Here is a 71721-nt window from a genome sequence, read left to right on the forward strand (position 1 = left end):
CAAAGTGCTGCACCTAGGGAGGAAAAATGTCCAGCACACCTACAGCCTAGGGAATGACCTGCTGGGTGGCACGGAGGTGGAAAGGGATCTTGGAGTCCTAGTGGACTCCAAGTTGAACATGAGCCGGCAGTGTGACGAAGCCATCAGAAAAGCCAATGGCACTTTATCGTGCATCAGCAGATGCATGACGAATAGGTCCAGGGAGGTGATACTTCCCCTCTATAGGGCGTTGGTCAGACCGCAGTTGGAGTACTGCGTGCAATTCTGGGCGCCACACTTCAAGAAGGATGCGGATAACCTGGAGAGGGTACAGCGAAGGGCAACTCGTATGGTCAAGGGCCTGCAGACCAAGCCCTACGAGGAGAGACTAGAGAAACTGGACCTTTTCAGCCTCCGCAAGAGAAGGTTGAGAGGCGACCTTGTGGCTGCCTATAAGTTCATCACGGGGGCACAGAAGGGAATTGGTGAGGATTTATTCACCAAGGCGCCCCCGGGGGTTACAAGAAACAATGGCCACAAGCTAGCAGAGAGCAGATTTAGACTGGACATTAGGAAGAACTTCTTCACAGTTCGAGTGGCCAAGGTCTGGAACGGGCTCCCAAGGGCGGTGGTGCTCTCCCCTACCCTGGGGGTCTTCAAGAGGAGGTTAGACGAGTATCTAGCTGGGGTCATTTAGACCCAGCACTCTTTCCTGCTTATGCAGGGGGTCGGACTTGATGATCTATTGAGGTCCCTTCCGACCCTAACATCTATGAATCTATGAATCTATGAATCTCCTGAAGCCCTCTCCTTCAGGAGATTGTCTCCATGCTGCCTGCAGGGTCAGACTCCCCTGATAGATCTTTGGCCTTGGTTTTATATGCCCCAGAGCCCCATGCCTTCTTATCAACTGGCTCTTCAGCAATACATGGGTTTCCACTTTGCTTGATAATCAGCCTTCTCCCCCCCACCCGCCCCACCCCATTCAGCTGCTTAGACTTGGTCTTACAAAATTTGGCTATTCTTGCTGTGCCCTCCCAAGGTCCTTAACAGCCCCTAACTTCAGGGTCTGTGTTCTTCCTGGGGCTGGCTGCTGTAGCCATTGGCCCTTGAGGACTACAAAACTCCTGCTCCTCCTCTGCTTGCAGTTAACAAGGTTAGGCTCCCTGTTACGGGGACTGACTGGGAAATTTTGGGACGGTTGGTTACTTCACTAAATACAAACTTTTAGGAATAGCCTTACTGCATTCATGCAGAGTGTTGAACAAGATGATCCTTGAGGTCCCTCCCAACACTTTGATTCTATGACACTTACAATGCTAACATTAGGCAGCCATTTAAAAAAATGGCCTAGATTCAAGTAAATTGAAGAAAGGCTGGGGAAATTAGGACTGATGTAGGTCTTTGAGCTAAAATTAGCTTTGCACTTTTAAATAGTAAAAGAACAGTGGTAGGGCCTCTAAAGAACCTGCCAAAACATCTTGTTACTATGGTGAAACAGAAGCCCTAGTATTATCAAAAAACAAATCATAGAAAGATGGCATAGCTTACTGCACAAAGATTTTGTTAAACATAGGTTAGTTCAGCTTAAATGTATATTGTTATCTTAGCCTGTATGGTCCAAGAAATATAGCTGCTTTCATAGTAGCTACTTTACAGGCCTGATCCAAAATTGAGTAAAATTAATTGAAAGTCTACAAGTGACCTGAGGAACATGAGAGTTTGGAAATGAAAACAGTACTTTGTTTATAGCTGCATGTGCAAATAAGTATTCTAGACTAAATTATGTCCTCTTCTACATGTCTACAACTATATTTACTTCAGTGGCATTAAGGAACATAAAATGAGGACAATATTTGTTTCCCTCTGAGTGAAATTCATAGTTATAGATATCTCTAGACAGAAGAGCACAGAACTGGGTCTCAGGACTTGTTCCTTGTACATGATCGGTCAAATCCTACTTGCTGAAAACATCAAAGCAGGTGGCAAACTGGAATTAATCCTACTGATCTGTTCCTCAATCTGTAAAGCAGAATTAGAAGAAAAGCTACCACCAATCCCTACAAATTGTGCATACACAATAGTTTCCAAACAAGTTATTGGTATTCTATCATCCACATTTTTCTCATGTAATCCATGCCCATTTATTTGTTACTACACCTTGTCTTAGGTCTAGGTTATGTCCTCTGAAGAAGCTTTTTTTTTTAATACTGACCTGATCAAAGGTTCTAGACACCAGTGTAGTAGAAGTAGTAAACTAGACTCCTAATACTACTGCCTGCTTTTTCTGGCATTTGGACAAGCCTCTTCATCTCCCTGAACCTCTGTTCATTTATCTCTAAAGTGAAGTCTACACACCTGTCAGGCTGTATGCATCTGCATTTTGAATTTGGAAGCTAAACTGTGCTGGGATATAATTTACAAAATCTGGGAACTCCAGGGCCGGTATACTGGTAAACCAAGTAGTTCTGGTCAAATGCTTGATACATTGTAGACCACAGAAGTGGAATGAGTAACAAACGTCATTCCGTTCCATTGTTGTTGCTGAACTGACGGCCAGAAATAAATGTAAAGGAATGAAAATTCACAGTATGTTTCCTTACAACAGTGTGGTTCTGTAAGGATAATGGATTGGGACCTGCTCTGCTAGTAAAATAATGGGACTTATACACATCTATCAAGCACAGTGGCAGTTCTGAGTATGGAGAATTTGTAATTTCGGGTCTCAGTAGTACAACATCCTATAAAGTGAGGATTTTGCTCCAAATTTTTGCCCTCTGTCACATTTGTGCAACCTCAGTGAGAGTTACTCCAACCAATGGCCCAACAAATATTGAAGGTCTCCAAAGTTTCCAGAAAAAAAACCTCAGTCTTGTGAAATGTCAAGTTAATATTAGCTAAACTTCTAGCAAGCTTCAAATCATCCACAAAGACATCTGTTATGAATTGGGTTGGGAGTGTTTTTCTCTCATCCCACCAAAACCCTTCTCTTGTCTGACAGTCATTGGCATCTCCCTTTGAAAAGCTGCTCCTGGCAGAAGTCATGGTCTCCGCTCCTTAGGAAGCAGAACTATCCACTCTTACTGGAATGTCAGTTTTCCACCTACATTTGACTAAGTTCCTGAAGTGAAATAGTTATTTTTTTCTTCCTTAATATTTTATTTTCTGTATGGTATTTCAAAACATCATCTTATCTGAGAGAGTAGCTGTGTTCAAGTTATTTCATCTCTACAGATCTCTCTATCTGTAAAATAGGATTACTTTCCTACCTCACAGGGCACTTGGGGATTTAACATCTGGAGGAAGTAGTAAATGGAAGAGGCTACACAGAGGTGTGTAGAATTAGCCTAACTGCCTGTGTTGCAGGGCCCAATCCATAAAGATGCAATAAAAAAAAACTGACTACACATTTATAGCCTGCATTTATTATCATTAAATAACTGAAAACATATGCTTTCATGTTTTCAAGGTTTAGTATGTAATTTCCTATATTTAATGTTACATAAAATCCCACATTTCCCTCACGTGCTCTATGCTGGGTTTTGGCATATTAGCAGCTGTTGTCTCATGTTAACTACTGGGGATTTCCTTTTGATTCCCTGAAGCAACAGCTTACTATTTTGGGTGGATTCTGGCTAATAACCTTCTGAACCATTCTGATAGGGCATTTCTGTAATATGCACCAAGGCCAATCCCAAGAACACCAATAGTGCCCATTACTGTTATTCCCACAACAAAGTTCCTGGTAATCACTTCGGTAGCTGGAGGGGGTCCACTATCAATGCTCCCTCCAAGTCCTTTATCTTTACAGTATGGAGGAGCCCAGCCATATTCACAGTGGCAGTGTCTTTCACTGTTGCATATTCCTCTGTTATGGCACCTGGTGAGGTTACAGTCATAATGCAGAAAAGACACTCTGACGCACCTCCGATTAAAACAGATCTTGTCCTTACCACATGACGTGCCATCTCTAACTGATCCAATATCAGGTATCTCCATCCCAGAGTGATAGTCTATACCCCAGCACCATTTATCATCAATGGGAGTTTGGACAATAGTATTATGATTCTCCAAAGAAGGTAGATTTCTCACTTTTTCACACTGGATCCTACCACATAAGGTATCCTCAGCTTTACATTTCTTATATGTATTAGCTCCATTTATACCACAATTGCCAAACCGGTCACCTCGAGCATTCAGTTCACTGAAGCAACCTTGTTCAGCGACACTTGTTTCACTGCCAAAGATAGATTTGCACAGTTTATCATGAGTAGAGCAGTTTCCATGATAACAGTAAGCACCATGCTGGCATGGAGCACCATCTTGCACATACACATCTTTCGGGCACCACTGGGAAGTTCCATTGCAGTACTCAGGCAGGTCACACTCATCAGTACTTTCTCGGCATAGCGTTCCTGCCACAAGAATCTGACAGTCTTGGCAGCAATCTCCAAAAGCACAGGCTGCACTCGCACTCAATGTGCAATTGAGTTCACAGCAAGGATCTCTGCCACATGTCAGGTCTGAGCCACAGTCACACTCCTCTCCTGTCTCCACCGCCTTGTTGCCACAGTAATTGAAAGTATAGACTGCCTCGGGTGCTGGAGCTTCCTGCAAACATTGTGCACGTGTCATCATTAGGTTGTAATAGGCATTATAACTGCAGTTGCTGAATGCATTTGTGATGACGTGGTACTCATACATGATGCACCCGCTTCTGTTACAAGTGCAGTATTGTTTATCATGTGGCATGCCAAGGTTATGGCCCAGCTCGTGAGCAAAAGTTAGAGTAAATAAGAACAAGTTGGAAGTAGTAAATGATTCAACACCTGATGCCCAATAATTAACACACACCTGGGACAAATAGGCTAATCCAAGCAAAGACCCAAAACTCTTATGCACAAACAGGTGACCAGCATCATGTGGGAGACGTCGCCTAAGCTCATGTCTTCTCCATCTATTAAAATTATTAAGTGTAACATTCATATAGTCACCAATTGTTATCAGGTTGTTTTGTGTCCAGATCTCCAGCCCAAGTGGCTGCACCCGCACACCGAGGGGGCCATACAGTGAATCTGCCATGTTGATGATGTCTAGCACTTCCCTGATGACCTTTGTTTCATTGCGGTTGGAGCGGACAAATCGCTCATGATCCACCACAATGGCCACCTTTGCATAGCGGGTGTGGGTCCACCAGTCCTCCCTGGCTGCCTGCCTGACTGTGGAGCTGACATTGAAGCCGGGGATCAGTGCTGCCTGGTGCTGTAACTCCTCCTTGGTCAGGCCGCAGCGCAAGTCGGGGACACTCATCCCCTTCTCCAACCAATACAGAAGGTGCTGGAAGGTGGTGGAGCCTGGCACAGGCTCAAGGCCATAGGTGCTGCCCAGCAGCTGCAGCAGCCCTCTCAGCCCCCCTGAGCATGTACTGAGTACCACCATGGATGTGGGGCTGCCCTGCACATATCCCTGGTAGAAGCAGTCATTCTGCAGGAAGGGCTGCTCTGCCTGCAGGACATCGCCAGCACCATAGGTGAAGAGGGTGAAGTGCTGTGGCACAAAGGCATCCTTCTGCTGCAGCCGTAGCAGACGGCCCCGTCCCTGTAGCTGCAGCACGTATGAGATCTCATGGAGCTTCTTGCCATGCCGTGGGGCCAGCTGCCGGGGTATCACCACCTCATAGGGAGGAGTGCCTGCCTGGCCCAGCCCGGCCGCACCCCCCGACAGGCTGCTCCCTGCACCCAGAGCCACCAGCACCAGTGGCACCAGTAATGACCGCAGTGGCACATCGCGTCCCATCCCCATAGCCTGCCTACCAGCTGGGGAGCATGGGCAACCCCAGGCAGCAGCGGATCTCTGTCCAACTGGAACGGGCAAGCCAGGTGAGACAGAGGGAGAGACACTGGGAGAGGGGGGTGCAGGCGGGGCCAGGAGAAGCCTGCAGTGGGACCACGTGGGAGATGTGGGTGGGCGGAAGCAGCCCTGAGCTCACTCCTGCCCTGCCGGCCCCAGGACGGGCAGTTCTTCGCCTGGGAGAGTTCCTATCAAAAGCCCAGGTCAGTGATGAAATAACTGTAACCTGCTGATTCCTAGGGGTGATTATGTGATCTACTGCATGTGTTCTAAAATTTGCATACCCTTATATGGTATGGAGGGTCAAAGGGTTAATGGCCTGTTTGTGCCAATTTGTACCCCCCAAAAGTTAATGTAAGGGGCTAAGTGGGGGTTCAAATCTCTGTTACTGGCTGGATCTCTATCACAAGGCCTCCCTTCCTAACAATTTTATTTGGGAAGCACACATAGGATGCAGGAGACAGTTGTACTGGGATCTCTGGGAGGCTGGCACTAACTGTGACCTGGGCCCAGGCCAGCAGAGGGGTGGGGGGGAGACTGCAGTTTTTTTTTCCCTTTCGTTCTTCCCAAAGGGCTCTCACAGACTCCAGAGGGCTCAGGCAGACTCCAGTCCAGAGTCTTCATTCTCACTGAGGCTTGTAAAATCCCCACAGCTGCAGCTGTACTGCTAGTGAGACCTCGAGCTGAAAGCCCAGAGTGGGCAAACTCAGCACTGACCCCACTTACCGAAGTAGTAGAGACCCCAGCAGAGCTCTTGGAAGCAGCAGTGTTCCTGCAAGGTGGCACAGACCCCAAGGGGCTGTGGCTTTACAAGCAGCTGTGGCAAACCCTAATAGCGGCACCCACAGACAGGTGATCTTGAGAGGCAACACAGCTCTCAGCAGTGCTTTCAGAGAGGCCGCAGCACACAGGTCAGCATGACCCCGAGCAGCAAAGCGATGGTGTCACCAAGCAGCTCCAACCCCAAGCGTCGGCCATTCTGAGCAGGGACACAGACCCCAGCAGCGCTTTCAGAGCCACAGCAGCAAACACCAAGGGGCAGCGATGTCCAGGGCCTATCCTGGGAGCAAGAGGAAACCCCTGAGCAGCACTTTCAGAGCAGCAGCAGCAAATCCCAAGGGGCCTCCTTGCACCAACCCCAGAGGCAGCTGCAACTCCAGGCAGTGGCCCTGAGAGGCAGCTGGCAGCACAGCTCAACCAGCACTGGGTGGAGACTCATCTCCCCCTGGGACTGGACAAGTAGCCACTCCGCAAGGAGGAGCTTTCAGACACAGTCTGTACCCAAAAGCCCCTGAGAGGTTCAGTAGTTCAGAGGATGAAGTTGAGGGTATTTGATGCATGACGTGTTTCCCATATGGGGTCATTCATAGCGAAGGTATTTAAATACTGTGATGTGTTGGATAGCTGGGATGACTCATGTTTCTGGTACTGAGTACTGGGAAGCCTTTAAGCCTTAAAGTTTAAGGTATAAAGGAACTGGTGTCCAGGGTAGCCCCATTTTTGTGGCTGTGGTGCCTCATGCTGTTCAGTCCTATTTCAGGTGCTACCGGGCAGCTCCGTGGGGGGTATTGTCCTTTCAGGCTCCCCAGCCAGGAGCAATGGTCCCCAGTTCCTGGCTGGGGGAGAGGGGGCAGGGGTGAAGCCCAAACCCCCAAACTGGTCCCCAGCCTCATTCGGCTTCGGGGGCCTGACTGAAGGGCTCTGTGGCCTTGGGAGACTCTGGTGCGGGGGCACTGGGATGTGAGAAGACTCAGTGACAATGCAACAAGCACCCCAGGGCTGACCCAGCATCACCCTGCCTGGCTGTTGTTGGGCCCACTCCAATCTTGGCACCACCCCTGCCCAGGGGCTTCCTTCCCTGGTCTCCCTCTCCCTTCTCCAGCTCCTTTGCAGCTGCCAACATCAGGGTGAGCCATGGCCACACCCCCTGCCACCGGGTGTCAGGGGGGGGGCGGGATCTAGAATCTCCCCCCACCCATTCCATGCGCTGTCACAAAGGCCAGACCCATCGCAGGGAGCCGTGGCACAGCTGGGAGGCACCATGGGGGTGGCCCATGGGGCAGGCCCATGGGGCACCGCTGCAGCTGGCAGCACTGGGCATGGGCAGGCAGGGCCCATCTGAGGTGGTAATACCCCAGGTGCTGGCTATGCAGTGTGGTGAGGGGTATGTGCAAGGCAGTCCCACCTCACTGGTGGCGCTCAGCACGTGCCTGGGGGGCAACGGGGGCTGCTGCGGCTTCGGAGGGGCACCTACAGCCTTGAGCCCCTGCCAGACTCCACCACCTTCCAGCACCTGCTGTATAAGATGGAGGAGGAGGAAGACGCTCCACGCCTGCTCTGTGGCCCGACGGAGGATGAGCTGCAGTACCAGGTGCCTCTGATCCACCAGCTCCAGCTCCAGCTGGTTGCACTGGAGAGGCAGGGCTGGTGGATGGACCCACATGTCATGCCAAGGTGGCCATCATGGTGGACCATGGGCACTTCATGCACCACCACCACAATGTGACACAGGTGTTGGCAGAGGTGCTGGACATACTGAACATGGCGGATATGCTGTATAGGTCTCTGGGTGTCCGGGTGTGGCCTGTGGGGCTGGAGATCTGGACACAGAGCAACCGCTTCATCGTCACCAAAAACACGGTTGTAGCCCTTGCCAACTTCACCATATGGTGATGGTGGGAACTGCGCCTGCGGCTACTCCATGATGCTGTGCACCTCTTCATAGACAAGTGCTTTGGCAGAGCCGCTGGCTTGACCTACCCATCCCAAGTGTGCTGCAAGAGATGGGCCACAGCCATTGAGTCCTTCAACACCTCCAACTTGATCCTCTTCACCACCATCTTTGCTCATGAGCTCAGCCACCTGCTTGGCATGCCCCGTGAGAAGCAGTACTGCACGTGTAACAGAAAATGTGCATCATGACCTCACCTGTTGCTGCCTCTGATGTGTTCAGCAACTGCAGGTATAACTCCTGCTTCAACTCCATAAACAAGGGTGCCTACTGCTTGCGGCAAGCTCCAACACCTGAGTCAGTCTCCATGCTCAAGTACTGCAGCAACAAGATGGTGGAAAAAGGGGAAGAGTGTGACTGTGGCTCAACACAGGACTGCAGCAGAGATCCTTGCTGTGAAGCCAACTGCACACTAAGTGTGAGCGCAGCCTGTGTTTTTGGTGAGTGCTGTAGCAAGTGTCAGATCCTTCCGCTGGGAAGGCTCTGCCGAAAATCTATTAATGAGTGTGACCTGCCCGAGTGCTGCAATGGAACTTCCTAGTGGTGCCCGAAGGATGTGTACGTGCAAGATGGTGCTCTGTGTCAGGATGGTGCCTACTGCTGTCATGGGAACTGCTTTACCCATGATAAACAGTGCAACGCTATCTTTGGCAAACAGGCCAGAGTTGCCCCACTAAGTGGTTTCAGTGAATTGAATGTTCAAGGAAACTGTTTTGGCAATTGTGGTATAGACAATGCTAGAAAATATAAGAAAAAATGTAAGGTTGGAGATGCCTTATGTGGTAGGGTCCAGTGTGAGAATGTGAAAGTACTACCTGCTTTGAGGAATCATCATACCATTGTTCAAACTCCCAATAATACCATGTGGTGCTGGGGTACAGACTACCACATGGGGGTAGATGTAGCTGATATTGGATCAGTTAGAGATGCCACACCATGTAATGGCAAGATTTGTCTCAGCAAGAGTTGCACCAATGTGTCTGTTCTGCATTACGACTGTAACCTCACCAGGTGCCATAACAGAGGAATATGCAACAGTGAAAGACACTGCCACTGTGAATATGGCTGGGCTCCTCCATACTGTCAAGATAAAGGAGTTGGAGGGAGCACTGATAGTGGACCACCCCCATCTAGAGAGGTGGTCACCAGGAGCTATAATATAGGAATACAAATCTTGAGCACTGTTGGTATTCTTGTGATTCGTCTCTGTGTATGTTGTAGAAAGGTACTAAGAAAATGTTTCAGAAGGTGATAAAATACATTGATCAAGCACACTGTGGTATGGCAACTATAGCTGACTGGGACAGCACTTGTACTGTGCCTCTGAAAATAGAAATATTTTCATTAGAAGCACAGATGTTGAACCTAAACGGGACACGCCAGGCGGTGTGGGGTGGGATTTGGGGGGATGGGGCCAAGCAGGAGACACAATTGTGTAGGAGCAGTCTCTCGCCCTGAGCTCATTCCTACTCTGTCCCAAGCTGGAGTGCCACCTTCCCATGCCTCCACCCCCCGGCATGCCCCAGCCCCACTCTGTGTCTGGGCTTCAATGTCCCCACAAGACAAACAGTGCTGCAGAGGATGTGTGCTTGTTACTGCTGTCAGCACGGACGTACAATCACCCTCAAATCCTGCCCCAGCCCAGAGCACATGGGCCTGTCCTCTGACACGGATCTGACAGGAACTTTGCCCAGATAGTGGTGGCACCGGAGGAAATCCAGCCCATGGGACAAGGTTTCAGTGGGAACAAACCCACTTTCAACTTCACTGGAGACTAACATGTACTTTGGGAATTCTGCCAGGGCAGGGAGAGGCTGGGAAGAGCCCACAAGTAGCTCATTCTTGAATAATAATCATAAGACAACCCCTTTTATCAAGTAAAAGCTCATTCATGAGAGCACATCCTGCTAAGCTTCATAGGGGGCAACACACCTGACTGGAACAGCAGGTTTACCATAGATATGTTTAGAAATGTGTTTGAATCACTCTCACTATTGCCATCAGCAGAGTAGATGTGCATAGACAGCAGGTCTCCCCTATGATCTGAGCTCACTATACGTGGAAACAGAAAATGCCATACAAAGCCAGAGCTGAGGCTACTTCTTCATTTCTCTTATGTTTCATGGAGTTCAATATTTGTAATATCATTTCGAGGGTATGTGTTTTTGGTCCTTATACATCACACTGATAAACCGTTTATAAGCACCATAATGAGATACGCTGTATATAGTCTCATGCAGAAAGCCACCACATTACTGACTAGTGAATAGATGCCATGCAGCTCTTTGACAGTACTATCTCATTTAATGTCACTTGAGAGAGCTCATATTAAAAGACCATTCATTGGTAAAGATGTGATATTTAGATGGCAAGTAATAAGATTTGAGAAGTTTTCATGAAAAACTTGACTAGTGAACCTGACTTCTGGCATATTGAAAGTTTTGGCTAAGAAACTGATAGTTTTATATTGGTCTTTACTATAAATGTACTTGCCTATTTTAAATTTTGTGAACACACATGAAAAGGGACCATTTTCTAGCATGCATGTCACGTTCCTGCTAAAAAGCAAACATCACTTTTACTGGACCTGTGAGTTAAGACCATTACCTGGCTCTTAAGAAACTACAAAATTTTGGGCTCTCCATGTCAAAAAAGTGTTGGCAAATCAGAAAGAGCCCAGGAGACAGCAAAAATAAATAAGTAAAAAGCCTAGAGGTCTCGGAAACATGGTTTAACTGGTAAGGCTGAAGGAACTGGGATGATGTAGTCTGGGGAAGAGTGGAGGCCGAGGGAATGTGATTCTCTCTCAAGGATGGTTCTGAAGGAGATGGCAATAGGTTGTTCACTCTCTGCAGGGGACAGGATAAAGCACAATAGTCTTTAATTGAAGCAAGGGAGATTTAGGCTATTATTTAGAAGAGCTCTCACTGTGAGGGAGGTTAAGCATTGAAACAGGCCTCTCAGAGGAATCTCCATCTCCTATGGAGTCACCATTAGGGCTGCGATTCGATTTGGCCTGATTTGGTGGCCGAATCTCCAAATCTGAATCGAATAAGAGGACCCTTTAATCTCTCCAAATTGATTTGGAAAGATTCAGAAAGATTCATCAATTCGGACATAGACACAGCTTTAAATGCTTTTTCTACATACCTCAAGGTACCAAGTAGCTCATGAGTGCTGCGATGCTGGGGCACATGGAGCATCCCATAGGAGCACAGGGGGCTCCCCAGTGTGCTCAGCAGCAGACCCGGAAGTGGACCAGAAGCACTTCCAGTCCAGTCTGCTGGGGAGCATGCTGGGCCCCCCCCCGCACCCCCACGGCTTGGCAACTGGTGCCTCCTGGGTCTGGGGGACACCACAAGGCTGATCACTGAGCCAGGGAGTGCAAGGGGGCCCCCCTGCGCACTCCCTGGTAGACCCAGAAGTGGACCAGAAGTACTTCCAGTCCACTTCCAGGTTTGCCACCGAGCACATGGGGAGCCCCACCCCACCCCCACTCCTGTGGGACGCTCCATCTGCCCCACCATCACAGTGTTCACGAGTCATGCCTGGTACCTTGAGGTACATAGAAAAAACATTTAAAGCTGTGTCTATGGCCAAATCACCGATTCTCTGAATCAGCATCGTATCTTCAGATTCGGATTCAGCCAAATGGAATCGGGGACAGTGATCCGAATCAACGAATCAAATCATTGTCCCTGATTCAGGCTGAATCTGAATCTAAATTGAATAGGGGCCCATTTTGCATACCTCTCGTCACCATCCTTAGACATTTTTAAGAACAGGTTAAAATGCTTACCTGGTCTGGTTTAGTCAGGGATGGTCCTCCGTTCAGTAAAGGGATGGACTTGATGACCTCCTGAGGTCCCCTCCAGCCCTTTCTCTTGTATGATTGTATGCATATGCACAGAAGAAGCAGGCATTCTTAATGTGGGCATTTCCCAACTCCAAAATGCTTGGCCTTGCAACCTTAACAATGTTCGTTTAATAGCGTGCATGCGTGTGTCTTGTTTTAAATGAATTGCCATAGCCGGTGATCAAAGCACCTGGTTTGGGCAACATTTTTGTTTTCTCACCAACTCTTGTTGCCTATTCCTTCTGGCTCACTCTGCATCTATAGATGTCTTGTAGGGCCGTGTGAAATTTCACCGGCCATTTCATTTTGACACTGTTTTGACTCATTTTGAGGGCGAAACAGCAAAATTGAAATGAAACAAAGGGTGTGGAAACAGCCTCGAAACAAAACGAGGCTAGTCGAAATGTTTCAAAAGTCAAAATGTTTTGACCATAGCGCTGGGCATGGGAAGTCAGTCCAGGTGGGCTTACTCCCTGCCCCTGGCATGATCTAGCACAGGGGATGGGGAATCAGCCCAGGTTGGCTGACTTCCTGCCCCTGGCCCAGTCTAGCAAAACGTCGAAACAAAGTCAAAACAGCCTTACTGTTTCAACAAAGAAAATGGAACAGCTGTTTTGAATTTAAATGAAATTCGATACAAAACACTGTTCCATTCAAACTTCGAAACTCGAGGCAAAACGAAACAGTGCCGTTTCATACAGCCCTAGCGTCTTGCCTTCACAGAAGCTCAAATTCAAGATGGAAAGAATCCTCCCCTGGGGCAGCTCAAGCCCTGCCATCAACAGTTTTAATAATAGGTTTCTACAGAGATAAAGCTGTTAAAATGAGCTTTAAACCCTGACAGTTCATGGTCTTTGCCACAATGTTCTAATACAAACAAGGGGCAGCAAGAGCCTCTTGCAAATTCTTCCCCACACATTGAATCCCCCAGGTAGGAACTGGCCCTCCCTTCACTAGTGTCTCATCCATTTCTCTTGGGCCACTTTAGTGCCAGCACCCTGCTGAGTGATCCTTGCAGTCTCTTTTTTTGGATGGCTTTATTTATTATTGATTTATATGAATTATGTACTGCCTTTCCGAACACAGATCAGGGCTTATTACAGTAAGAGGACACAACTTTTTTTAAAAACAGGACTGCAGCAAGAGAACAAAACAAAAAAACCTTAAAAAAGGAACTAGAATATCAATATAAAACAGAGACTCACTGAGCAGTATCTCAGCCTAGTTTTGTTTGCTGAATGCCTGCCCAAATAGGAAGGTTTACAATGCTCCTGAAAGGAATCCAGGTTTGGGCTCTGGCAGGCCTCAAGGGGAAGGGAGTTCCAGACCCGTGGAGCAACTATTGAGAATGACCTCCCACACAGTTTTGGCAAGCGGACATGACATACTGCTCTTGGCTGACCTTTGAGATTGTGAAGGGGCATAAGAGAGAAGATGGACCTGTAGGTATACAGGGCCAAGACCATGTATGGCTACTTGGGCTTGTTCTGGCTTCTTCATCTGATCCACTGAAGAAACAAAACCCAAACCATATCAAGTTTAACGGTTTATGTTTGGGAATCAAGCTTTAAGTTCTTAGCAGTAAGGACTGAGGAACTACAGAGCATGGAAATTAAGAGGAGGATTTGGTTGTCTTTCCTATTCAAAGTTGTTTAGAGATGCATTTGCAAATAAGCATTCTGGATTGATTCCTTTATATCTTGACAACTTTGTTTCTATAACATCACTGAAGTCAATAAAGTTGGGGGAGGCATCTTTGTTCCACTCTGAGCAAAATCCAAATTTATCAATACCTCTAGCCATCAGTGCTCGGAAGTGAATCTCAGCAGCTTTTTCTTCTACGTGGTTGATGGTATGCTGCTAGCTGACAACAGGCAGTGGCAAACTGGAACTACTCCTACTGATCCATTTCCCTAAGAAGAGAAAAAGGATGAAAAGTTCCCATTAATCCTTACAAAATGTGCCTATAGCTAATTTTGCAATGCACCCTTTTTGTTTGTTATACCACTCGCAGCACCTTGTCTTAGATTTTGGCTGTTAATCTTCAGAGGAAGACATTTTCAGAAGAGAGCCATGGCCTGGTCACAAGTTCTAGCCCAGGGCTTCTCAACTCCAGTGCTGCAGCACCACAGGGTACTGCAAGGTCCCCCAGGTACCATAGCACCTGGCCACTGTGCCAGGAGGTAAGGGATCACTCCTCCTCCCAACTGGTGCTTGGTACCTGGCATGCCCCGATGAGCTGCACCCACAGCTCCTCCCCATGGCCTGGTAGTCACCACATCAGCCTCCCTAGTGCTCACAGCGCCATGTTCTGCCATGAGTAAGTGGATGTGGGGGGCTGCCAGGCCATTTTTTCAGCCTAGGTTGTCCCCACTCTCCTGGAACCAGAGAGAGGGAAGGTTGCACATGGCTCTGTTCACTGCCCTGCGAGTTGGAGGAATAGCTGCAGCAACAGGGGCAGTCCTTGATCCTTGACATACAGGGCAGAGGACAATGGACAAAGTGGGGCACAGTGGAATGAAGTGGTTGGGGCCCCCTCTTCCCTCCCCTCCCCTCCCACCCTGTCACCCTCACTTGCCACCAGCTAGATTCTGGCTCACTGTTTCTTCAGTGGGTTCAGCTAAATTTCAGAAGGCTCTGGAGGGGTGCCTTAAGGCTACAAACTTTTGGAGAAGCACAGTAGTATAAATACTAGATTAGACTCCTAGCCCTCCTACCAGCTTCTTGTTTAACTTAGACAAGTCACTTCCCCTCTCACACTGTCACATACCAAGGCATAGGCGCTCTGATTGGCAGTTTGCTCAATCCATTAGCCGAGGTCACAGGGGTAGACAGGGTCAGAGCTAGAGTCAGTCCAAGACAGGGCCAAAACACTAAACAGAGCAAGGCCAGGGAGCGAGCCAGGCAAGATGTGTGCAAGAACCAAGTTCCACCAATCCAAGGTGCAAGGCAGTGGTGGAGGTTGAAGTCTGAGCAGGGCCAGCACCCAGTGGTCACAGCTGTTCCCTTGCCTTTGTTCCCTGACTCTAGAAGAGCAGTGCAACGTTAACAGGCATCTTGTTATCCAGGCAGTTTCCCCAGGAAACAGGAAGCTTTGTGGGGGAATCCAATCAGGAAGCAATGGTAGAAGGCCTTTCCCCAGGAGGGCACCTTTGCTTGCCACTCTGCCTTCCTTTGTGACCTGTGGCTTGGTGGAGAGCTGAGCTGGTACTTGGTCTCTGGGGTTCAGGACTAGGTCCTGACATAGACCCCAGAGATACAAGTCAAGTGCTTTATGTCAAGTGCTTGATAAACTGTAAACCACAGAAATCAAGTTAGTTGAATTCAGCCTCACTGTCATCGATGGACAGAAATAAAAGGAATGAATATGATCAAAACCAATGTTTCTTTACTACACAGTGCTTCTTCAAGGATAAATTCATTAATGGGTGGTGCTCAGCAGTGAAGTGATGAGCCCTGTGAAGGTACATATGACATCTATCAACAGTGGCAGTTCAGAGCATAGAAAATTTGTAGATTTGGGTCCCAATATTATAAGACCCCAGAAACAAAATTCGTCCTTCTGGTACATTTGTGCAACCTTGCCAAGAGTCGCTCCTATGGAAAGTAAAACCTACTTGCCCACCCAAACATTTGGAGGTCTTATAAAACCTTAAAAAAAGAGATATTAAATGATCTTGTTCTTCTGAAGTGTCATTTGATTTCAGCTGAACTAACAAGCTTGCAAATGTTCAGCAAATGTATCAGTTATAAACTAGGCTGTGAATTAGTTCCCTGCATCCCGTAATATTAAGACTTTGGTTGTCATAGTCCACCACTGGCTGGCCCAGTGGGTAGAGCTAGGCATGGAACTGGGATTGCAGGGGTAGGGGTCAGAAGCCACAAGTCAGGAGCTGAATGCCAAGCAAGAGTCAGAAACCAGGAATCAGAAGCCTAGGTACCAAGTCCAAAGGATAATCCATGGGGCAAAGTTCTAGAGCAAGCCAAACCAGGATCAGGAGCCAGGGAACTAGGGTGACCACCATGAATGCTGTGCACCCCTGGAGGCTGGCAAGGCACGGCAAGCTCCTGCAGGCAGTGGCAGCACTGTTGGTGGCAGAAGTGTGGCAGTGGCGAACCTTCCCCCCCATCCCCTGTCCCCCACCTCCCCCTTGGTGGCAGACGTGTGGCAGTGGCGAGCAGGGAGCTCCCACAGGCAGCCACGGCCCACATGTCACCATCTCCCCCGTCCCCTGTCCCCCACCTCCCCCAGTAGCATTGGAGATGCATAGGGAGTGCATGTGGGTGCACCCCCTGCAAAAAGGCACTGCCAACATGGCCAGTGGCACCTGCAGGTGGTTGCTGCTTGCCACCCCTCCCCCCACTGCTCACTGCTGACACTGCTGGTGGTGTCTGCGGGTGGTCCCCTGCTAGCCAATGTTACCGGTGGCGTCTGCATGTGGTCACCAGTTGGCACTCACCACCCCCTCCACCCCACTGCCAACAGTGCTGCGGCTGCCTGCAGGAGCTCACCACTTGCCACCACCACACTCCCACCATCAATGGTGGCCCAGCCTCCGGGGCACGTGGCGTTCATGCCCAGTAGCACAGCTGGACCAGAGCCAAGTGGGGCAGGGGTGGATGCGGGCTGCCCGCTGTGGGCTCAGGGCTCTCTGCTCTGCTGTCCTTCCCCCAGAAGCCCACACTGGCCACACGCCCCTGCCCACCTGGCAGCAGTGGGTAGCACAGCTGCATACTGTCACCAGCCCAGCTGCTGCTGGGTGGGCAGGGGGCACATTGCTATGGTGATGCAGGGCTCCTGTTTGGAGGGCAGCAGGGTAGATTCACAGATTCATAGATTCACAGATTGTAGAGTTGGAAGGGACCACAAAGGATCATCGTGTCCGACCCCCTGCCCCTGGCAGGAAAGAGGACCAAGGTCAGATGACCCCAGCCAGGTGACTATCTAGCCTCCTCTTGAAGACCTCCAAGCTAGGTGATAGCACCACCTCTCTTGGAAGCCCATTCCAGGTCTTGGCCACCCTTACTGTGAAAAATGTCTTCCTAATATCAAACCTAAATCCACTCTCAACTAGTTTACACCCATTATTCCTAGTCACTCCCTGGGGCGCCTTAGTAAACAGCGCTTCCCCTATTCCCTGTTGGCCTCTCCTAAAAAATTCATAGGCAGCCACAAGATCTCCCCTCAGCCATCTCTTGTGAAGGCTGAAGAGATTCAGCTCTCTCAACCTCCCCCCGTAGGGTCTATCACGAAGGCCACTAATCATGCGAGTGGCCCTCCTCTGGACCCTCTCCAGATTCCCTGCGTCCCTCTTGAAGTGCAGTGCCCAAAACTGGACATAGTACTCCAGCTGCGGCCTGACCAGTGCTACATAGAGGGGGAGCATCACCTCCTTTGCTCTATTAGTCATGCACCTGCTAACGCATGACAAGGTGCGATTGGCCTTGTTGATGGCCTCATTACACTGCTGGCTCATGTTCACCTTGGAGTCAGTTATGACTCCAAGATCCCTCTCTGCCTCCGAGCTGCTGAGAAGGACACTCCCCAACCTATAGGTTTGCTGGGGGTTCCTCCTTCCCAGGTGGAGTACCTTACGTTTATCTTTATTAAATTGCATCCTATTTCTCTCTGCCCATTGATCCAACCTGTCCAGGTCAGCCTGAATCTGCTCCCTGCCCTCCGGTGTACTAACTTTGCCCCATAACTTGGTATCATCAGCGAACTTGGAGAGAGTGATCTCCATGCCCTCGTCCAAATCGCTGATGAAGATATTGAATAATATCGGTCCAAGGACCGAACCCTGCAGGACCCCACTGCCCACCTCCCTCCAGGCCGAGAAGGAACCATCCACCACCACGCTCTGGGTGTGGTCCCTAAGCCAGTTGGCCACCCACCTGACTGTGTAGGCATCCACTCCACAGTCTGCTAGCTTCCCAATGAGGATAGGGTGCGAAACTGTGTTGAAGTCCTTCCTAAAGTCCAGGAAGATGACATCAGCCTTGGCTCCCACATCCAGGCAGTGTGTGACCTGGTCATAGAAGGCTACAAGGTTTATCAGGCAGGATCTACCCGTGACAAACCTGTGCTGGTTTCCCCTCAGCATCGTTTCCCCTGCTGGGCCTGCACAAATGTGTTCTTTGATTATTTTCTCTAGCATTTTCCCAGGAATAGAGATAAGCCTGACTGGCCTATAGTTACCCGGCTCATTCCTTCTCCTTTTCTTGAAAATGGGCACCACATTGGCCCTTCTCCAGTCCTCAGGGACCTGGCCAGAGCACCACGAGTGCTCAAACAGCTGTGCCAGTGGCTCAGCTATGACACTGGCCAAATCTTTCAGCAGCTGTGGATGGAGGTCATCCGGGCCTGCTGACTTGTACCCATCCAGCTCCTCCAGGAACTCCTTAACTATTTCAGAACTAACCGTAGGCTGACTGGTGCCATGTGGACATCCGTCAATGATCGAGGTAGGGGAGTTGGCTTGGTCGGTACATAGAAATACTGAAGCAAAGAACTCATTGAAGAGCTGTGCTTTTTTCCCCGTGTCAACCATCAACTGTCCTGATTTGTCCTGCAGGGGCCCTATGTTGCTCTGAGCTTTCCTTTTGCCCGCTATATACCTGAGCCCCAAGGGTAGGGAGCCCCAAGGCCGCAGCAGGCAGCCTGCATCTGCCCCTGCCCTGCGCACCAATCTGGAAGGCTTATCTCCCCCATGGGTGGGGGCAGTGGTAGGGAGCCACACCCCCATGCCCCATGCCTCCTGCACAAGCCGCCCACGGTTGTCTTGCTCCCTGCCCCATCCCCAGAGCCCCATGCACCACTCTGGCTGGGCAGCACCCTCAGCCCCAACCCCTGCCCCACTTCCTTCCTCACTGTAGGGGCCTCAATCTGCTCCCCCTACCCCCTGATAGACTTACCTGCAGGGAGCTGCTTTCCAGGCCCCCGGCCATGTGCATACGTGCAGGTGCATGAAGACATGCACATGCACGTGCACATAGCACCACCTGTGTCCTGCTCCTGGCAGCCCCAAGCAGCCCCTTGCAGACTGGAATGTTGCCTGCCTGCAGGGGAAAACCCGGATCCCTGCATGATGCTGCAAATCTGGGACAAATGCTGTCCTGGAGTCATGCAGCATGGGACCAGGACTTGTTGATCCCATTCTAGGACTGTCCCACCCAATTAGGGACAGGTGGTCACCCTACAGTGAACAGATCTGCAGGGGAAATCAAAAGCTGAAATCCAGGAACAAGCCAAAGGCAGGGTCAAAAACCAGGAAAGGCAGAGACATCACTAGGCCAGGAGATGCTCAAAGACTACAGACCAGTAGGCTGCACAACAAGGCTTAGGTGCTGGAAGAGCTCCTTAAAAGCAAACCCAGAAACAGTTAGAGGGAAGAGGCTGGGGGTCAGCAGGACTTGATTAGTTGCAACTGGGGCAGCTACACCTAGCAAGGGCTGAAGGGCAGGAGCTTGCCTCAGCTTTACACAGCTGACTCAGGAACAGCATTGCCAGGTCTTAAATATGAAATGATCATACTGGAAGCTCAAATTATTGTATATTCTGAAAAACTATCCTACACTGAAAAAGTAGTACGCAAATAAGTACGCAAATAACTTTTTTTTGTAGTGAGTGAGTGAGAACCGGGTCATCAAAGTTAAAGCATTTCTTTAAGGCAAGCAGTCAAAAGAAAATACTAACAGCAAATCCAAAAGTTGGTTAAGAGCCTGTGACTGTGACTTGGGTTTTGTATATGCTGCACTAATTAGCTGCCTCAAAAATGCTGTACATTTTAAATGTTTTCATATTATCTATTGTACATTATACAAGGGTTGAACTTATTGTACAAATACAATAATTATTGTACATTTGGCAATGGTGCCCAGGGAACTGGAGCTGGAGCCCTATGCTGGTTTTGGTTGAGAAAGTTGGGCATAGGTCCCTGAAGAACTGCTCCCACCTGGAGGCACTGTCTCCCCATGTTGGAATTTGATGGATCAAGTCAGTAATTCAGATAAAATTCCTTTATTAAATCCAAAGGCCAGTAGCAGTTACACAGTTACTTTAAACCCCTGGTTCTCAACCTTTTAAGGCTCAAGGCATTCCTCTTTCTGCAATTTAGTGACACCTCATTTAAAAACCTCTATTTCTTACAGCACATCCCTTCTTACACCCAGTGACATGCTTAACAGACTCCTATGGGGTGGCAGGGTGGGCAGGCCACCCCTGAGATCATGGCAAGGGATGGTGCATAGCACTCCGGGTGGCAGGGGCTGTTAGGCAGGGCAGATTGGGAAGCTTGAGGGTGTTTCACTACACCCCTGAAGAAGGCAGCTGTCTGCAGGAAGCAGAAGGGGGTAACAGTGGCTGCTGGTGCAGACGCCAGTGCCAGGTGAGGGTGGCAGAGACAGAACCCTTCCATGCCCTGCTTTTTCCATGGCCTGCCCCCTTCCTGACCCTCCTTTCTACCTGAGGGGGTAAGCACGGTCCCTGTTGCAGCTGCTGCTCTGGGGACTTGAATGCCAGTGCTCCAGAGACAGAGACACTCTTCCCCGTGCTTCCTCCCACTGGCTCTGGGAGCATGGGAGGGTCAAGAGAAGAAGCTGGACAGAAAGAGCATGGTTCCATGTTGCCCAGACAAAGCTGCTCAGAGCATGGGGCTGTGTTTTTCCACACAGCTCATTCCCTCGCTCCTCCCATACTTCCAGAGCTGATGGGAAGGGCCGTGCAGAGTGCTGCTGAGATACTGGGGCAGGCATAGGGCACCCAGCATCTGGAAGATTTAATACTTGCCTCCTTTCAGAGGGGCCAGGCAACGCGGCACTCTTCAAAGGATGTCATAACACCCCAGAGAGCTGCATCACCCCGATTGAAAATTGCTGCTTTAAACAGACCTTCTAAAAAGAAGGTGAAGCTGCAGGCCAGGTCAGATGCTCCCAGAAGCTGAGCACCAGTGAGTGGTGAGATGGCTTTGGCACTTGTATGGTGACCCTGAGGAGGGCTTGGAGTCTTTTAGCTCAAAGCAGCTGCTTGCATTTCTGTTTTAGTTTTAAACTGGAGGACTGAATGATGGCTGTAGGGGTGGTAAGGAGGCTACACAGGGAAGCCTGAGGGGCACCCATCATAGACACCTATAAGGGTTAGGGACTCTGGGGCTGTAGCAAAGAGAAAGCAGCCTTGCCAGGGTGAGAGACCTTGGGGGGGGGGGCTGGGATTGATTGAAAGCATCCTTGCTAGGGTTGGGACCCCAGAGTGTTGGGACACCACATGGGACAGGGGCCCAGAGAGTAAAATACAGGCAGGATGAAGCCAAGAGGGTTGGGAGTCTTAAACCTTGTGTGACCAAAGACAAGAGGCTGAGATTGAGAAAGCCGAGCCAGAACAAGTGGGCCAGGGCTGGAGGCCTGAGCCAGCATAACAGTGGGCTAAAGCCAAGAGGGCTGAGACTTACAAAGGAAGGCAAATATTGTCAGTGACACTTGTAAAGCAGGGGTGTATTTACGAAGGAGGCTAGAGACCACGATTAAACACTCTGAGGTTTATTTATGGCCAATAGAGTCACACATGGTGACCCCTGGCTTGTTGTAGATTCGCCACGGGACAAAAAATACTTGGGGAGGCCTGTGGAGCCCCGGTTAGTGGGCAGAGGGCCCAGAGACCACAAGAAGTCAGTAAGAGCACTCGAGGACTAAGGGACAATTGATATCAAAAGAACATCAAGACTTGGCAGGAGAGATAAAAAGGGGACCAGGAGTGCAGGCAGGATTAGGAGTGGCCCCTAGGGGGTGCCACAACTTTCCGAGAGCCTATCCTAGGCTATACACATTTACAACCTGTACTTGTAATAAAGTAACTGAAAATATATTTTTAATGTTTTCAAGGTTTAGTGTATAACGCTCTGGATTACAACTGTAGTGGCACCAAGTGCTGTAACAGAGAAAAACACAACAGTGAAAGACACTGCCACTGTGAATATGGCTGAGCTCCTCCATACTGTCAAGATTAAGGACATGGAGGGAGTATTGAGCCCCTCTACCTAGGAAGGTCAACAGGATCTATAGTGTGGGAATACCAGTATTGGGAGCTATTGGTGTTCTTGGGATTGGTCTCTGTGTTATTATAGAAATGCACTAAGAAAATGTTTCAGAAAGCAATAAAATACATTGATCTAGCACACTGTGGTATGGCAGCTGTTGCTGACTGGAACTGTAGTTTTAGTGTACCTCTGTTTAGAAATGCTTCCATTGGAAGCATAGACATTGAGCCCATGATCAGCTTTGTCACCCATACTATACTGGGAAACCCTTTTATTTTAGGTTGGTAGAAAGCAAAGTATATATATGTTGAATATGTTCCTAATATACATGCATGAAGACAGGGAGTAGGTCATGTCAAAGCTTTGTTCAGACTTCATCTGTCTAAGGAAGAATTACTGTTTAATACCAAAAATTACTGTCTTTTTATTCTGCCTTCCCAAAATTATCCATCCATTTTGTGTCTTAGCTGGGATAATAAACATACACTTCTACTGTTGTCCCTCCCCGCTCCCAAAAGATGGCATCCATATTTTTTGACAAATGTCATGGGAAATCCTCATACCTGGAAATAGGAAGAAAAACATTTTGCCTTGTTTACTCTCTGGAAGTGACAAATGCTAGTAGCATAAATGCATATCCAGTTGCTGCTTAGGTTGTGTTTGCAGAGGGGAGAGACAGATAACAGCAGCTCTTACCTGATTTCAAGCAAGCTGCTTTGGCAACCAATAAAAGGTACCAGCTGTTTGTAGAGGCAGGGCTTCTAATTTTCCTTGTCCATAAATGGTTGCTAAGATGCGAGGTGTTTTTGGAACAACAAAGAAGATATAAGAGATCCCAGAGAATTCCCAGAAGCGATGGGGGAAGCAGAAATCACACAGACTAACCCTACACTAATCTGTAAAGAATATTGCAAGTATCATTTTTTCTTTCATCTTCATATCAGAAACCCTTGGGCCTAACACAGCAGTGTCTCTGGGGCTAAATCCCCTCCTTTCATGAATATTCAGGCAGATTAACGTCTGGGCTCTTAGTTAAATGTATACTTTATATTTCTGTTTCATCTGGCCAAACACCCCAAGTGACTTAGCTGCCAAGAAAACAGCTGAAAAGCTAGTATGAAATCTGCAGCATTCCCTTTAAGCGCTCCAGACCAGAGTAGATGCGAACACTTTATAAACACTGCATAGCAAGAATCTTAAATCTGGCCCACAGAGCTGCTCTATCTGACCCAATGGTTTACCAGCAGGCCACCAGAAATTGTGACCTGCCACAGAATTTGGGGCCCTTTGGCCCTGCTGACCACAGCTATTGGTGGTGAGCTCAGCTCACTGCCAATACTGCCCCCTCTATCCCTACCTTCACTGGCAGACCCCAGACCCATTGCCACAGCTAGCAGATGCTTCGCTGCCACTGGCAGACCTCTCGCTGTTCCTGGACCCCTTGCTGCCACAGTAGCCACAATAATGATAGTTTTCCATTGGTTTTTAACTATAAATTTATTTACCTGTTTTAAACCTTGTGAGGGTTATAAAAAAGAACCTTTTTTTGGTCCAGGGCACGTAACATTCTTACCAACATACCCATCAGTATTACCAGATTTCTGAATTAAAACTATTACCTGGTCCTTTTGTGGCTACAAAGCTGGATTGTTACTCAAGTTCCTCCCCCTGCCCAGGCATATCAAGCTTCAATAGGGCATTGTGGGGGGGATCCTACCAAATGCAGGACAATGGACATAAAATTAAGAGTACCCTGTGCCATCTCTTTCATGAAGACTGCATGCACCTTAGTCAGTAAAGAATCAGAATGGCAACAGTGTGGCTGGAAGGAAGAAAGCACAAGGATAAAAGCAGTCTCTGAACCAATGTTTTACTGGTTGTGTAACCAAGTCTTTATCCAGCACTTCCCCCAGTGCTTTGCTCCTTGGATAAAAGGAGCCATGGATACTGCAATGTTTAGTGCCTTGTGTCTTTTGTCATTAAATTATACCATGCCATCATCGCTATGTAGATCAAACCTGAAGTCTATTTCATCCTGTCTCCTGGTTCTAACAGTGGTCAGTCGTAGTTGCTTTAAAGGAAAGAGTAAAAACCTTGCAAGAGGTGGATGCAAATTAGTCTGCCCATTAGGATTAATCCCGATCACTGTATCAGAGACCAGCTGAAGCCCTGGAGCAGGAGGTTTAAGCATTGATTTTGAATTTAACCCCTTTCAGTTTCAATGAAAGTCATTCTTGTGTTACAGAACAGGGAGGACAGGAGTTCCTTCTCCATAGCATATATTACTTTGTAAATGTGCATCAAATCCCCTTGCTCTCATTTGTCTAAGGCAAAACGTGATCCCAGTCCTTTTTGAATTATTTCCTCAGAGACTTTTCCCATGCTACTAATCACCTTTGTTACTCCTTTCTGCAACCTCTCTACTTCTGTATTACACCTTTGGAGCCATTGACCAGCATGACATACAATATTCCAGGAGGCCAGACACTTTATATAACGTCTGACCTCCTCTGGCTTTTATGAACTATTGTACATCCTATTCCTTACGTGTTCTAACTTTTCTTTGATGCCCAGGTCCCATTCCTTGTTGATGATCTAGAACTTTTGCTTAGTATATGAGGAGTTAATGTTTTCCCCTCCAAAATGCATTGTCTTTCCTTTATCAAGACTGAACTTCATCTGCTGACATGCTGAGCATTCATTTTGCTTTACTAGGTCTCTGAAGTCCTTCAGAGTCCTCTCTGTCTCACTAACCTAAATAACTGTGTTTCCTCTTCAAAATGTTGCTACATCACCACTTTTCATCCCCTTGCCAAATCAGTAATATAATAAGCATGGGCTCTAGTACGAAACCTGGAGATATGCCAGTGTTACCCTTTTGCCATGATTAAATTGAGTCATTCCAAAAAAATCTGTAGGCAAGACTGGTGGGCTTCTGGGGGCAGTCCTGATATAGATTCATAGATTCATAGATGTTAGGGTCAGAAGGGACCTCAATAGATCATCAAGTCCGACCCCCTGCATAAGCAGGAAAGAGTGCTGGGTCTAAATGACCCCAGCTAGATACTCGTCTAACCTCCTCTTGAATATGACAATGATAACTGTGACATGAGGCCTTGTTTGAGAGAGAAGTAATGTTAAGTTGGGGGCAGGTCGAGAAATAGGGAATCCTCAATCCTAGCTATAATAGGGAGAATATATTCCCCCTTCAAAAAAGCAAGGAATCAAATAGTTCATACCAGATAAACTTCTGTGCCACAGTAATAATATCAATGATGGAAGTAAAGGCTCACTTGCCTAAACACCAAACCTATCAGAAGACAACCCCTTTCCTAACACACATTTCCATCTAATAATCATTCCGGTGAAAAAAGATCTGTCCTACAATGCACAAAGAATTCACAAATTAATTAACTCATGCAAATTTTAGGGCAGCAAAATACATTTCAAAGCTGGGGGCAAGGAAACAACTTCACATGTCTTTTTATCTCGTTAATTTTGCTTTCATTCATTAAGGGGCTGCTCATCCCACTGGGAATCCAGTAAACTCATGGTAGCTCAAACCACCATACCAGCCTTCATCCTAATTTACTTAAATTGCCATAGGTACCAGAGAAGTCATTCATGGGGCAACACCCCAATACTATAATGTGTTACCTCCAAACAGATAACAGGATGCCTTCTCCTGGACCAATATCTATGTTACAGTACTGTTTTCAAACCAAATATTAACCACTTCTTCATTTGACAGTGAATACAAAAGGCTTGATAGGGAGTGTCATATGTTTGTATTGATACAATACAAAAATTTACATTGTACAGCAGGATACAATAGCTGCCAAGAGCAATTCTACTCCATACATCAGAACTAAAACAGGTAAATAAAACAAGAATGTGAAAAATGTATTTATACTGCATATACAGGCAGGAAAATAGCTCCACTACAAAATAAATCCCAAACCAGCATTAAAAAGGACTTTCTTTTGACTTTATACTGTGTCTGTTAGTAGTCTCCAGGCATAATAATAATAATGTCTTCAAATTAACTAATGCTCTTCAAAGTAGGCAAGGAAGAGGTGGAAAATGAATAAAACTAGAAAACAAATTAAATTCAGGGACTCCAGGAAGAGATTACATGAGAAAGGAGCGGGGGCAGGGACTGGGCTTTGTTGAACAAGACAGTCGAGATGAGGGAGGTGAGGAAAATGGCACTGTAAGCAGGGAAGTGAAAGGATGAGGACACGGCAGAAGGAGCTAAGCTGAGTGGGAACAGGAAGGTTTGTGACTAGTCCTGGAGCAGTCCCCTGCAAAGCCTCACTCTCCCTGTCATTTGTTTCACAAGTACTTGCCAACAAAGCATGTGTCAACCATGCTCCAAAAGCTTGCCCACATAAAAGGGGGCAACCCACTAGTGCTATCAAGTACTCTACTACTGCACCCTGCAGAGTTCCTTCCAGCATGAATGCTGTGCGCCCCTGAAGGCTGGGGGGGGCCCGTGGCGAGCTCCCACAGGTGGCAGCAGTTTTGTCAGTGGCAATAAGAAGGGAGCTCCCACAGGCAGCCACAGCGCTGTTGGTGGCATGGTGGGGGTGCTGGCAAGCACCGACCAGCTGTCAGTGACCACCTGCAGATGCAGCCAGCAGTCGGCGGCGATTGCTGACCACCTGCAGACGTCACCAGCAGTGTTAGCGGCGAGGGGGGGAGAGGGGTGGCAAGCAGTGATCGCACGCAGGTGCCACCAGCAGTGTCAGCAGTGCCTTTTCCCAGGGGGTACACCATCACGCTCAAGGGGTGCAAGTGCACCCCCTACACATTGCCAATGCCTTCCAGTAACTCTATAGATCTATGATGATGCCACACTGCAGCATGTCTGTTTTTTCAGTCTATTTTTTGAAAATCTAGAAAGTTCCAAAAAGCAAGACATGGCAAGCACATTAAAGGCTGCAAAACCAAGCAAGGAAAAAATTGAAAATGCCACCAGTGCAACCCAAATTCAGTTCCCTTGTGCATATGTACAAAGATGTGGCTATAATTACAGGGCAACTGCTTCTTCCAGTGCAGAGCATGGACCTGACGTAGGGATGAATGAGGACAGTACAGTCACAGGAAGCTGTAGACCCCCAGTCTCATTTGTCACAGAAGTTGGAAAATGGAATGAGGCAGCGCAATACAAGAGAAAGCATGGTGTTCTGGTTAAGACAAATGAATGCTCTCCTGAAGAACTGGACTGGATCCCTGTCTCTACCACAGTGGCTATGCTGTGCTGGACAACTCACTAGAACCAAACTTCCATGGACAACCACTGATCGCTTGCTCCTCATTCTGTGGTGCCCGACTTGAGGCCCTATGGTCTGATCTGCAGAAGTGTTGAGCACTCAGAACTATAACTAAAGGCAAAGGGGTATTGTGCTGTGAACAAACAAAATGCTACAGAATACTGTGCATTCGGGGGGTGGGTACAGGAACAAGTCCTAGACGTCTCAGATTAGATATTCAGAATTCATTACTTTGACCTTAATCTCTGCGCTTTGCATTCACCTTCTCAAAATGGGTCCTACACCCTGTCATCTCATAGGGGTGGTATGTAAATATACCTAGATACTATAATATACTTAGATACTACAGTAAAAACAGTGACAGGAAAACCCATGAGAAAAATAAGGAATTCTGTTGGGTTGGGATAGTTTACAGCAAATAATAGATGGGACTGCACATGGAGCTGTCAGGAAAGAAGCAAAACATTCAACTAGTGCTCATGAATTGAGAGCTGTTCATTGTATGTACTGCAAGAGATGAGACACTGACAGAAAAAACTTTAAGTGATGATATAATTAAAGAGTATCATCATGTGGTCACGTGAGGGGCCAAATTAAAGTTCAGAAGGCATTCTTAATGGTGACATTTCCTAACCACAGAGTGTTTGGCTATGCAATCTTATCAGTGTTCTTCCAGGGGGCACGAAGATCAGGGGTGCTTGTATTACTTTACAGGATTTGCTATAGATAGTGACTGAAACATCATTCTCTCCTGCCACCCTGTTATAGCCCATCCCTTCTGAATCGCTCTGCATGAGTCTTGTTCTCTTACTGTTATTGACACTTTAACTGACAATTTTAAAGCAACTCTGCATAGCTTAGAATGAATCAACCAAGTTTTTGTTATGCACTGGTCATCCTGCTGAAGTTCTCTGAATTGAAGGGGCACAAAAATAATTAGTACTTCCTGGTACGATAGTCAAAGACGGGCTTGCCAAAAGCTCAATTATTTTTTTTCAAATAAGGGTTCCTCTTTTCTTACGTAGAAAAAGGAGCTAGACAGGAAAACACAAAGAAGTGAGATCATAAAGAAGTTGCAAAACACACCTACTATGAAATTCAGTCACAGAAGGTAAAATCCAAAATGCAAAGAAGGTGGAAAAGGATCCTCTCCTGGGATAGCTCAAGCCCTGCCACCAACAGCTTTAATGACAGGTTTCTACAGAGATAAAGCTGTTATAAGTGGCTTTAAACCCTGAAAGTTCATGGTCTTTGCCAAAATTTTCCAATATAAACAAAGGGCAGCAAGAGCCTCTTGCAAATTCTTCCCCACATATTGAATCCCCTAGGAAGGAACTGGCCCTCCCTTCACTGGAGTCTCATCCGTTTCTCCGGGGGCCCTTTGGTGCCAGCACTCTGCTGGGTATTCTTTGCAGTCTCTTTCTCCTCTGTCTTTATGGCTTCAGGGGCTGGTTCTGGCTCCTTCTTGATCTGATCCACTGAAGAAATAAAAAAAGAAACCACAAATACATTATTTTCAGTCCTTTCAAAATATTTTCAGGTTGTTTAAAGGGGGAAATTGATAGAACAGAAGTCAGGCAGTACTCGTACAGTTAATATGCTGGATGCAAGACTGCCTTGGTACAGAGACTGTGGGGGCAGGAGACATGCGATTTGTACCTCTCCTATTCCAAGGTTACTAGAGACTAGCTCAGGGGTGGGCAATTATTTTGGCTGACGGGCCAAGTTTGGTGAGCTGTCAAGGGCTGCACACACAAAATCTTTCAGAAGATATCATTTAAACAAATATTATAGATAAAAAACCGCATCATCTACTAAAAAGCAAACATCTACCATATTTAAATTTTATTTCAAAAATAGTTTTTGTCCTGATTCATGTTATTTTGAGTAGTGTATATAGAGAGGTTGGATAATAGATCAGAGGGCATACCACCAGCCTGTCTCACCCACCCTATGTGGGGGATAGGGGGAGGGTGCCTCAGCCTTCAACCTCCAGGCTGCTGATATCTGACATTCAAGAAAGAACCTCAGGATGAAGCTCACTTCCTGGCCAGATGTACCTTGAATCTGTGACAGCTCTAGGACTGGTAGATATAGAATTGTTTGCATTATTCTTATCCACTATCATTATGTATCAGTAAAATTTGACTATTATCAAATGGAGAGGTCATGGTCAGTCTGAGAGTTTGGGTTTGCCCAGAACAAAGTATCTGGGTCATAAACCTAGTGCCAACACCGGAAGCCAACCAACGGTGGGGAGAGGGAATGGGGGCAGGGGGTGCTTGCAGAGCTTGCGCAAGCAGCACAGTGCAGTGCAGGTGCTGACCGTCCGCCCCTACCCCCCCATCCAGCCCACAACTGCCCCTGTGGCACTTCTCAAGGGGCTGAGCCCTACCCGGGACAGCCTGCACCATGCACCTGCCAACAGCCACCCCACACTTGCCAGATAGCACTACTCTGGCCCCAACCAGCACACACAGCTTCCTAGTGGGTTGCTGCAACAGCTATCTGGGTGCTTGGCAGCACGTAACACAGGGAGGGGGTAAAGCTGCAACCAGGGGACTCCTGCCTCTGCATGTGGGGCTCCAGCTACCAGCAGCCTTTCAATCACTCTGCCTGCCTAGCACAATAAGCAGCCATGCCTGGCTGGGCATGTAGCGCACAGCGCACATCACCACGGCTGCCATTGCTTCTTTGCCCTACCTACTTCCTAGAGCGGCAGGGGCAGGAGGAGGAGCTGCTAGAAGCAGAGGGAGCCAAGCAGTACCCAGGCAGCTGCAGCCACACAGAGAGTAGCACTGCTGGCAAGCTGTGCCTGCTGGCCGGGGGTGGGTGGGAGCGCATCACGGGCTGCCCCACGCAGGAGCAGGCAGGGCTCAGCCCCATGTGAAGCACCGCAGTGACAGCCACCCACCTGAGGGCCCAATACAATCAGTTGGTGGGCCAAATCCAGTCTGTGGGCCACATTTTGCCCACCCCTGGACTAGCTCTACTCCTCAGTCCTGTCTCCAAATCTACAAAGGCAGTCCTTGAGGTTTCCCTAGCTTGCTAGGATAAATTTGTCAAGATGCAAAACAGCTTTGGCCATTCCCACTCCCTCCAAAGAATACCCCAGATCAAAGGTGTCTTAGCACTACAGCTCTTAGAGAGAGGAGTCTTCTGCAAGCTCATGGCTATGGCAGGATGTATTATGGCCCTTTAGTAGCACCTGCAAAAAGGTAAAATTTTCATCCTTTTCCTTGAAAGTCAGGCAATAGCAAAATTCCTGACAATTTTGGTGGCAGCAGGAATGACTCATTAATTAATCAAGACTTAGAACTGAACCTGAATCTGGATTTGCTCTCATTTTTTAAAAACTTGGCATAATGCAAAATTTCTTACTTGGGACAGGCTTTTCTCCAGGTTTTTGCTGTAAGAAAAGAAAAAAAGAATCATAAACCAGACCTTTATCATTATTATTCTTTGCTATGGCTGACTAAAATTTTAGCTTCTGTTGAATATTATCACTATGAAGATACAAGCCAGGGAATGCCAATGAGGAATGGGGGATATCAAACTAATTAACTGGAAAAAAAGTGACAAACCATTTCTTCAAAAAGTACTGACTGCGGTCTAAAAGATGCATACAATTAATAGCATGTACACACAAAGAATTTGTAATTAGTGCTGGTTTTCCTTGGCTGTAAAATAGGCATCATACAGCCTATAAATCCCAGGATAGACGCATTTTGCAACAAACAGAAGAGTAAACTGGAAAGGAGTTAGGTCCATTTAACTTGTTCTTGCCTTTTAGCCGAAATGGTAAGCCTGCAACTGGGGCCCCGCAGAGCTGCTTGCGTTAGGAGGAGTCGGGCATATGCCTGGAAAAATCTTACTTGTCTGATGTCTGCTACATGGAAATACCTTGTTTTTTTGCAATTTTTCTCAGGAAACATTAATGATGTTTGCATTTTGACGCAGATTAGAATCTGATTGGTTACTGTGCTTGTCTTAGTGTTCCAAAATGTTTTACAATCATTAGTTAAAAATTAGAAGTAGGAGTGACTGTGTGTGAAGACAAAATAGCAGCAAAATATGTGAAAACAACAGATCATCTGTGGACTTTTAAAATATGTATTTGATAAATAAGAAATGTACTATGTACATTTCCTCTCTCATTTGTGCTCCACTGCTGGTTATAACTTTAGAATCATTTGGGAACACTTGGTATTTGCTGCTACAAAGTCAACAGGGGAAGTACAGAGGCACAAAAGACTGATCCTCAGTGAAAGGACTGCCCAAGTCAGCAGATCAATAGGCAAAACAGAACTCTGCCTCATGACTGACTGGAGCTTGCAGTTTACCTTAGACAAATTATTAGACCTTTCCACCCCTTAGCTGAGTCTACATTGCAATCTGATTGCAAGTGCAACACACTCAGACACACCTGAACTAATTACAGCTCTGGCACCAACAGTAGCAAAGCTCTGGTGGCACAGCTCAGTGTGGACTAGCCACACAAGAAGATATGTGAGGTCCTGGACAGATGCGTACAGCCCATGCTGAATTGCATGCTGCTGCAGCTCTACTGCTAGCAGTACCCAAGCTGCACCTAAATGTCTCCATATGACATTTCATTCCATAAGATCCATTCAGACTTATTTATAGGAATGACTTAACCAGCAAATTAAATGCAGCTTCTTCTAACATAGTATGTGCCAATGCTCAGAGTAGGAAAGGAAAGAAAGAAGTTTTCTCATAACTTTCTCAAAGAAAGATTCATAGATGCTAGGGTTGGAAGGGACCTCAAAAGATCATCGAGTCCAACCCCCTGCCCAGGCAGGAAAGAGTGCTGGGGTCAAACCCCAGCCAGATGCCTATTCAGCCTTCTCTTAAAGACCCCCAAGGTAGGGGAGAGCACTACCTCTCTTGGAAGCCCATTCCAAGGTTGGCCACCCTTACCGTGAAGAAGTTTTTCCTGATGCCTAGCCTAAATCTGCTCTCTGTCAGTTTGTGACCATTGCTCCTTGTTACCCCAAGAGGTACCCTGGTGAACAGAGCATCTCCAGTTCCGTGCTGCGCCTCCCTAATGAATTTGTAGGTGGCCACAAGATCACCTCTTAGCCTTCTCTTGCGGAGGCTGAAGAGGTCCAGGCCCCTCAGTCTCTCCTCATAGGGCTTAGCCTGTAAACCCTTAGCCATACGAGTGGCCCTCCTCTGGACCCTCTCAAGGTTAAAGAAGTTTAAGATTTCTCATAACTATATGGAGAAATCTATTGACACTGGATTTCTTTCAGAATATAAGGTCAATAAGCTGTGCTTTGCAAAAAGTGCCCATGACCCACCTTAGATTTAAAATTTTATTTTAATGTTAGCATTTGTGTGTTCTGTGTCCAGCTGTACACAGACCACCTGCATTGCAGAGGTTCTACTTGCAAAGGGCAAATACTTTTAAACCTAGAAAATAAAACTGCATTTGTTTTTGCAGCATCAGTCATCATGGAAGAAGTTGGGTGAGTACATTTTTAAATAGTGTCATAGCATGAGCTAGTCATTTAAAGAGGTTTGGGTTCAACTGCTACAATTAGCCCATCACCCCAAGAAGGAAAGGAGGCAGAAGGTTACATGATTGGAGCACACTGATATATAGAAGAAACAGGCCAAGTCAACTGGGTTTAAGGCAAAACCCAAAGAAGCAAAGGACTGTGCAAGCTGCTGAACACAAAAATATCCCTTAACCTCCAGGAACGAGGTTTGGGGTAAAAAACTATTATATGAGACCAGTGTCTACTGGGGGAAAGTTCCTTTGCGCTAGCCAGAGGTAAGTGTCTGTCTAGAGCTGTAGTTTTCAACCTTTTTCATTTGTGGACCCCTGGAAAATTATGGACAGAGCCACAGACTCCTTTGGAAATTCTGAATGGAGGCACAGACCCACTTGAACTGTAAGTGTGGTGTATTCACATAAGTTTGATTGATCAAAGTCATCTTTTGCGATCCCCCTAGACATGGTCCACCGACTCCCCTGGGGATCCAGGTACCATAAGTTGAAAACCACTGGTCTAGAGCTATCTGCAGCAAGCGACAGAGCCAGAACTCTTGGGTGTAATTTACTGCTGAGCCTATGAAGGGTATGCAAACTAATGAGCTTGTAGAAGGCTGGGAATTTCTAACTGAACTGCTGTTTCATATTATCAGTCCGTAAAGTAAGAAATCAAACTGAAGGCACTGCTTTTACCAGTTTTCTTTGGCTAAAGAAGTGGTAAAACAGAGGCAGCAGCAGGGTTGGATAGCTGATAGGGTACCCCCCCCTCAGCCTTCCAAGGTAGTCACTTTTCCTAAAAATTTGGCAATGCTACAATATATTTTTGGGTATCTCCTGCACTAGGTGGGGAGAATCTACCTTAATAGCACCCATTTTTAGAACAGGAAATTTGAAAAATAAATGCTAGTTTTACAAAGCTGTGAAATCCCACCAGCTATCCACCTCAGCTGCTTGGATGTGTACAAACATTTCAGCTGAAGCAACACTGAGGGCACAAGTTACTATTACAGTACCTGAACAAATCTGGGTGGAAACTTTTGTCTCAGGTCAAGAAGCAAAGCATCCACCCTCTGCCTCTGGAAAATAGAACTTGGTTCTTCTTTCTTCTTGGCCTTTGGCTTGGCTTTATCTGCAAGTCACACACAACAGCTGAAATGCAATATCACATCAAAGGGTATAAAGTCTATTCTCCATGTTCATGTAGCTGGACAACCTTCAGTACAGGTGACACAAAAGCACAGGCAGCCTCCAGGTGTGGCATGCGGGAGATCAGGGAGGGAGCTCAGTGGCAAATAGGACAGGAAGTAGGAAGCAGATTGGGCAGGGAGCACAGGGAAGAAAGCAGAAAACAGAGCAACAGGACATGCTGGAGGATGAGAGTGCAATTCAGAAGGATCCTGACAGACTGGAAAAAAGGGCTGGAGCTATCAGGATGACGTCCAATGCTGACAAATGCAAGGTGCTATACTTGGAAAAATAATCAGAAATACAAAATGGGTGACACCTGTCTGGGTGGCAGCACTGTGGAGAAGAATCTCAGTCTTGGTAGATCACAGACTCAATATGAGTCTGCAGTGTGTTGCAGCTGCCCAAAAGGCAAATGTGGTTTTGGGATACATCAACAGAAACATTAGGTGCAAGACACAGGAGGTGACAGTGCTTCTCTACTCTGCACTGGCCTCATCTAGAGTACTGTGTGCAGTTTGGGGCTGCACATTTTAAAAAGGACATGGAGAAGTTAGAGAGGGCTCAGAGGGGAGGCAACAAAAATGATAAAGGGCTTGAAAGGCAAGTATTACAAAGAGAGGTTGAACAAAATAGGCATTTTCAGCTTCTGGAAAAGGTGCTTAAGAAGAGACATGAGAGCAGTCTCAAATACTTGAAGTGCTGCTATAAAGAGAGTAAACATCTTTTCTTTCTTGCTGCACAGAGCAGGATGCAGACCAATGGCCTGAAGTTGCAGCAAAGTAGATTTTGATTGGATATCAGGAAAAAACTTTTCCTGTTAGAACAGTAAGGCAGTGGAATAGACTGCCTAGGGAAGTTGTGCTCTCCATCACTAGAGGGGTTCAAGAAGAGGTTGGACAGCCACTAGTAGGGAATAATCTAGCTGTAGCCATGCCCACGTTCTACTATGACTATTTCCCATGCTTCTAGGCTTTGCTGGTTGCCACATGGAGCTGGAAGGGAAATTTCATCCCCCCACACCACCCTACTGCTACATTTTAGGGTTTTTTTAAGCCTTTCTCAGACGCACTGGGTGCTGGCTCCAGCCAAGGCTGGGGATTGTTACTGGGGTGTGCCAATGTTCCTGCTGAGACTGAAAACTGGAGGTTCCTGGCTAGAGGGTCTTGCCCAGGGGTAGGCAAAATGCAGTCCACAGGCTGCATGCGGCCCAGCAATCCACTCTATCTGGGCCCCTAAATAATTTAGAAAATTAATATTGATCTGCCCCTTGCTGCCTGTCATGCGGCCCTTGATGACTTGCCAAAACTCAGTAAGTGGCCCTCCACCCAAAATAATTGCCTGCCCCTGGTCTTGCCCCTCCGCTCAGGAGTCAGACTGACTGCCACATTTGGGATCAGGAAGGAATTTTACCCTTTGATTAGACTGGGGTTTTTGCCTTCCTCTGTAGCAGGGGGGATGTCCCTTTACCTAGGATCTCTTGAGCATATATTAACAACCTTTACAGCAACACAATGTTGCCCACCCCACGGTGGCCCTTTTGCTTTACTTGTGGCAGGTTAAGGTGTAATGTCTTATGTTGTGCCAGGATTGACTGTAGTTTTGCTAAGAGGTTAGACAGAGGACTTGTATAAGGATGATTTGGGCAGGGATGATCCTGCCTCAGGCAGGGGGTTGGACTACATGACCTCTGGAGTTCCCTTCCAGCCCCACTTCTCTATGATTCTATGATGAGGCAGTGGAAGGGGATCAAAGTGACACACAGGGAGGGGACATTGCTAATCTGTGGCACAAATGATGTACTGCAACAATACTAGATGTGTCCATGACTCACTTTCCCTGTGAAGCTTATTTCACAAAAGGGAAAATGAATCACAAAATTAACCTACCATAAAAAGAAGATGAGTCAGTCTACTGCTGGAAGGGACAATCCACTATAGTCTTTTATTTGTGGTAGTTTAATTTTGTGTTTCATTTTCCCTTTTGGTAGACTAGTATGGCATTTGTCCAAATTAAAGTCCAATCACACAAAATCAATCACATCCTTGAGCCCTCCCCTAAGCTCAAGTCATTTTCCCTGTTGCTACAGAACTAGATATTCCCTTGACCACAGCTTTCACCCCTGCTGATGAAGGGCAGAGAAGTGGAACTTCCTGCAACTTCCAAGAAGTCCCAGCCTGGGGCATCTGAACAAGAACAGGTGCCAACACCAGACCTTCAACCTGTGTTGTTACTGTTTTGCCTCACACCTTTTCTTTATGATTTATACCCCTCCCCATGTTCCTTTCTCTTCTCCAAGCCTAAACTAATGGGAATATACCAGGAGTTATGGAAGCATTTTTAGGTGTGCTTTACTTCAAAGTCCAGAAAAAGGGAGAGCTGCTTCATGACTGAAAGGCTGGGCTTCATACCTCGTTCTTCCTGATCTTTGAAATGCCACCAGTAGCCTTTGGAAGGGTGATATCGGCAGTAAGACATGGCTTCTTCAAAAGCAGACTGAATTCCATGCACTGCAGTGAGCTTTCAGAAGAAGTCCGCATAAGGAAATGTTCAGAGTTTAAACAAAATAGTATATAAATACAAGCAAATAGGAAACACTATTCCTAGATTCTATCACATATACAGTGCCTGGTGTTGAGAGCAGCATGTTAAATATATGTTGGTAAATAAACAAAGAACCATACCGTGGAACAATATTGTTCCGCTATTAAAATAGCTTTTCTATTTATCACGCAAAAAAATTCAAGTTTTTTATGGAATAGCATTACCAAAGTTATGAAAGAAACATGGAACAGTTAGTTTGGCATCAAAACATCAGGTTTTGTTTATAATGGAAACTTTTACAAACACACATCCAAATTTTTGGGGTTTTTTTATACTGATCAAGGGAGTAGACAGACAAATAATCACATGCACGGGTTTGTCACAGGTAGATCCTGCCTGACAAACCTTACAGCTTTTTATGACTAGGTCACATACTGCCTTGATACATGAGCAGAGGCCGATGTCATCTACCTGGATTTTAGGAAGGCCTTCGACACAGTTTCGCATCCTATTCTCACAGGGAAGCTAACGGGCTGTGGAGTGGACGCCTACACAGTTAGGTGGGTGGCTAACTGGTTTAGGGACCGCACCCAGAGATTGGTGGTTGACGGGTCATTCTCGGCCTGGAAGGAGGTAGGCAGTGACGTCCCGCAGGGTTTGGTCCTTGGGCCAGTGTTAGTTAATATCTTCATCAGCGATTTGGACAAGGGTGTGATAAGCACCCTCTCCAAGTTCGTGGATGATACCAAATTATGGGGCAAAGTGAATTCACCAGAGGGCAGGGAGCAGTTACAGGCTGACCTGGACAGGTTAGATCAATGGGCGGAACGTAATAGGATGCAATTCAACAAAGATAAATGTAAGGTACTCCACCTAGGAAGGAGGAATCCCCAGCACACCTACAGGTTGGGGGATGTCCTCCTCAGCAGCTCAGAGGCTGAGAGAGATCTTCGAGTCATAGTTGACTCCAAGATGAACATGAGTCAGTAGTGTAACAAGGCCATCAACAAAACCTTGTCGTGTATTAGCAGAAGCATGACCAACAGATCGAAGGAGGTGATGCTTCCCCTCTATGAGGCACTGGTCAGGCCACAGTTGGAGTACTGCGTCCAGTTTTGGGTGTCGCATTTCAAGAGGGACACAGAAGATCTGGAGAGGGTTCAGAGGAGGGCCACTCACATGATTAGTGGTCTCCATGAAAGACCCTATGAGGAAATGTTGAGAGATCTGGATCTCTTCAGCCTATACAAAAGACGGCTGAGGGGCGACCTTGTAGCCGCCTATAAATTTATCAGGGGAGGACAGCAGGGAATTGGGGATGCGCTGCTTACCAGAGTGCCCCAGGGAGTTACTAGGAATAATGGGCACAAACTAGTGGAGAGTAGATTTAGGTTAGACATTGGGAAGAAATTTTTTACAATAAAGGTGACCAGGTCTGGAATGGGCATCCAAGAGAGGTGGTCCTATCACCTAACTTGGAAGTCTTCAAGAGGGGCTTGACAATCTCCTGGCTGTGGTTGTCTGACCTTGGTCCTCTTTCCTGCCAGGGGCAGCGGGTCAGACACAATGATTCATTGGATTCCTTCTGACTCTATAATCTATGAATCTATGCTTTAAAGAGAAAGGAGACTTGCAACTTGTGAGCCTGGGTCCTCTGATTCACTGTACTTGTTTTGTCTGTCTGCTCCTATGCTACAGTAACCTAACTCTGTTTCATTTAGAGGTAAGCTGCACAGATTTAACTTATGCCTCCCAAGCAATGGGAGCAGACAGATGAAATGCTACTGGCAGATTCAGTTGAATCATGGCAAGCCCTCTCCTCCCCCTTTTAAGGTGGTGTAATTGTCATGTACATCTATCCCCTGGAGAAAATCTGTCTATCCAGTAGGACTGTTGCAACACTATACTATAGTATGAGGCAGGAGGCAAAAACAACCAGTCTAGCTGCAATATTCTAGCCAAGCAGAGTGCCAATATACACCAAACAGCACCAAGTGCGATGCAAATTCTGTTTTAACATATTTCAGTTCAATTTTCTATTTACTGGCAAATCCTCAAAAAGAAAATCATATTTTTAACATAATTTTTTTAGTTTTAACCTGAGACACTCCCTCTGACTGTCCCGCTTTAACTTTTATTTCTCTCCTTCTGTCCCTAATAAGTTTTCTTGTCATAGCTATCATAAGCTATCAGAGCTTACTACACTCTTCTAGAAACATTCCATCTTCATCTAAACTCATCTTCAGGGTACTCAGCATGTAGTACTGTTAATCAGTTTTCTTAAAAACAAAACTAGTCATTCTTCAGATAGGGATCTACCTAAGTCACAGTGAGATAACAAGGTTTTTTGTGGTCCACTTGTAGTGCACACAGCCAAGTTCACAGACATTCCAGAGTGGCTCCGCCCCCCACTGCTGATTGGTGGAGGGGCCCGGTGGCCCCACCCCTCATTGCTGATCGGCAGAGAGCACCTTCACTCGGTCTACGTCATTGCCACTGTTTTGGTTTTTGGTTGATTTCGTGGGAAGCTGCAGCCAATGCCAGGTTACCCAGGGATCATGGATAATGCTGTTTTTTTCAGTTTCTGCAAAATCTGTGAAACTGTGATTTATGTATATCCCTATTTATAGTGCATAGGCCCTTCTCCCAAAACGAGAAAAAAAAAAAATCAGACCTTAAATCAGACCAAGGAAAGGCTTAAAGACAAACAGATGTGAACAACTTTATACCAATCACATGCATATAAAAAACACTCACCACTCTGGAGTTTATGACAGACCCCAAGTCAGGTGCCTGATAAATCACGCCCGCAATGATGTAGTAATCGGCTAGTGGGATAACTGTAAATAAGGAACACAGACACCGTGTCTCAGGCCAACAGACAAGCAGGCATACACAGGCTGGGATATTAAAGACATGTATCATACTGTTCCACAATATGAGATAAGGGACTCTCATTGGCTAGGTCCCAGTGACCAGCTGCAGAGCCCTTGGGATTTCTGGTTTTGGTGAATGAACCAAATTAAAATACCGGTAAATGACCAAATTCAAATGTGTTCATATAATGGGTTTGTGGAAACAAAAGAATATCCTGATACAGAAAGTGGACAATATGGTTCCACAGGGAAACCAATCAACAATGCCTGGAAATAAAGAGTCATCAGAGGAGGAAAAGAATACAAAAGAAGGGATTTTAGACATGCAAAAGAGCCCCTGAGGGAAACCCAAGGCCACCATGAACAAAAGGAGAACCACCAACCTGTCTTACCCACTCCTCTGGTGGGGGTTGGGCCTGTGCCCTTGACCTCCAGGCTGCTGACAACTAACGTTCAAAAGAAAACCACAGGGTAAAACTTGCATGATGGCCAAGACATGCCTTCCCTTTGTGATCACCAGGGAGGATTTGATTTAAATCAAATCAATTTAAATTATGGTTTAAACCACTGGTTAGGAAGCTTCAATTTAATCAATGCTTTCTACAAAAAGTACGTTCTTGTTGTTTGCTATAACCTTAATACATATTACTCACAACTCAGAGATGGATGCAGGTTTAATTTTTAGAAGGTACACCTTATACATTTTAAAGCAGTGATTTATTTTGATATTTTTGCAGATTAATTTTGCAGCAACATCAGAAAGCTGAATTATGACATTTAAATTGTTTTTAGTATGTATTCTGGATATTTTTCTTCAACAACAAATGTATAATTAGTTTAACAAAACAAGTATATGTATTTTTGAATTTTTAACTATTTTAGTTTTGTAGTAGCTAGGGTCAGGAGGGACCTGAACAGATCATCTAGCCTGACCCCCTGCCACAGGCAGGAATGAATGTTGGGTTCACAAGACCCAAGAGAGGTGATCGTCCAACTTCCTCTTGAATTTGCCCAAGGTAGGAGCGAGGACCACTTCCCTGGGAAGTAGGTTCCAGATTTTGGCCACACTAACTTACTGTAAAATATTGCCTTCTGATCTCTAATCTAAACCTATTCTCCATCAGCTTATTACCATTGTTCCTCGTCACCCCAGGTAGTGCTGGGGAGAAAAAGGCTCTACCTATTTGCTATCGATCTCCCCTGATGAGCTTGTAGGCAGCCATCAGGTCCCCCCTCAGCCTCCTCTTGTTGAGGCTGAACAGGTTCAGGTCCCTCAGTCTCTCCTCGTAGGGCCTGTCCTGCTGCCCTCTCACCAACAGGTGGCCCTCTTCTGAACCCTGTCCAGGCTGGCCACATCCCTTTTGAAGTCTGGTGCCCAGTACTGGACGCAGTGCGCCAGCTGCGGCCTGACCAAAGTCGCATAAAGGGGGAGTATCACCTCTCTAGACTGGCTTGAGATGCACCTTTGGATGCATGTCAAGGTATGCCTGGCCTTGCTGGCTGTGGTCTGGCATTGGCGGCTCATGTTCATCTTGGAGTCAATAATGACTCCAACATTCCTTTCCGCTTCTGTACTTTCAAGAAGGGAACGCCCCAGCCTGTATGTATGCTGTAGATTCCTTCTCCCTAGGTGCAACACCCTGCATTTGTCTACGTTGAATCCCATCCTATTCTTGTCTGCCCACTTTTGTAGTCTGTCTAAATCTATTTGCAGCCTCTCTCTCCTTTCAAGTGTGTCCACCTTGCCCCACATCTTAGTGTCATCAGCAAACTTGGACAGCGTGCTTTCCACGCCGTTGTCCAAGTTGCTGATGAAGTTGTTAAACAGCGCGGGCCCGAGGACCAAGCCCTGGGGTACCCCACTGCTCACATCTTGCCACATTGAGTACAACCTGTCCACCACTACTCTCTGGGTGCACCCCATCAGCCAATTTTTTACCCATCAAACTGTGTAGGCATCAATGTCGCAGTCGCTTAATTTACTGATGAGGATGGGGTGAGAGGCAGTGTCAAAGGCCTTCTTAAAGTCTAGAAAGACTACATCCACAGAGACACCATCATCCAAGGATTTAGTTACTTGGTCATAAAAGGCAATCGGGTTGGTCAGGCAGGACCTGCCTTTGATGAACCCACGCTGATTGCCCCTGAGCATGATCTCCCCTGCAGGCCCCCCACAGATATGCTCCTTGATGATTCTCTCCGAGCACCGAGGTGAGGCTTACAGGCCTATAGTTACTTGGGTCCTCCTTCCTCCCTTTCTTGAAAATTGGGACATTAGCCAGTTTCCAATCCCCCGGCACCTGGCCATATGACCATGAATTAGTTATGTGAAATGTGTTTTTAATAAAAGTTAAATAGATTATTTCAGCGAGGTTAACATGAGAAACTTAAAATACTTGGTTATACACATGAACAGCACGTGCCCCCAGTGGCTGGGGGGGCCTGGCAGCAGCAGCACGGCGGTGGTAAGAGGGGGAGCTCCCGCAGACACTGCCGCCGGCAGGGGGGAGGTAGCAAGTGGCAACCTCGGGTTGGTGACCACCCACAGCTGCCACCAGCAGCAGCAGCGGTGACCAGTGGATTGCCCTCCGATGCCACCAGTGATGTTGGCGGCAGGGTGGTGAGCGGCGACTGCCAACCGCCCACAGGGGGTGCACCGCCACACCCTGGGTGATCTAGGTGCTTAAGTGACTTCCACCAGTTCACTGGTGTGACTTTCTTTAAAATCTCATCAGCAAACATATATATTTTTAAACAATTCACCCTTAGGCCTGAACTTTATTGTAGTTGGTATTCTGGAGGGATGATTGTTGGATGCCCATGTCATAGCCAACTCCTCTTCTTCAGCAGTTAAGGATTGACGCTGGTACCAGGTATTGAGAATATTGGCAAGAAAATGAACTGGTGATAGTGCTTGATCCATTTGTTTTTTTAATGCCTGTAACTTAATTCTGTCATTGTGTATTTGTCTTTTCAAGGTCTCACTCAGTTCCTTCCAAATTTCAATAGCATCAGCAATAAAATAGCAATTTTCCTGCACGTCATTCAAGGCTACAGAAACAGGCTTCAAGATAGTCAGCATAAGTTCTACATTTCACTTTAGCCCAAATTTGAGAATTTTGGCTGTCAGTTCCATCTATTTGGTCACAATTTTGTTCACAAATAGTCATCAGATTAGGCGAGCTCTCAATATATTGTTCAAAACAGTCCACTATTGAGTTCCATCGCACATCTTTTGAGAGAGTTAGTTTGGTTCCTCCTGCTTTCTTCAAAGCGGCTGCTGCAAAGTGGTTGTTACAGAAGTATTTTGCAATTTCAACAACATTAGCCTTTATTTCTGGAACACTGAAGCCTTTGGCCAAGAGGTGCATCAAATGAGCAAATAGATGTTATTAGCTTGGGGCTTTCTTCACTTTCTTCTAGATTTATTCTCATCTTTGATACATTTGCAGCATTGCCTGTGACTGCTATGTACTAAACATTTGAAATTTTTTTCACAGTTTGTTATAGCTTTTACTATCACTTGTAAGTATTCTGCTGCGTGTGCATTTCCTGATGTATCGATTGTTTCTGTAAGGTAGATAGTCTCTTCTTCTGTTGTCACACAAGCACATACTACTGGATCATTGTGGACGTTGCACCACCCATCAAGACTCGGGTTAACAGTTTTCCCCTCTAGACTTTTTGCACACTGTTCAATTTCTTTCTCATATACTTTATCCAGCAATATTGTCTTAAACAGTATATAATTAGAAGTTATAATCCCTATTCCACGATGATATCTTTGAGCTTTAACTTATCTTAAATTAAAACTATCTTTATACAGGGAGTCCTCAGAGTTACAACACAATTGGTTCCTGAAAAACACATCTTAAGTCAAAACGCTGCAACTTGGAACCAATTTACAAGCGATTGTAAAGTTGAAAACTGACGTCAGAAAGTTGAAACAGGGTGTCAATTCATAAATATTGTAAGTGCAAAACATTGTCTCTCAAAATGTTGTAAGTTGAAGACTGCCTGTATACGTTTGTTTTTTTTAAAGCATCTCAACAAAAATTCCGATTTAAATTAAAAAATATCCAATTAAATAAAAAAAATCCGATTTAAATTTAAAAAAAATCCAACTTTTCAACCAAAAAAAAAAAAGTTGTTGATTTTTATCCACCCTGGTGACCGCCCTAGGACTGGCAGATATAGAATGGGGGGGGCGTTATTTTGTTTGCCTTGCTTGCATTATTCTTATCTGCTATCATTGTGTATCAACAAAATTTGCCTACAGGCAGTCCTCGACTTATGTTTCGAGTTACAATGTTTATAAATTGACACCCTGTTTCAACTTTCTGACGTCAGTTTCGAGTTTACAACACCCGATCCAATGCGACACCACATGAGTGAACAAGTTCGCTGTGTTGTCCATCTCCCTGGAGAATACCTGATCAAACTTCCTTGGACACTTTCTTTAAGAAAGCAGACAATACTCCAAAAAAACCTGCAGCCAAGAGCCCTTCAAAAAGTCCAACCAAGAGCCCTTCAAAAAGTCCAGCAAAGTCACCTCAAAGAAGTCCTTCCAAATCAATATGGTTGCTATTTACAATATAAATACATTAATGTAGCTACACTACTCATCTATAATTGACTGAGTACAAAATTCTGGGCTATCTTTGGTGAAAATAGGGTATCAGGCCTTGGTTCAGGAACCCATTTATAACATTGTTTCCTATGGGAAAATTGGTTCCGAGTTACAATGTTTCAACTTAAGAAAAGGTTTTCAGGAACCAATTGTGTCATAAATCTGAGCACTGCCTGTATCATCAAAAGAAAAAGCTGTGGTTGGTCTGAGGGTTTGGGTCTGCCCGGAAGGTATCTGGGTCATAAATCCAGTGCCAACAGTTGCCCCAGTGTGTTTAAGGGCAAAAGCTCCTCCTCGGTGCTCCCTCACAGATGTTGCATCCAACTGTTGCTCAGGTACTGCTCTGGAGGCAGCCACAGGATAGTAACCTGCCCTCTGGCCTCCACTGCTATTCCAGCATTGACAAACGTTTACCCAATGTAAGCTAGTGAGAAAGAAAAACAGATTCCCAGCCTTCCCTTCCCAAAAACGAAGCAGCAAAGCACTGTCATTTTCTACAGAACAGATGCACATGTTATTAGGGCTGCACATGTTATTTTATACTGCTCCCTTAGTGCTGTTCTAATAAGGAGTAATTATAATCTTTTGAAGCCAGGAAGGACAAGGTTGCAGCTATAAGTCTCTAAAGCTACTCCTCTGATTTTTATTCACAGATCTGTCTGACAGAAACACTCTGCAAAGCTTCCTTTTCAGGTCATAAGTGAAAACAACCCTGTGGCCCAAGAATCAGCTAAATTGTAGCAAAGGGAGGAGTCTAATTTCTACCTGCTCTGGAACAGATGCATTTTATTCCTTTTTATTGGTAACTAATCCCCCAGAGCTACTTTGGAGAGTCTAGACTTACCTGAGAGATGAAAGTCATCACTGAGACTGACAGTGCTAGTACAGACATGTACCACTGCAGTCCCAACCAGGATAATGGATACATGTCCAGGAAAGATGATTTACAAAGAAAGTTAGAAAGAACTAGGATCATTTAGTCTGGAGAAGATAAAACTGAGAGGAAATGTGATAACACATAGAAAGAGAATGGTGCCTGACTATTCTCCACAGGGAGATACACAGGGGATAGGATAAGTAGGAAGGATCTGAAGTTCAAACAAATGAAAATTAGATTGCATTAGGAAGAAATGTCTGTGTGAGGGTGGTAAAGCACTGGAACAAGCTGCCTCGAGATGTAGTGGAGGTTCTAGGGTAACAGTACATCTAGTTTTGCTTAGGAGCATTTTAAACACCTGTCCCTGTCATCTTGTTGGTTTCTTCAAATAAAAAAGGAGGAGCAGGAGAGGTTTCAGAAAATGGGGCCAAAGCATTCATTTGAAGAAACTGATGAGATGCCTGAGAGACATGCATCATCCCACTCCCCACTCCTGGGCACCCAAGGCTCTTTACCTTGCCTATATTTTTCATTCCTAAAACATTTATTCTAAATGATCTCAAAGTAATTTTACAGATTATGTATAGTAAATGCAGAACACGGTTCACCCTGCACCTAACTGTCAGAAGATTGCTACAAGCAAATTTAGAACAAGGAATACAAAATCCAGCTGTATGTGATTGGGGCCGGGGAGGAGGGGGGTAGAGAGGGGAATGCAGTTATTTCACATGGACCTTTGGCAAGGTGCAGGTAAATTACTTCTTCTTGCTCAGGATGCCATGGGATTCTTTAATGACCCAAAGGGTTAGTTTTTACATCTACACAATCTCCTATACCTCAATGCCATTTAACATTGCAATGGAGTGCTGGTTCAGTACTGACTCAAGATGAACTCTGTCACTTCCTAAATCACCAACACTCGAATCTGCAGTAACCTGGTTTCTCCTGGAAAGTTTCCTATTCCCATGTTTATGTGGCCCTACTTAGCATGTTCAGTCTGACAGATCACAGTTCAAGGTGGTAAATCTGCAGGATAAAAATGGAATTATGCAAGTAGCAGTAGGAATGTTCCCCTCACCCTAATCCATGGAAAGCAAGGCATTCCAGACTGCATGGTAACCACTCGGGAATGATTACCATTAAATTCAATTTGTACTAGTCAGCCTCAGGCAAGCACAAAATAAGTCTTATGTTTAGCTATTTAAACCAAGAGTCTTATGCATAGCATAACATAGCGCATACTAATAAGTACCAGCTGCCCACAGGAAAATATACTGCACAGCAGCACCTTCTCTCTGCGTTATGAGCATTTTACCACAAGAGGGCAATCCCCAGCTAGTATCACAGTTCAGACCACCCTTCTGGGGCAACATTAAATTTGAGGTGTGCTGAGAGAGTATTTTTAACAGTACTAGATGTATCCATACTTTCTCTCAAATAAACCACTAGATTTAAAGATATGTAAGATGAGGGGAATAATATGAACACACATACAGAACAGAAATATAACAAAAAAAAGACTGTCATCAGAGACAGAAACTGTGAGCGACCTTACCTTGTGTAGGAGACTGTCTTTGCTGCTTTCGAATAATGAAGAGAATGGGCTCTTGAGCATGAAGGAGGATATACTCCACTCCAATCATTTGACTGAAAGGCAAGTGACCAGAATAAATATCTTTAGTCATCTGAGAGTGAATATATAGGATGTGAAAACTCACTGAGATGTTACAAGGCCTGGAAACTGTGATGGGCTATGAGATCTTTCATGCCATTAGCTCTTTCCATGCTAAACATCAAAACCTAGCTTTGGGCTTAAACAATGTTAAGAAATCCTGAGCTCAATCTCTTGGCAAACTGGTTAACAGAAGAATAAACAAATGGAAACTATAACTAGCTACAGCTGATGCTTAAATTTGGGAGCCAAGGACCAATGGTACTGACCAGAATGTGTGCAAGGGGGTACACAAAAGCTCCTTCCCAATCACAGCAAATGAACATCACTTTGCCAATGAGCATCTTGCCTAATCTACGTGATCCCTGCTGTTCCATTCTTTGGTCCACAAACAGTGGTTAATGCACTTCACTTGTGCCTGCAACTTCATATCAGTCACTTCTGCCTGGGCTCTCTCCTAAAGAAAGCAAATTGCACAACGTTGATAAATAGCCACTTGTGACTAGTTGCCTACACAACTCATCTCCTTTGTGGCCTAAATTTAAAAAAAGTTATAGCAGCCATGGGGGAGAGCTGTTCTAATAATGATGCCTAATTCAGGTTAGTGGGAACTACCACGTTAAGTGATAGATAGTATATACTTACTTATTTATATTTCTATAGACAAGCTTGAAGTATCTAACTTAGATTCTACTTATCTTACAAAAATATAACATCCAGTTGAAAATCCAGCTAAATCATTGTTCCTGGACATCCTTCTGTCTATTTCCTAGGAGAAAAAAATAGCTTTCCAGCAAACTGACTTTTTGACATCTCCCAATATGGATGTGCCAAGACTCCTTTGCACCTAGCTGCCATGTTTCCCAGGAGTTTCACCAGGATACTAGCAGCATCCAAAAAATATAGGACAAAGCTCAACCAGAATGGAGAGAAAATATAGTTCAACTTTTCCACCACTTCACCACTCTTTATAGAAGCTTACTTCAAGTGCTCCAATGTCAGCCGTTGCATTTTGACTACTTCATTGTTACATGTCCGGTCATAGAATGGATTACTCCGCTCCGAGAAGTAGTCCAGCACGCTTCCATTGTTTAATATTGGAATCCAGGAACTGTCAACCCAAGAAATCCCTAGGAGGTTATCTGGGAAGAAAGGCAGAACAATTACAGATTCCTAAAAGGACCTACTCGGTAGAACTTGGCACCCCTTCACACACACATTTTCAAAAGACAATGTATGTATGTCACTATATTCAGAATTTTGACCAACCTCTTCTGCCACCTTCTCTCAAAAGTTGTCAGCATTTTTCCAAGCAGCTCTCTTACTAACATACCTCATAAATATATTCTGTAAATGTTTCCCTATTTAGAAATGTTTCACTCCACATAATATTTTCTATTTCTTTCATCTTCAGCTAATATATGAAGATACGGTAATCACACAGATACCTTTAGTTCTTAGGAATGTTAGTAGAGAAAAACAGTACTGGCAGGTTACATCATGCATGGACTAAAATATGAGCTGTAGCATTTGCTAAGTGGAAGAAATGGGCAAAGCACCTCCCTCTGTTTGAATGCATGTAAACAGATGGTCTAAAGTATATCTTGTGAAAGTGGATTCCAGGAGGAAATCATGTCACTGATGATAGGTGAAAGTTTGCAGGAATCAATTAGTCAGGACCAGATCTCGCCCGCATTGAAACCAATGGCAAAATAAAGAGTGCAATACAATCAGAATGGGAGTCCTTAATATTTATCTATATGACATCTGTTCATCAATGAGTGAGGGTGGATATTGCAGTTATTCTTCTGACTGGTGGTGCATCTTCTCTTGTGGCCGCGAAGACCAATGCTAGACTTGCTGGTCCTGCTACACTGGTCACAGGTGTACATGACATTAGGGGTGACTGTACCAACAGGTCACGTTTCTGTTGTAATGTGAGTTACCATTTCTCATCGTGATGTTGGACTCCATGATTAAGAAGGGAGTGCCACTTTGTCCTGTCTCCTGCTAAGGCCTCCCAAAGGTCTGCAATTCCAAAAGCCTTCATATTCTGCTTGCAGTAGCGCAATTTAGGGTGCCCTACTCTTCTCTCCCCTTTAACATTATTATAATTACTAGCGCAATACAGACATTGATGTATATGTTCCCAGCAATTATAGAATAAGAGATTTTAAACCTGGCTCTGCCCCCGACTTGCTGCAAGGTCTTAGCACTTCTACAGTCCAGTGGGTAAAACAGTGATCTATCTACCACTCCAAGTCTTTGCTGGTTACACAAAGCACAGCAAGATCTTTAAGTGAAAGGAACTCTATGAAGACAAATTACTAATGTCCTAGGTATGTCACAATGGAAATGCTGAAACCCCTGCATTTTCCCACCACATGGCAATGACTGTAGAGTGCAGAAGCATAGCAGCTATTGTGTGGTCCACATACATAAGCAACCAGTTAAATGCCAGACAAAAAATGTGGCATAAATAGAGTCTATATTCAAATGATGATTTGCTAATGTTTAGTACAGTTTTCCATGGCTACACAAAATGTAAAGCATCTAGAAGTTCCCAACTACTTGAAGCTACACTGGCAATGAATGAAATTCTCAAGACCTGGGAAAGAAGGAAATAAAATAATAAGACATCCATTTTTCCAGAGGGGACAGGGTGGAAAAGTCACTGAAAACTGTGAGCAGGGCTGAAACCCCCTTGTAAGATGAACACCACGGGCCTGCTCCTGGATTATTTGCACAGCCAGGACTCCTACTACAGTCATTCCATTAAAAAATGTTGTGACTTCTGTGGAAGCTCCAAACGCACAAGGAATGCAAAATTATCCACAATTGGGGACTGAATACATAATGAGCACATTATTAACTATACCTAAAAGAAAGTAAACTCAGGTGCACAGCAAACCATGAGTAATGCAACAGAAATACACCTGTACATAATTCATGTTGCAGTGTCAATCTCAGAGCTGTCAGCCTCTCTTGACTAAGAACTGAAAAAAGGGAAAACAATATCCATATTTCAAGAAATATGAACATTTCTCCTTTTTAAAAATCTTTTAACCTACAAGAGGCAGGGCAGGATGGCACCTTATAGACGAATTCATTCAGAAATGCATAAGCTTTCATAGGCAATAGCCTACTTTGTCAGCCATCCTCCAGGAAAAAAGAGGGAGCACAAAAAAGCCCAGGGGGGTGGGGGTGGAAGTGCAGAGGAACAGCCTAAGCAGTCTCCGTTCCCAAACCTTCCCTTCGTGTATCACCGGCACCAGAGTCCTCCCAGTCACTTAGCTCTACAACCTATACAGTGTCCCTCAACCCCACTTTTCAGAGCTTCCGTGGCATAACGAGGGCAGCAGGGCTGGGGCAGCCACCGCAGGCACCAACCTGTGAGAGGCAGGGAGAGGAGTGGCTGCTACCACAGTCACCTGGCAACAGTTGCAGCAACCATAAGTTACCTCTATTTCTGTGTTGCAGCTGCTGTGCAGTGCTACACCTCTGCAGAACTTATCCAAGTCTTGCTACTTCTCTTTCCAAAATATTATCAATATCCCACCTTCTCTCTCTACTCCCAGAATTACCCTTCTATCTTGGGGCTCTCTGCTTTTGCCTCTCTGTCTTCCCAAACACCCATGTTGCCTTACTCAGATCCACAGAAACTACTGCTAAAGATCTTTTATCTCTGACCCACTCTTTTGGCCTTGCCATCCCCAACCATCATTTCACTAGCTCTACTCTTCCACTGCCTCAACACAAACTTCTGGCCCTAGCCTTCATAGCTCTTCACAGTTTTGCCTCTCATTTTTAGCTGCCACTAGCTCTTACTCTGTCCTGCCACAACCTCACCAACATGCTCCTCAAATCACTTGTGCATCTGCATCTCCCCAACTCCCCACTCCATTTCCTTCCAAGTGGCAACTTGCACAAGGGGCATCCTCTGTGAGCCAATGCATGGCACTTAGGATCTCTTCCTTCAAATAACTCAAGTTGCAGTGTTAATCTCAGAGCTGTCTGTCAGTAGACCTGACCATGTCTATTACCAGAATGCCTTAAAAATCTCTTCTTCTTGTGTCACATACTTGGCACTGGGGAGGCTACCTCTGGAGTCCTGTGTCTGGCTTTGGGTCCCCCACTACAGAAAGGATGTGGACAAATTGGAGAGAGGGGCCAGCAGAGGGCAATGGAAATGGTTTGAGGGCTGGGGAACAGGACTTGCGAGGAGAGGCCGAGGGAACTGGGCTTCTTTAGGCACAAAATCAATAGAGAATTGGGGCTGGAAGGGACCTTGGGAGATCACCTAGTCCAGCCTCTCTCAACCCGTGGGTCGTGACCCGAAAGTGGGTCGCAAGGCTGTACGAACGGGTCGTGAACAAGCTTTAAAAACGGGTTCTCCTTTAAAGGGAAGGAAAGCGGCTTTTCCCTTGCAGGCTGGCAGAGCTCCAGCCGGAGGGCTGGGGGCAGCGGGGCGGGAGTGATGGGGACTGGCCGTCCATGTTTACAGACGGGTCCTGGTACAAAACAGGTTGAGAACCACTGGGCCGGCCGGCCCGCCCCCCTTTCCACAGCAGCACCAGCCGCGGCTTTGTCTGCCCGGGTCTTAAACACCTCCAAGTACAGAGACGCCCACCCCTCTGAGTAACCGGCCCCACGGGGCCATAAAGCCCCCGCTCCCCGGGCTACCCCCCGCCGCGGCCGCACCCGGGCCCCGGCCCCGGCCCCGGCCCCGGCCCCGGCCCCGGCCCCACCTCGGATGTCCACCGCCGCCATGAGGCCGCCGCGCTTCCTCCCAGCGCAGGGAGCCGCCCTCACTGGGGAGAGCCGCAGAGAGCCGGAAGCGAAGTAGAGCGTCGCTGCACCAGCGAGAGGAGGGCTAGAGCGGCCCCGCCACGGAGGGGAGGGGCGGGGGCTGGAGGAGTCACCTGATGTGCTGCGGACAGACGAGCCCGTGAAGCGGGGTAGAGCGCGGGGGAGCTTGTTACGGGGTAAAACTGCCCCGGGCCAGGAGTAGGCACACGGGCAGCCCCTGCCCCAGCGCCCCCGCCTGCTGCTCGCCCGGGGGGGGCTCTGGCTGCACCCCTGCAGGACAGGACAGGACAGGACAGGACAGGACAGGACAGGGGGGCAAGGCCCCCTAGGGCCCCCCTCCCCAGCCTCACTGGGGCATTGTGGCCTGGCCCACAGGGCTGAGCCCCTAGGAGCCACCAGCCTGCCCACGTGCTGCCACAAGCCCAGCAGGACAACTAGGCCACAGGCACCCGTTAGGGACTGGGGCCCAGGGCGGCCAGGCCAGCAGATGGAGGCTGGGACCTCGGCGCCACCACTCTGCAGCTCAGACACCAGCCCCAGCTTAGCCTGGTCCCTCCCATGAGGCCATTAAGGAAGAGGCAGGTGACCAGGAGGAACCCGGAGGCTCCCGGGCCCCGACAGGAGGGCTGTAAGACGCTTCCTGTGGGACTTGTCTCGGCACCATCGCTCATGTGTGCGCTCCTTGGACCTCTGCCTCGCTGCAGCCCTGCTCCTGTTTGCTCCTGCCTGATCCCAGCCTCGCCTCGGTCCTTGCCCTTGCTCTATTTGGACTTCCTAGCTCTGACCTGCCTTCCTCCCCAGCCACGATGCTGCCTCAAGCCTTGACCTGAAGACCCAGACTGCAACTGCTACCTGGTGTGACCCTGGCCTGCCCCCGGTAATTCGCTGAGTGACCACCTACAGCCTGGTTGGCCCTGACGGTGCCAGCAGCAGGATACCGCCCACCATGGACGCGTCCCGGCTGGAGCTTGTGCAGGCGCTGAATGGGCGGCGCCGCCAGGTGCTGGCGCTGTTCCTGGCCTCACAGCGCCGTGTCCGCCACCTCCTAGTGACGCTCACCAGCCTGACGGCCCAGCTGTGCGAGCTGTTCTTCCGGACCTGCTCCCGGGAGGCGACAGCGGTTGAAGCCCTCACCAGGCACAGGGTGGAGCTGTGTGGCCTCCTGTCGGCTGGTGACTGTGAGCTGCCAGAGGATGAGGACATCCGGGACACGAATCAGGATGGCCTGCTTTGGGACCACCTCCAGACCGTCTACCGCCAGTTCTGGGTACGGGAGAAAAGCGGGGACTGGTGGGAGAGGGTTGTACTGCAGACATGGGATGACCAGCACTGGCTCGAGAACTTCCGAATGACAAAGGCCACATTCTTGGAGATCTGCATGGAGTTGACCCCAGAGCTGTGGAGGCGGACCACCAACATGCGACTGCCCCTGACCGTGGAGAAGCGGGTGGCCATCGCCATTTGGAAACTGGCAAACCCCAATTGCCACCGATCTGTATCCAACCAGTTTGGCGTGGGCAAATCCACCGCTGGCTCTGCTGTTCGGGAGGTATGTGCAGCCATCAAGAAAGTGCTGGGCCCACGCTTCCTCAGACTCTCCGACCCCCAGGAGGTCATTGATGGTTTTGCCTACATGGGTTTCCCAAATTGCATTGGTGCGATTGATGGCACACACATCCCAATCCTCTGTCCTCCCCACCGTAGCTCAGAGTACATAAACAAAAAGGGCTACTTCTCTATAGTGCTGCAGGGTGTTGTGGACCATCGTGGGAGATTCACACACGTCACTACTGGATGTGCTGGCAAGGTGCATGATGCCAGGGTCTTCCGCAACTCCAGCCTTGTTCCACTGATGAGGCGGGGAGCATTTGCCCATGGCGCTTCCAGCATTGAAATCAATGGAGTGACCATCCCCCCACTGATCATTGGTGACCCAGCCTACCCACTCCTTCCATGGCTCATGAAGCCATACACAGGACCCCTGGACCCAAGGAAAGAACTTTTCAACTTCCAGCTAAGCAACTGCCGGTTGATGACTGTTGAATGCGCCTTCAAACGCCTCAAAACTAGGTGGAGAACCCTCAATGTCCGGCTGGACGCCTCAGAACGTTACCTGCCAAATATGGTGATGGCTTGTTGTGTCCTACACAACATCTGTGAGACGAGGGGTGAACCACTGGGGGTTGGGTGGGCCGCGGAGGCAGAGAGGCTTTCCCAGCGCTATGAACAACCAGAGCCAGCACCCCTTGTGAATCACAATCAGCAAGGGAACCTCGTCAGGGAGACCTTAGCTAACTACTTTGCGCAGGGACTGGAGCTACAGGTATGAGGCAGGGCCGCCTACCCTTTTGTAATGTGTGTTGTTAGGGGCCAGAGACAATAAAGCCCACTAAAAAAACAAGCTGTTTTTATATAACAATCAAATTAACAAGTAAACATTTCAAATTAGAAAAAGGAAGTACCTTCTTATTGAAAAAAGGGTCAAGGGGAAAACTGTTTACATTCCTGGGAAGGCTGGGGGAGCCAGGCAAATAGGGAATTGGATGTATTCCGAGTTTAGTGCTGCTGCCCACCCCTGTGCCACCTCTGGAGGTTTGAGGGGTAAAAAGGGATCTCTTCTCTGGAAGTATTTCTGTCTCCTGAGGAGGGATGGAAGTGATGCATAGTGCTTGCTGCTGCCCCGAGTAAATGAGGTCATGAGGAAGACATCTGACAGTTGAACATTCTTCCTGCATCCTTGCAGGCGTTATGGGGTTTAATGGAGAAATGCTACAGGCTGCCGGGAAATGTCAGGGATGGGAGGGAAGGCCAGAGTACTTCCCACATACATTCAGTCTGGTGGGTCAAGGGGCCCAGCAATATCTGCTCTCTGTTCACCAAAAGATTCTACAACCATGACTTTCCTCATCCATTCAGTGACCTTTGAGACTGATGTTTAGCAGGCCACTTGGTCTGGGCAATGCCCTACCTTAGCAGGTGGAATTCCACCATGGGGCATCACTCCTCCACCACTACAGCTCTCCTCTTGGGTGAGTGGCCTGCTATCCCAGCAGCTTGCTCTTTGACCTTCCCCTTCATGCTCACCCTGCACTGTACCTGTGTGAGGTCCTTGTAGCTGCAGGTGTCCAGCTTGGAAGGATAGAATGTAACAAGCTTTCATTGTTCTAACTTTAGCTTCAGAAAGATCTCCTAACATTCACAGAAATTCCTGTGATGACTTTGCCAGTGTATCTTCCCAGTGGAAGCATTAGTGATGGTAAGTACACATCTCTCAGATTTTACTGCCCAGGTGTAGCAGGAGGCTTGGTGCTCCTGCTACTTTAAGAGAAGGCAGGTGGGATGTGAAGCAGCCTGCAGGTGTGGCAGGGGCTGATTAGAAAGTCACTTGACCAGAACGGGGCCAGGTTTAAAGCATATAAGCCCAGGGCCCAGGCTGGTCAGGGAGTCTAGCCCTGTGAGCCACAGAGAGGAGCTCCTGGGTACCAGGGCTGCAGCAGGGTTGCTTGGTAATATCTGAGCTGGAGTAAGCAACTCTGGAGGTTTGAGGAAGGGTCCAAGGGGAGGAGGAGGTCCCAACAGGCCTGGGAGTGAAGAGGCCTAGGAACATGCAATAGTGGGCCTGGGGTCCAAGAGGGAGAGAGCTTGAACCCAGGAGGGGTCAAGTAAGCAGGATCGAGAGCCTGTAGCTCAGCAGGGGTGGAGTTGGAAGTGCTGACACAGTAAAAGGGCCCAAGCCCCAGGTGGGCCTAAGAATGCAGGTCTGAGCTGGGAGGCTCAGTTGCTGGGACTGGGGCCAGAGCCCAGGAGGGGCAAGTGTAAGCAAGGTAGAGAGCCCGGAGGTCTCACTGGCCCAGGAGTGGGACCAGAACCCAGAGACAAAGGCCAAGGAGGGCCATAGCCAGAGACTGGCAGAGCCAGGGGAGCCTATGAGTCTCAACTGGCCTAAAAGTGGGCCCAGGGCCTAGAGAGAAGAGCCAAAGACCAGGTTTCACAGCCAGAGACCGAGGGAGCCTGTAGCCCAGGAGGGGCAAGGACTGGGGCCAGGAGCTTGTGCCCAGGAGGGGTGCATGCCAGCAGGGCCAGGGGGGCTATAGCTGAGAGGGGGTTAGGAACAGCAGAGAGAGGGAGGAACAAGTGAGAACAGTGAGGCATGGGCATGGGTATTGGGGAGGATGGAGCCCATATAATTGCCCTTAAGATGATGAGCAGCAACAATAGCACTCATGACGAGATCTGACTTGGAAAGCCCTGGGGTAGCCTAGCTTTTTCTGTAAATATCATTTCATCAAAGTGTGGCAGGTGAGGAGAAGGGGTGATTACCCTGAGAGTGACAAGGTTGACAAGAGCTGAAGGAGCTCCAGGGGCATCACTGCCACCCCTGGAGCAGGACCCTGTTACATCAAGTTTTTGCCAGTGACTGATCATCGTGGTGGGGGAAGACTGGGGTAGTGAGTTCTGGAGCTATGGAGTCTTCCAGTGCCTGGGATGCATGCAAGTCTGTCACATCTACAAGCCCAGGCTGAGGGATGGGGGGAGCACTGTAGCACTGGTTGTCAGATGGCAACTCTGGAATCTCGGTCTCATGCCAGCTGTCTTTGTTTTGCTGAGGAATGCCACATCATCCTGCATCCCAGAGGGATTGGGTTTCACTGGGAAGCTTTCTGCCCTTGCCCTGGACCTCCGTTCACCTGCTCATATCCATGCATTCAGTCTCACCCATAGTTGGTGACAAAATGCAGCTTGAAGTGGTCAGTGCTGGCAAGGACCCTGGAAAGTTCCTTGCAGAAAGCATGTACGGCTAACCTGATGCCTGAGCAAGGTTGGTGTCCCCTACCTCTGTAATGGTATTTTTGGTGTTTGACCCTGGTCCTACACCACTGGCTACTGCAGGTGGGCAGCCGTCGGCACCACAATGGCACTGTAATGTGTTTTGTGAAGGGCCTGCTGAACAGCTGCTTTCCTCACTATATGATGGAGTTGCAGAGCTCCTCACAGATTCAGTTGGTTAAGTCATGGGCAGCACCTGGTATGCTGGCTGAGTAGTTGAATGTACTGAAATGGAAAGAGAGAGGGCCAATACAAAATGGTGATGTTGTGCCTTCATGTCTGATTTATGAAGGGCTGAGTCACAGGCAACTTCAGAGCTCCAGCCTCAGAGCAGTTACGGTCAGAAGGGAGGCCAGAGCAACTGTCTTACATGTGGGCCACAAAGCAGCATGGGGTCTGACCGATCACCCCGATTAGAAGAGGGACATAGATAAAAACATTTCTATATCAGTATAGATAACACTGATTGCTAAGGTAAATTTGCTATGGATTGGATGTGGATCCACTACTTTAGAGCTGTGTATCATCTGCTCGTGGGATTTTTAAACTTGTTTAAGGTCATATAAAACAGTTTGTATTCACACTCAGAGGATGATGGTAAGGGAAGAGAAGTGGAGGCTGAGCCTCTCTCAACAGGTTTCTTGTAGAGGAGGGGAGAGAACTGTATCTTGCTGAGAAATCTGGGGTTGCTCCTATTTGGCATAAAATGGAACAAATTCTCATCACCTTCCTCCATACTTTGCATGTAAGCCATGAGTATAACAGGGCCTGGCAGACAATGCTCTTGTTACTGTCAGTCCTAATCTTTCCAGTCATGAACAGGCCCCAAAATAATGAGTGAATTAAACATAATGAGGCTTTTTAAATAATAGATTTGGGTCCTTGTCATATGCCTTCTGGTGATGGAGTCTTTAGGGAAGGCAAAAACATATTTCCATTAACTTGTTTTTAAAATACAAAGCTGGATTCTCATGGAATCAGATGATTCTGGGATCTGGAGCATGACAAAAAACACTGTGCACTGGTTTGAGTGAGCTTATATTAAGATCAGTACAGGTTGAGATCTGATGACTCTGTGCATCATATCAAATACCAAGAAACACAGGACAAGTTATAGGGTTCCTTTGGGCTGTAACTAAAAGAACCAACTATACCTCGAGGGTGTGAAAAATAATTTCTGAAAAAGCCAGGTGACAGCTGATTTTCAAGGAGCAGATTTCCATAGTGTTCTAGTCAGGGTGCACATTTATACATTTGTTCCCCTTATGAATACCTGAGGCTTGGGACAAAGCATGTCCTGCAGAAATAGGGTATGGAGTGGGGACTGCTGTGTGACCCTAATAGTTAAAGTTGGCAGCATGGTGGTAGCAGAGGTGTAAATCTGGCACAGTGGGTGTGCCACAGACCAAGAAGATTGCTAGAACAGTGAGGCAGTGGAATAGATTGCCTAGGGAAGTTGTGGAATCTTTTTCACTGTCAGTTTTCCAAAAGAGCCTGGTAAGCATTGGCCAAGGATGATTTAGGAGTAGCATTCCTACATTCATGAAAGAAATTGGACAAGATGACCCTCAAGGCCCCTTCCACTTCTATGATTCTGTGATTCAAAGGCCAATACATGACAAGCAGTCTTTTCCATAAATCTCACATTTCTATGCGCCCCTATAAAGCAGTTTGCTGCTGCTACTGTTCTTTTTAAACTTTGTGCTTTCCTTACTCATTGGCAAATCATCAGTGAACAAAATGTGCTACACCTACCTTTGCCTGGGCCCCCCATTGGTGCCTGTCAGCAAGCAAAACCTCCCAGTGGTCAGCTAGTATGTTGCCTGGCACCAAATGCCACTTAAGGGTGTCCTTAAATCACTCCCTAGGGTAGCCATGCTTTCTCTTGCCAACTTGTGGCTCATTGTATAGCAGCTGCTTGAGCATTCATGTATCATCCATCTGTTCTAAATGCCCAGCTCAATTAATGCCTAAGTACTCATGTAATCCACACACTGCAAAACCTCAACATTCAGCACACTTTCATACCAGTTAACATGAAGTAAGATAGGAAGAAATGATGCCATTTCTTTATTTGCTGGGTGTATCTTCTGTACACCAAGTCTCACATTCATGCAACAGAGACCTGAGGTATCAGTGTCCTGTAGACCTCTATGATGCCTCTTTCTGCCAGGACTATGGCAGTCTCTGGTCACCACCTCACACAACTGACCTTAGCTGAGGTGCATCAGTTAGTAAGAGTGGACTCAGCATATCTGACAACCTTATGGCTCTAGACTTTGTTAAAGCCAACTAAGTTCCTGTTCAATGAAAAACCAAGCTTGCATCAAAAGAATCCATTAATGGTTCTTCGCTCTTCTCCAGACCTGTAAAGTTCAAGACTGCTCCCCTTGAAGTCACCTACCAGGCCTGCACAGAATAGCTGTGATTTGGGCTGATTCAGTCTGCTCATTGTCCTGTGCTGCTTGTCATCTCATGTCTCTGCCTGCCTAACCCATTGATTAAATGGTCTTCTAAAAGGATTTGGTACAATTCAGATTGCAGCTACCAAACCTGTCTACAGGAAGTGGAAGCCATTACCAAGGATGCCTCTGACTGTACCATACTGAGCCACAGCGCAACTGGAACATCAAGGATCACTGTCACATTGGTGCTCCGATACCAGCCCCAGAGTTCACCAAGCCTGACAGTGTTCCAAGCCTACTGAAATGTTTCTAATTGGTCATGGAGACTTTTCCAATGTGTTGGACAAGAATAATGCAGACAATGCATCAGCACACCAGCTGTAGGGCTATCCATATCCAACTTACCTTCAGCTTGGGGCAGTAATTCCTTTTGACCATTGCTTTTTGCTGTCTGATCCGCACTCACCTTGTTATGGAATGCCTCTTCCAATTTCACAAGCTTCAGTGAAATGTCTGGGTTATATTATTTACCCCTGTGCAGCTTCAGGTGGACCTCTGCAAGATCACTGCCATGACTGACTGGCATCCCCAAAAGGATTCAATGCTTCCTCAGGTTTGACATTTTTATCACAGATTCATTAAGAATTTCTCCAAGCTGGTGGTCTTATAACTGCACTCTTCAAAAAGTAGGCTCGATTAGAGTGGTCCACGGAAACCAAGTTCACCTTCAGTCATTTGAGCCAGGCATTCACTTCTGCATCTCTCTTAGTGCACCTTGATTCGGTGAGAACTTTCATGGCAGAAACAGACACTTCCAACTTATAAAACTCATAGTGGTAGAGGTCTCAGAAACAGTCACACTCACCGATTCACATAAGTTTAGGGCTGGAAGGGATCGCATGAAATCATTGGGTCCAGCCTCCCTGCTCTGGGCAGGAAAGACTGTTGGGGTCAAATAACCCCAGCAAGGTGTGCATCCAGTCTCCTTTTGAAGATCTCCAGGGTAGATGCCTGCACCACCCCTGCTGGGAGTCTATTCCGGAGTCTGGTCACACGAACCATAAAGAAGTGTTTCCTTATATCCAGTCTGAAACTTTCTTCTAGGAGTTTATGACCATTGCTCCTGGTTTTCCCCTGGAGCACTTTGGGGAATAGTTGTTTGTCTAGTCCCTGATGCTCACCCCTGATATATTTGTAAGCTGGCACCAAATCCCCCTGAAGTCTTCTCTTTTCTAGGCTGAACAGTGCCATATCTGTCAGCCTTTCCTTGTATAGCTTGCTCTTTAGGCCGCTAAGCATATGAGTGGCTCTTCTCTAGACTATCTCAAGCTTCTCCACATCCTTTGTGAAGTGTGGCACCCAGAACTGGATGCAGTAGGTGTCTTCTGTTCCTGTAAGTTGTCTGTCACACACCATCATGACTACATCTGAGACAAAAAATTCTTTGTCACTAAGGAAGTGTTGGCTGAAGAGCACCACTACTTGGTGGGGGTCAGGACCCCACGTGCAGATCCTAACACAGGGGTCAGCAACCCCTGGCACACATGTCAAAGCATGGCACACACCATCTGGCCTTGGCTTTGGGCAGCTGCTGCTGGCCATGGACCACAGGCTGCTCACAGCGGGCAGAGGGGAGGTGGCGAGCCCTGTTGTAAGCAGCCCAGGTGCCACAGCAGGCAGCCACTGCCCAGGCTGGATGTGGCAGACAGCTGCAAGTCTGCAAGTGACTGTACTGGGGTCCGGAGTCCTGGCTCAGTTCATTGCCATGTGTGCCTCAGGTACCACCATGGGAATGGGCCAGGGCTGCACTCCATTGCCAGGGGCTGTGTGACCACAAAACCTGGTACCCCCATGGGGAGGCAGGAGGGGAGCAGAGCAGATGGGAGGTGGGGGGGGGATGGATTCCCATTCTCACTTGGCTAATACCATCTTGGTTCTGAAAGTTACACCATCTTCCCTATATGTGCTCCTAGATGTTATGAAGATAAACTGTGGCTGACTCTGGCATTGATGTGTTAGCAGGTGGAAAAATGACTGTGCCCCATCACCATTTAATGAACTCACTTAAATCCAGCCATAATGTGGTAATAACTAATTAAGTTTCACTATGCCCATTGTATAGTTGGAGAGATGGAGACATGTGAAATGACTTTCCCACCGTCATGCAGCAAGTCAGTGGGCTGAATCCAGGGTTGCACGCATGGGCTGATCTAGAATTTGAAAAGGGAGTGCAGGTGATATGGTGCATCATCAGATATAACACAACACATATGTTCCTTCAGGTTAAAGAACTTAGAAGCTTTACCAGTATGTTACTGGCCGTATTATTCAGTCCAAAATCAAAGCAAAAACAAATAATAACTTTTTTGGAATGTGCATTAATTTGCTATATCTCATAGCTTCACAGATGTAGGGTCAGAAGGGACCTGAGCAGATCATCAAGTCCAACCCCCTGCCCTGGGCAGGAATGAATACTGGGCTCATATGACCCCTGGTAAGTTTAAGCTCATATGACCCCAGCTAGGTAATTACCAAGCCTCCTTTTAAAGACCCCTAAGGTAGGACTCAGCACCACTTCCCTTGGAAGCTGGTTCCAGATCCTAGCCGCCCTGACTGTGAAGTAGTGCTTCCTGATGTCTAGCCTGAACCTACTCTCAATCAACTTGTGGCCGTTATTCCTAGTTAATCCTGGTAGTGTTCCTAGTTACTCCTGGTCTCACCCATTCCCCTCTGGTCCCCCCTGGTAAGTTTATAGATGGCCACTAGATCCCCTCTCAGCCTTCTCTTGTGAAGGCTGAACAGGCTCAGGTCCCGTAGCCTCTCCTCATAGGGTCTGCCCTGCTGCCCCCGGATCATGTGAGTGGCCCTCCTCTGGACCCTCTCAATGCTGGCCACATCCTTCCTGAAATGCGGCACCCAGAACTGGACACAATACTCAAACTGCGGCCTGACCAGTGTTGCATAGAGGGGGAGGATCACCTCCTTGGACCTGCTCATGATGCATCTGTGGATACATGACAAGCCTTACTGACCAAATCCTCACATTGGTGGACCATGTTCATTTTGGAATTGATAATGACTCCAAGATCTCTTTCTGCCACTGTGCTTTCGAGAAGAGAGTTCCCCAGCCTGTAGGTATGCTGCTGGTTCTTACTGCCCAAGTGCAGTACCCTGCATTTGTCAGTATTGAATCCCATCCTACTCTCATTCGCCCACCCCTGTAACCTGTCCAGGTCCAGTTGTATCCTGTCCCTCCCTTCTAGCATGCCCACCTTGCCCCAAATCTTAGTGTCATCAGTGAATTTGAACAGGGTGCTTTTCACCCCCTTGTCCAAGTCGCTGATAAAGAAATTGAACAGTATGGGCCCGAGGACCAAGCCCTGGGGGACTCCACTGCCTACATCCCTCCAGGTCAAATATGACCCATCCATCACCACTCTCTGGGTGCGGCCCCCTAGCCAATTTGCGAACCATCTGACTGTGTAGGCATCAATGCCATGGTCACCTAGCTTTTTAATGAGAATGGGGTGAGAGACAGTGTCAAAGACCTTCCTGAAGTCCAGAAAGACTACATCCACCGCAACACCTGCATTCAATGATTTTGTGACCTGATCATAGAAGGCAACCAGGCTGGTCTGACAGGACCTGCCCCTAATGAACCTATGCTGGTTGCCCTTGAGCATCACCCCCCCTGCTGGTCCCTCATAGATATGCTTCTGGATAATTTTCTCAAAGAGCTTCCCCAGCACCAAAGTAAAACTAACGGGCCTATAGTTGCCTGTTAGTATTATTATGTAAAAAACATAACAAACTAGGCAAAACTAATCAATGGATATTGTTTCTTTAGTCCTGTCATTCGAGTTAAATGGACATCTCTTTCAGATTTATAAAACAAAATCTAGTCTTCTTGAACATCTGTACAGTGCATCCAGTGATATTTTCAGACCTGAGTAAATGTTCACTGGAGTTATTGTTTCCACACCTGAATTAATTTGTAAGGTCAAAATTGTAGTTTGAAGAGTTAGCAGAATTCACAGGTATTACCCGACAGGGGTGGTAATGTGAGTGCTTCTGCTATGACCCCTATGGCTGGCATCACTCCGCCTGACATCAGAAGAGCAGTGGCTGGCAGAAGAGAATGATCAAGACAAAATGAAGATGTGAGACACCAGCTGTAAGACCATCTTGCAGCACACAAATGACTGAAGTCATGCAGGGGGTTTCTCACCAGCCCCCAACCTCTCAATGCCACACCCAAGAAGACACAATTACAGATGTGGAATGAGAGCCTGAAACAAAAAACATGGATATTTCAGTGGTTGAGTCTTTACCACTAGGGGCTGATGAACCATGGCAAAGGTGACGATGTCTTAACCACCTATGCCCTGGAGTTGGATGCTCCAAGGAACTAATGAAGTGGGGCTATATCACTGGTTCAACCACATGTGACTGCAGCACAGAGCCTCAGACTATGCAATATCTGCTGCAATGCCCGCTGTTTAAAGGCAGATGTACAACGGAAGATCTTGGAAAGTATAATAAACGAGCACAAGCGTATGTAACAAAATGGTCAAATGTAGTGTAGAGACATAAGAAAAAGAAAATGAAGACCTGAATTAATGTTTTTAGCTAGATTTCAAAACAGTCTGCAGGGCTGTAAAATAGGGGCTACATTAAAAGGACCAGCTAACAGACAGCAGAACTGCAGAAGAGAGGATAGCTTGATTAGTGGAATATCAGGACCATTAAAAAGGAAAGAAGGTTGTTAACACCTGTGGAATGAAATTTGGAAGGAATCAGGTAGATCAGGGTTATCAAACTTCCCTGGCCCAAAAGCCAAATCAGGCCCATGGAACTCCACTTCTCCCCCATGACTGATCCAGCCAGCGCCTGCTCCAGCCAGTCCAGGGAAGAAGCTCAGTGTCACAAGGGCTTGGCTGCAGCTGCAGGAACAAGCTGCAGTGCCAGACTTTGTCCCATAGTGCTGCTGGAGCTCCATCACTGCAGGTCTTACCCAAGCACTTGGCTGCTTCTGCAAGATCCCCCATCAAGGCTGCTGGTTGTATGTTTGACACCCCTGAGGTAGATTAAAATGATCCATGAAGTCAAGTGACGCCCTCACTGCTGCTTAAATAGAAATGCTGTTGACACTTAGGGTGGACCAGGAATCAAGGAGGGTATGTGGCTGCATCACTACACTCCCCTGGATCTGTCCCTGGTTGCACCCAAAAAGCCTTGATATGAACTTGACTGCTTTGGAATCATAGAATCATAGAAGTAGGGTCAGAAGGGACCTTGCAGATCTTCAAGTCCGGCCCCCTGCCTAACCAGGAGGAAAACTGGGCTCAAATGACCCCAGCCAGGTAGGCATCAAGCCGCTTCTTAAAGACCCCCAGGGTAGGAGCCAGCACCAATTCCCTTGGAAGTTGGTTCCAGATCCCAGCTGCCCTGACTGTGAAGTAGTTCTTACGGATGTCTAATCTAAGACTACTCTCCAACAACTTGTGGCTGTTATTCCTTGTTACTCTGGGGGGTGCTGGGGGAAACAAGGTCTCCCCCAAAACCTTCTGGTCCCCCCTAGTGAGTTTATAGATGGTCACAAGGTCCCCCCTCAGCCTTCTCTTGTGAAGGCTGAACAAGTTCAGGTCCCGTAACCTCTCATTGTAGGGTCTGCCCTGCTGTCCCCGGATCATGCGGGCGGCCCTCCTCTGGACCCTCTCAATGTTGTCCATATCCCTCCCAGAACTGGACACAGTACTCCAGCTGTGGTCTGACCAGTGTCGCGCAGAGGGGGAGGATCACCTCCTTGTCCCTTCTTGAGATGCACCTGTGGATGCACGATAGGGTCCGGTTAGCCCTGCTGACCGTGACCTCACACTGTCAGCCCATGTTCATCTTGGAGTCAATAATGATTCCAAGATCCCTTTCTGCCTCCGTGCTCTCAAGAAGGGAGTTTCCCATCTTATAAGTGTGCTGCTGGTTACTACTGCCCAAGTGCAGCACCATACACTTGTCAGTATTGAAATGCATCCTGTTTTTGTTAGCCCACCCCCGCAACCTATCCAGGTCTTTCTGCAGTCTTTCCCTCCCTGCTAACGTGCCCACCTCACCCCAAATTTTGGTATCATCAGCAAATTTGAACAGGTTGCTTTTCACCCCGTCGTACAAATTGCTGATAAAGAAATTGAACAGCGCGGGCCCAAGGACCAAGCCCTGGGGGACTCCGCTGCCCACTTTCCTCCAGGTCAAATATGACCCATCCACCACCACCCTCCGAGTACGACCCTTCAGCCAATTTGCAATCCATCTGACCATGTAGGCATCGATGCCACAGTCACCTAGTTTTTTAATGAGGATGGGGTGGGAGACAGTGTCAAAGGCCTTGCTGAAGTCCAGAAAGACTACATCCACGGCGACACCTGCATCCAATGCTTTTGTGACCTGATCGTAAAAGGCAATCAGGTTGGTCTGACATGACCTGCCCTTAATGAAACTGTGCTGGTTGCCCTTGAGCATCATCCCTGAGCAATAGAGTCCATATCCTTCAAACCTGAATGGGATGTAACAAGGCAGCAAAAAAGAAACTAGCTTTAAAACTGTTCAATCATTTTAGAAACAGAGGTAGAGATTTTTTTAAAATAACTTTCATTTTTACATTGTCCCACTATAATGGCTGGTAACTTTCAATTGGAAGTGGTCTGCTGCACAGATTTCAATTAGATAGGCTATAGCAGAAACTTCACTGTGCTGGTGGCAAGAAGTTTTCTTTTGCATTACCAGGCAAGGGAAGAAGATTCCTGCAGGCTACAAAGTTCCTAGCTAGAGCTTTGGTAACATATATGAAAGTTCTCAACTTGTTAGCACCTTATGAAGATGCATAAAATTCAGTGGATAGCGAAATATAATCCAAGACATTTGGAAGGATACGTTAAAAAGGTTTAACTTATACTAACAGTTATGTTCCATCCTGTTGGGGAAATCATCCTCAAATATCTCAGGATCCCATTGGCAGGACAGTTCAAATAGAAGGAAACAACCATCTACTCCTATTAGTTATTAGGGCTATGAGAGACAGCAGTGTTCCATTTTGACCAGTGTTTCAACATTTCGATGGAACAGCATTTCGTTTTGAATTTTGTTTTGATTCGAAACAGCTGTTCTGTTTTGTTCCATCAAAACAAGGTTGAAATGGCGAAACTGTTTCATAGATTCATAGATTCATAGCTGTAGGGTCGGAAGAGACCTAGCAGATCTTCTAGTCCCACACCCTGCCCTGGGCAGGAGAGAAAACTAGGCTCAGATGACCCCAGCTAGGTAATCATCAAGCCTCCTCTTAAAGACCCCCAAGGTAAGAGCCAGCACTACTTCCCTTGGAAGTTGATTCCAGATCTTAGCCGCCCTGACTGTGAAGTAGAGCCTCCTGATGTCTAGTCTGAACCTACTCTCTAATAACTTATGGCCATTATTCCTTGTTACTCCAGGAGGCGCTCAGGGGAACAAGGTCTCTCCCATTCCCCGCTGGTCCCCCCTGGTAAGTTTATAGACGGCCACTAGATCCCCTCTCAGCCTTCTCTTGTGAAGGCTGAACAGGTTCAGGTCCCATAACCTCTCCTCATAGGGTCTGCCCTGCTGCCCCCTGATCATGTGAGTGGCCCTCCTCTGGACCCTCTCAGTGCTGGCCACATCCCTCCTGGACTGCGGCGCCCAGAACTGGATGCAGTACTCCAACTGTGGCCTGACCAGTGTTGCATAGAGGGGGAGGATCACCTCCTTGGACCTGCTCATGATGCATCTGTGGATGCACGACAAGGTGCAGTTAGCTCTACTGACTGTGTCCTCGCATTGGCGGCCCATGTTTATCCTGGAATCGATAATGACTCCAAGATCTCTTTCTGCCACTGTGCTTTTGAGAAGGGAGTTCTCCAGCCTATAGGCATGCTGCTGGTTCTTTCTGCCCAAGTGCAACACCCTGCACTTGTCAGTATTGAATCCCATCCTGTTCTCATTTGCCCACCCCTGTAACCTGTCCAGGTCCAGCTACATCCTGTCCTTCCCTTCTAGCATGCCCACCTTGCCCCAAATCTTGGTGTCATCCACAAATTTAAACAGGGTGCTTTTCACCCCCTCCTCCAAGTTGTTAATAAAGAAATTGAACAGTATGGGCCCGAGGACCGAGCCCTGGGGGACCCCATTGCCCACATCCCTCCAGGTCGAATATGACCCATCCATCACCACTCTCTGGGTGCGGCCCCCTAGCCAATTTGCAAACCATCTGACTGTGTAGGCATCAATGCCACAGTCGCCTAGCTTTTTAATGAGAATGGGGTGGGAGACAGTGTCAAAGGTCTTGCTGAAGTCCAGAAAAACTACATCCACCGCGACACCTGCATCCAAGGATTTTGTGACCTGATCGTAGAAGGCAATCAGGTTGGTCTGACAGGACCTGCCCCTAATGAAACCATGCTGGTTACCGCTGAGCATCATCCCCGCCGCTGGCCCTTCACAGATGTGCTCCTTGATAATCTTCTCAAAGAGCTTCCCCAGGATCAAAGTAAGACTAACAGGCCTATAGTTGCCCAGGTCCTCCCTCCTCCCTTTTTTGAAGATGGGGATCACATTGGCCCTCTTCCAGTCATCTGACACTTGGCCAGAGCACCATGAGTGCTCATAAAGCCGTGTCAGGGGCCCCATGATAACCCCTGCCAATTCCCTCAACACCCTGGATATAATGGGAAGGACAAAACAGCCTATAACTTTGTCATTTCTGGCTTGATTTGGATGAAACTTGCAAGAATAGTAGCCCCTCTGAGGGCACGAAGCCTGCCAAGTTATTCATTAACTCATTATCCTAGCTAGCTACTGTGTTACACATTCAATCATGAGTCACTAAGGGACCGGCTCAATACACAGTAGTTAATGAGCAAGGATTAACACCTACAAAACCACAGGCTAAAGAGAGGAAAGAATCAATACAGAACTGGGAACCGCTTCTGCCCCAGGTCAATTACAGTCAGTTATACAAGCACCCATGTCATGAATTTTCCCTGTCAGCAACTAGGGGTGCAGGGCCCCAGAACCCCACTGCACCTACCTCCTTAACAGCTGGCAGGTTTTGTGGCTGCAGCAGAGCCTAGCAGCCAAGCCTGCAGTAGTTTCCCCCCTCTCCCTGTGCCTCAAGACAGACAGTTGCACAAGCACCCATGACACAAGTTTTGCCTGTCAGCAGCCAGAGGTGCAGGGCCCCAGAACCCACAAGCCCCTGCACCTATCTCCTTGACAGCTGGCAGGCTTCATGGCCTCAGCAGGGGCTAGCAGGCCTGCAGCTTTCACCCTGCTGTGCCTTAACACGCACAGTGTCACCCATGTCATGAGTTTTGCTTGTCCGCAGATTGAGGTACAATTTCCCCCAAACCCCTGCACCTGTCTCCTTGAAACTTGGCAGGCTTTGTGGCCTCTGCAGGGGCTAGCATGCCTGCAGTTTTGACCCTGCTGTAGCTTAACACATACACATGCAATGAGTTTGTCTTTCAAGATTTTGTGGTACAGTTTCCCTGAAGCTCTACACCTATCTCTTTGAAACTTAGCAGGCTTCATGCCCTCAGAAGGGGCTACCATTCCTGCAGGTTTCATCCAAATCAAGTTAGAAATGACAAAGTTATAGGCTGTTTTGTCCTTCCCCATTATAGTCTACGGGCAAAACATCAAAACAGCGTTGAAACGGTGAAATGTTTTGACTTGCCTCATTTTGTTCCGAGGCTGTTTTGACTATATCTGTTCTGTTTTAATTTTTCTGTTTCAACCTTGAAACGGGTCGAAACAGAGTCAAAACAAAACACGTGGCGAAATTTCACAGGCCTATTAGTTATTCCAGTAGTCCAGGTGGCAAAGTTTTGGCGGCAATAAACCACTGGGGTGTCAGTGTGATGCTGAATGAAAGAATTTCTGTTCCTTCAGTCAATTTTTTAAAAAACCTAGGAAAGGATTACATTAGAACAATGGTTTTCAACCTTTTTTCATTTGCAACCACCTAAAACGTTTTAAATGGAGGTGCAGACCTCTTTAAATCATAAGCGTGGGTATTCATATACTTTTGATTGATCATAGTCGTCTTTTGTGGACCCCTTAGACATAATCTGTAGACCTCCAGGGGTCTGCGGACCACAGGTTGAAAACCACTGCATTAAAAGAACACCTTCGAGGTTCCAAAAATCTTAAAATGAGGAAATGGCAACATGAAGAGTTCAACCTTTATTCAACCCTGGTACACAAGTATTAGGATACAATCTTTAATTAAATCACAAACTATTTTTCTTTAAGATTCATGTTTCATTAAATCCATGGGATGAACCTAGTGAGGAGTCGGAGTGCTATCTGCATGGCCCTTACTTACTTTGTTGCAGAAGTCAGATGCACAGTAAATGAGGCAAGGGACTGCAGGATGTGAAAAGATGGTCTCAGCATAAGGCAGCTGACCTTTGCCTTGGAAAATTTGATTCTCTCTCTCTCTGCCCCAGAGTTCCTATGTTATGCAACTATATTTGCTTAAACCAAGCTCTTCACAGGTGCAGTAATCAATTTTCTCATGCTTGACTTGAAGCCCTGGGGTGATCTGCAGAAGTGTAGAGCATTCAGAACTGCAACTGAAGTCAATGGGGGCTGCTTTAACGTAAGTTAATGCTACATACCCTGAAAAATCAGGTTTTAAGCATCTCAGATGGGGCACCCCAAGTTAGATACATTTGACTGTGACTTCTCTGTGCCTCAGCTCCCCATCCGTAAAAGGGAGATAATCCGAACCCCCATTTCACAGAATTGCTGTGAAAATAAATGTATTGTTTATGCTGTGAAGAATTCAGATACTAGTGACAAGCACCAGAGAAAGATCTACGAGGAAATTCATAATTCTATCTCCAGAGCAGAATTTGAATGTTATTCAGTAAATAAAACTGAACAATTAGAAGATGCAAAATCGCCTGCCCATTAAGTAGTCACTTTTGATTGTATACACAAAAGAGACATGAATCTGTTGAAAAAAACTAGAACGGAAGCGCATCAGACTATCATATTGTACAAGGGGCCAAATTAAAATTGCAGAGATAATCCTAAATCTCCATTATAACTGCTTTTGGAGTGCTTGATACACATCCAAATGTGTTTGCTAGTGTGTGTGCACATGCACACACACATCATGCATCTACTCATTACCTGTGACTGTTAGGCATACTGGTTCTTGGCAAATACAACATCTATTTAACATTGTACATAGCACAGGTTTCCAAATATTACCCTTATACAGCACTGTTCTAAAAGAGATCTGTAAATATCTCATGATCAGATCCTTTGGAAATGATAAAAGCCAGAATTATAACAGTTATCATCCCAAAGCATTACTAATATCTCATCTCATTCTATTTTTGGACAGAACATTTCTCCCCATCAGGCAATGTGAACTCAACCTCCATTTAAAATATTCATGTTGTCCACATTTTCTGCTGACTTTTCACCTTTTTGGAGTGAGCATTTCTTCGGATGAATGACTGACTGAAGAGTAAAGACTTCTGTACGGGAAGTAATGATGTCTGATGGATTACAGTAAATTGTAAATTACGTGGTGAGCATAGCCTATTCTATGTTGGGAAGAATAGTTCACCCAATGTTATTTTCATCTTTGAACACAAAATTAAAGACCTGCCTTTTCACCCTTTTTTTTTAAAAGAAGAGGGTCCTCAGGAGAGTTGATATTTAATTTTTCCAGATGGGAGGTTTGAGTTGGGGTAGAAATGTGATGAAAAGGTCATTGTTCTATTGGTCTTGATAACTAAAAAGCCTACTTGGAGTAGTAGGCAAACACTTCATTTCACGTTTGGTTTTGTTTAAATCTCAAATAAAATACTTAGAGCAAGTTTGAGACTCTGCAGGATTCCTGGTTTTGGGATGCTTTTTAAGAATTTTTCTGGTGAAATTATTATTATTGTTTAGTTGTATTATCACAGAAGCAACCATCAAGAATTACGACAGCATTATGTAGGCACTGTATCCCCATATAATAAACGGAAACCATTCTTGCTTTAAAAATCTCACAGACTTTAAAAAGTACAGTCTTGATACCCTTCAGCCTCCAGAACAGAAACATCATGGGCTGTGGTATGCAAGTGTAGATATATGTACCATCAATTCTAACTCAAAAGCACTACCTCTTGGAATGAAAAGAAAACTCGGCTCCAACACTGGTCTGCTGAGACTGACAGCAAAGAGCCAGTTAATACCAGACTAGTGGTAGTTTTTCATTGTGGTATCAAACATCTGTCATTAAGCACTGGACAACTTCCAACTCATTTCAGACATTACTGAACAACTCTAGGATCATACCAACCATTTTTGGACGCTACCAATATAAGCTGTATTAGAACTGGCAACCTAATAGCCAGAAATGCCATATCATAATTCCAGTCCCCCACAAGTATTGTTCTAAAGTAAATTGCTGAGAGATCAGACTTCCTATGCTAATGCAGAATGCAAGGCTTGAATTACTTATGAAATATGAGAGGTTTACTACTGGATTTACAGTAAATGGTGCTGGAAAAATGTTCCTTGAAACCCTTCTCTTCTGGCTTTAGAAAAGCATGATACCACAGAATAAAATATGTCTTGA

The 71721-nt window shown here is 46.8% G+C and overlaps 3 protein-coding genes across 3 annotated transcripts; 1 reads left to right on the top strand and 2 right to left on the bottom strand.

Annotated features, from left to right (window-relative positions):
• Nucleotides 1–3403: 3403 nt before the first annotated feature.
• Nucleotides 3404–6026, bottom strand: LOC106736626 (disintegrin and metalloproteinase domain-containing protein 20). Its single transcript, XM_006267948.4, has one exon. The coding sequence runs from the start codon at nt 5779–5781 to the stop codon at nt 3595–3597; it is 2187 nt and encodes a 728-aa protein (XP_006268010.3). The 5' UTR covers nt 5782–6026; the 3' UTR covers nt 3404–3594.
• Nucleotides 6027–7843: 1817 nt separating this feature from the next.
• On the top strand, nt 7844–9812 carry LOC102559557 (disintegrin and metalloproteinase domain-containing protein 21). Its single transcript, XM_019476655.2, is given in 2 exon segments — nt 7844–8481; nt 8736–9812. Coding segments are annotated over 2 exon segments (1266 nt in total). The 5' UTR covers nt 7844–8292.
• Nucleotides 9813–26216: 16404 nt separating this feature from the next.
• On the bottom strand, nt 26217–51878 carry MED6 (mediator complex subunit 6). The gene is made up of 8 exons (XM_006267943.4): nt 51777–51878; nt 48011–48170; nt 46912–47003; nt 39731–39813; nt 36841–36949; nt 34258–34373; nt 31105–31132; nt 26217–29201 (listed from the first exon to the last, which is right to left on the bottom strand). Exons 1-8 carry the CDS (start codon nt 51796–51798, stop codon nt 29071–29073), a joined length of 741 nt encoding a protein of 246 aa, XP_006268005.1. The 5' UTR covers nt 51799–51878; the 3' UTR covers nt 26217–29070.
• Between the last annotated feature and the right edge of the window lie 19843 nt (nt 51879–71721).

This window comes from Alligator mississippiensis, chromosome 2, assembly GCF_030867095.1.
Source record: "Alligator mississippiensis isolate rAllMis1 chromosome 2, rAllMis1, whole genome shotgun sequence".
Classification (NCBI taxonomy): Eukaryota; Metazoa; Chordata; order Crocodylia; family Alligatoridae; genus Alligator; species Alligator mississippiensis.

Bases quoted from the DNA above. Each gene is read 5' to 3' on its own strand.
- LOC106736626 (XM_006267948.4), bottom strand. From the start codon at position 5,781: ATGGGGATGGGACGCGATGTGCCACTGCGGTCATTACTGGTGCCACTG.
- MED6 (XM_006267943.4), bottom strand. From the start codon at position 51,798: ATGGCGGCGGTGGACATCCGAG. The intron at 36,950-39,730 runs GTGAGTGTTTTT...TTCTTCTGAAAG, and splicing joins CTGTCATAAACTCCAGAGTG to CTCACTGCAGTGCATGGAAT. The intron at 34,374-36,840 runs GTATGAAGCCCA...TGTGACTTGCAG, and splicing joins CAAAGATCAGGAAGAACGAG to ATAAAGCCAAGCCAAAGGCC.